General features: G+C 34.1%; 2 protein-coding genes across 2 annotated transcripts in view; one reads left to right on the forward strand and one right to left on the reverse strand.

Annotated features, from left to right (window-relative positions):
• The first annotated feature begins 3,303 nt into the window (after positions 1-3,303).
• Positions 3,304-50,215, forward strand: LOC129952657 (transient receptor potential-gamma protein). Its single transcript, XM_056065401.1, has 21 exons — positions 3,304-3,611; positions 16,057-16,096; positions 35,944-36,104; positions 36,174-36,542; positions 36,613-36,755; positions 36,820-37,009; positions 37,068-37,250; positions 37,317-37,428; positions 37,500-37,622; positions 37,681-37,833; positions 37,897-38,036; positions 42,447-42,715; positions 42,771-42,884; positions 42,945-43,140; positions 43,197-43,391; positions 43,481-43,522; positions 44,101-44,284; positions 44,341-44,676; positions 44,744-44,974; positions 45,045-45,160; positions 49,988-50,215. Exons 4-21 carry the CDS (start codon positions 36,192-36,194, stop codon positions 50,201-50,203), a joined length of 3,294 nt encoding a protein of 1,097 aa, XP_055921376.1. The 5' UTR covers positions 3,304-3,611; positions 16,057-16,096; positions 35,944-36,104; positions 36,174-36,191; the 3' UTR covers positions 50,204-50,215.
• Positions 50,216-60,976: 10,761 nt separating this feature from the next.
• LOC129949189 (THO complex subunit 2) overlaps positions 60,977-72,089 on the reverse strand; it is a 19,201-nt gene continuing 8,088 nt past the window's right edge. Inside the window, exons 16-21 of the mRNA XM_056060477.1 lie at positions 68,111-68,291; positions 67,401-68,042; positions 67,299-67,336; positions 61,436-61,610; positions 61,315-61,358; positions 60,977-61,228 (exon numbers count right to left, since the gene is read on the reverse strand). Of these exons, the coding sequence (XP_055916452.1) occupies positions 61,118-61,228; positions 61,315-61,358; positions 61,436-61,610; positions 67,299-67,336; positions 67,401-68,042; positions 68,111-68,291 (1,191 nt within the window). The 3' untranslated portion in view covers positions 60,977-61,117. The remainder of the gene's footprint in view (positions 61,229-61,314; positions 61,359-61,435; positions 61,611-67,298; positions 67,337-67,400; positions 68,043-68,110; positions 68,292-72,089) is intronic.

Genomic DNA, 72,089 nt, shown 5'->3' on the forward strand with positions numbered 1-72,089 from the left:
AGCTCCCGGAAAACACGGAGGAGGTAACATAATGACGTGGGGTTGTTTTTTCAGGCCATGGACTGGAACCGATTCTCCAAAATGATGGTACAATGGATTGTTTTATGTACCTTGACATTTTGCAAAATATAATACTGCCACACGCTGTTATCAGTTGCCTCTGATCAAAGCACACGTCCAATGCGCCTAAGACGAAGTGTCAAGAAAACTGAATCGACGTGTTCCAAGGGCCAGCACACTCCCCAGATCTCAACCCAAAGATTATTTGAAAAAATAAAAACGATTTGTTTGATCAAATTAAATTGGCTTGGGAAAGTATCCCAAACAGCATCATATTTTTCATTTGAAACTGTTGATATTTATGTACTTAAATTTTAAAAAGAAAAATATACAATAATTGAATCTTAAATTTGTTTTTCAATTATCAAACAATACAATCTATTAATAAGGTGAATTTTAAATGAAATCAATATACACGCATAGAAAATAATTTCGGGAACGCGTCCTAATTTACAATCTTCAACAACAAGTCCAAAATATAATTGAAAAATTGAAGGTATTTGACCCCGGTAGTTACTCAATACACTGTATTTTGTATACAAAATGTAGTTTTAGAGAGGGTACTAAAAGATTATTTATTTTAAACAATAACAATGCAAAAATAGTTTGTCCAATACCGCACAAGTCATTTCAGTGAACATTTCGATAATCGATCAAAAATAATTTTAAGTAAATCCAGCCATTCGTTGTCAAACGTCAATCGAGGAAGAGAACAAAAACAAAGCCAGTCATTTCAGTGAACATTTCGATAATCGATCAAAAATAATTTTAAGTAAATCCAGCCATTCGTTGTCAAACGTCAATCGAGGAAGAGAACAAAAACAAAGCCGGCTGTAAGAGTATTTTTCGTCAAATAAAATATATCTAAATGTTAAGTACCTTCTATACTATTCGTTCTATTCGTACATCAATAGTCCGTCATTCTGTGAACGTATTTATTACATTTAATTATTGATGAAATTCTTTTTTACGACTCGAAATAACAAAGAAACCTCAAACATGTTCCTATTGACAAAGTCAGATCGCATTTAAGATGGCCGCCGTATAATCAAAGGGCGCTCTTATTTGGAACCGTCATTTCGTACACGGTCATTTCGGGAACGTTCCCGGACATGATTTGACGTATTTTCTTTGTAGAAGATTTTGTATGTAATGTTTTCATTATTGCTTATTTAATTATTTTAAAAATTTATTTTAACATAATACACCCATGTTATAAATCAAAGCTTAAATTATGTGCTTTGTTTTGTTCTTCCTGATTTTATCAAACTTCCAAAAACGTTCCAGAATTGATGGTTTCTATAAGATATTCAACACTAAAAAATATTTCTTATAAAGTATAGAATTCTGTGCGCTTAAAACAGCATAAGCTTAAAGTCATCAGTTGAGCTTGAAATTTTTTTTGTCATAAAACCAATTTTTGAAATTTACAACCTTATAAACAATAATATATTTTTAATAGATATTTTAAAAATGTCACCCTTTTCGGTGGGAAATTATTACTTTGTCATTTATTTGCAGGATGTAGAAATTTGACATTTGCTTTTATTTTTTCGTTCTGTTTGATTTTATTAATAGTCAAAATTAGGCGTGTTTCACAAAAGTTTGCTGTCATTTTGTTAAAAAGGTTCTTAAGTTAAAAGAGCGTTTAAAATTAAGGCAAATTTTAGCAAGAATATTTAAATAAAGAACTGCTTAACTAGAGACGCCATAGTTGTTTATAACATTCCCTAAAATTTTAACAAAAATCTCCAGTTTTCGTTTTTTTTTAATACAAAATAATCTGGAAGAAACTGGTAAGAAAAGAAAACTTTGGTTTTCAAAAAAAAATCTCGAAAACAAGAAATAAATTAAAATAAAATTTATTTTATTCTATGGAAAATATTTTTTTAAACTTTTTGTGATTTTTTTTTAGAAAAATCCAATTTACAACTTTTTTTTTAAATAATATGACAACGTACAAAAACTGGTAACAAAAGATTCCTACTCAAGTATTTTAAGGACTACAAAATGTGGTTATTAATATTTTGTTAAATTTTTAGAAAATTCGATGGACGGGCACGAAAGGGAAATCATTAATCAATAATTTTATTATCTTTCAAAATCAATTCCCTTATGACCCCAAGACCCAATCAAGTTTTATGTTTTTCTAAGGTTATTACTTCTTTAATCGATATTGATGCTGCACTGTCAAAATATTCCCCACAATTATGTCAGATGTAGTACACATGCTTATTCACATATGTCACATATCTACTTCCCTAAAAATTAGTTATATTCATGCTCAATTAATAAAAGTTGACAGCGGTATATCTTTTACACCAAAAGCTTTTAAGTATCCACCTACACTACCCTTCTAATAACTCTGATACCTTATGGTATGGTGCGTATCAAGCTTGCTCCACTATAATACCTACAGTCCCATTCATCACCTGAATTTTGTTACCCCTAAGATGTTGCTTCCAAAACAAAAAAAACACACCGCACCCAAATGGATTGTATATCAATACACCAAACCATACGTCCCTTTAGTTTGAATTGGGTTGTCCTTGGGTTCGGTAGTTCAAGGCTTATCATTCGTTCATCTTCACGCGAGTATTTAGTCAAAAAAACTATAATAATAATTCAATTCAATTAAAAGAATAGTTTAAGTAAGATTTACCCTAATATATATTAAAGATACCTTCGATTTTTCATGAACCGGTCCTGAGTGCATCCTAACAGAATGCCATGCCTTTTCAGACCAAAGAGCACTGGCTAAGAGAATATTCCTTGCAACAAAATGCACAACACTCGTGCAGCACACCACATGCATCCGAACTCAACAAAGTTCTCATAAATCTACGATAGCACTGTGGCAGGAGTTCTCTACGGAGCGGCGCTACTCTGCTGGCAAGTAAATGCTCGGCAATCCCCCAGCTAGTAGTTCAGTTGTAGTTTCTCTCTAAGCCCGAACGGTCTTAATCTGCTGGTGGATATCCTCACGCGAGTGCAACACCCCTGTTAAGTAAAAAACAACAACAAAAAGAAAGATCCAATATTATTTGTGCCCCCTCCAAAAAATATCCAAAAAAAATATCTCCAAAAATTGTGTACTAGTGCGGCTCACCCTCCCCTTATCAAGTTTGTTGAATCTAAATCAGTGTTTTTTTGTTGTTTCTTAACTGAAATAAAAAGAAAGAATTAAGGGCTTACGATTGCTTTGAACCTTTTTTTTATAAAAGTAGAACACCGTTAACCACCACTGCCATCAATCGACCGCACCGCACGACTGCCCTAGTAGCACTTGGTGGGCAATAAACTTTAATTGCCTGCAGTTTTGTAATACAACAACCAGGGAGCGCAGCGCCAGCGAGAAATTCTTCTGTTCCACATTTTTACCTCTTCCGCTTGTTTTTTTCTTTACTTTCTTTTACTTATTTTCTTTTGGGGAGAAAGGTTTTCAAAAAACCACCCACATACCGTCGACAGCCCATTCGTCCATTGCACTGGAGGTGCTAAGGCAGCAATCTAGATCAATAGCAGCTCTTCGAAGGAAATCCCATCTCAAGGTAAGCAACAGCTCCATCATATGCAGTAGCAATACAAACCCCTTCAAAACACCCCAGCACAGCACAGCATCCGCTCTTATTTTGACATTTCCGTTTTGTTCTGTCATGTCATTTCATGGCGACCGACGACGAACAACCGACAACCGACGACGATAGATGTAGTCAAGGTGAGCTTAAGAGTGGTTTCGTTGTCGCCGCGACATCCATGCCACGCCATCATCTACATCGCCGACTTGAGGGTTTCAGGTGAACAGACTTTGGCTCGTGGTGTGTTTTGAAGTGTCATTATTTTACATTTGACTGCTTGACTGACTTTGGCTGGATAGAGCGGAGGTGTGTAGTTAAGCTGTGTAGTAATAATGCAATAATTTCTCATACCTGCTATTTATTCAAGTGTCAAGTCAAGGGATGAATGTTCTCGTCTTAGTCGTCGTCGGTAGTCGGATGTCTTTGATATATGCAGGTAGAAATTGCGATGTCGTCATGTGGGCGCATATGAGGTGACTTTTCAGCCCATGATTGACATACGATGTACATATAAATAGAGGTTTTATGTTTTTGTTTTCTTTAAAGCCTTTTGATAAGCAGAAGGACAAACAAGACGAAACTGGGGGTCCATTTATTCAAGGCCGTTTTATATTATATTGCTTCGATGCTACTCAACTGCATCTCATGGAAAGGCTAAATAGAGAGGTAGAAATTTTAAAATTTTGTATGTTCAAGGCAAAACCATAACTCGCTCATCATCATCATGGATAGATGTCAAAGTGCGGGAAAATGTTATTTCTCTGCTGAATGGGATGACAGGTGGTATACGGTATACCAATAGAATGTCAGAGTTATGTGCGCGATATGAAAAATGTATGATTTGTGGTTTTTGTTTGAAATGGAATTGGGGCGGTTTAATTTAATGAAATTAGTATTAAAATGAAATGCCGGTTTTGACACTTGACTATTTGTGTATACATATTACCGTTGAAGGTATTTTTTTGTTCGTTTCTTTTGATTGAATTTTAGAATTTGTGCAAAATTCTATATAAGTAGATAAAGGATGCACATAATGCCTTTCAAGAAAACTTTAAATTAGTTTTAAATTTTCAATTTAAATACAATATTGTATTTATTAATTTTAGTTAATTTTTGGATTTTAATACGGTATAGTTAAATTAGTTTTTTGTGCATCGAGCTATACAAATTTTTGTTTACTTGTCCGATGATGATAATAGAAGCAGGTGTTTTTTAGATATGTGGTTTTCAATCTGGCAATACTTTTTTTTTTGGAGTTCTTTGGTCTTTTTTCAGCTGTCAATTGATTTATGCTATGTTTGGTTTGGCAATTGACCAGTTTATATTCCTGGGAATATCTCACTTTTGCTGTCAAATATCTTAAAACAAAATTTGTATAGTTCGATTAAAGTAAAGCAAGATAGCTAGATGAGAATAAATTGTTAATTGTGTTTATGTTTCATAATCTGGCTATGTCAATCTATCTGAGACAGTTTTCAGAAATCTTAGAAATTTAAAATGGCCAATTTCATAATGAATAGATTTATACCTGAACAATGTTTGCAAACGATGAAATTAATTACCAAAAAAAGAGGCTGGGATGCGACCCAAACTGATAACTTCCCATCCCGTCTGTCTCTTGTTTAAAAGTTTGTAGGTTTTCCTGTTGAGTTAAAATTAGCTAGAAGCCATAATCTCAAATTTTTGAAAAGAAATTTCAGCCGAAAATCAATTTTTATCAACTTTTGTTAGATTATCTTTTAAGTTTTTATTATTTGTAAAAAAAACTGTCAAAACGATTTTTCTTAAAATTTTTCCCGATGTTGAAAACAATATTTCTTTTAAGTTTAAATTAGCTGGAAACCATAATCTCAAATTTTTGAAAAGATATTTGAGTCGAAAATCAATTTTTACCAACTTTGAGTAATGTTTTTTTTTTAGTTTTTTATTTTTTTATAAAAAAACTGTGAATTGGATTTTTCTCAAAATGTTTCACAATGTTGAAAACAATATTTCTGTTAACTTAAAATAAGCTGGAAACCATAATCTCAAATTTTTGAAAAGATGTTTGAGTCGAAAATCAATTTTTACCAACTTTTGTTAAATTTTCTTTTAAGTTTTTATTTTTTGTAAGAAAACTGTCAATTCGATTGTTCTCAAAATTGTTCCCAATGTTGAAAACAATATTTCTTATGAGTCAAAACTATCTGAAAGCCATAATATCAAGCTTTTGAAAAGATATTTGAGCCGAAAATCAATTTATACAAACTTTGCGTAATGTTTTTTTTTAGGTTTTTTATTTTTTATAAAAATACTGTAAATTCGATTTTTCTCAAAATTTTACCAGATGTTAAAAACTTGAGTTTTCGTGGCACAAAGTTGTTTTGGAGATAAAATCATTTTGTATTCGTTAAATTTTCGAGGTGACAAGTTTTTTTTCTTAGTTTTTTTGATTTATAAAAAAATTTTTTTGGATTTTTTTTTTCAAAAAATATACTTATTTAGTATCACGTTACAATATATTATATAAAGTTTAATTCAAGTCTCTAGCGTTTTTGGTTTGTAGGATAATTAGGGTTAGCCAAAATGTTCACCTTTTTTTAAACTACTATGGTAAAAAACAACCACCCACGCAATTTATCTCTTCTGGTTCTTGAGCTATGGACAACGAAAAAACGTCGCGAACGTACGGACGTACGAACGTATGTATACACACGCACAGGCATCTTTCTAAAAATCTTTTATTTCGACTCTAGGTACCTTTTGGAATTTCCAGATTTCTATACCTACTAGATCTTTTTGGGAGGATAGGACATTCTTAGAGGATGAGTCAATCCACTTTTACACGGATGGCTCAAAAACCAAAGAAGGGGTTGGTGGTGGTGTTTACTCTGAACGACTGAAATTAAGTCTCTCATTCCGCCTTCCCAATCATTGTAGCGTGTTCCAGGCGGAACTTTTGGCGATTAAGGAAGTCTTGTCTTGGCTCAAAGAAAACGTGATATCAACATCTGATATCCGTATTTTCTTCGACAGCCACGCCGCTATCAAATCTCTGGACTCTGTCTCTACAAACTCTATAATAGTCCATAACTGTCGAGCATCTCTAATGGAGATGGCGCAGCAGTTTAATATTCACCTATGCTGGGTGCCGGGCCATAGAGACGTTCCAAGTAATTGTAAGGCAGATGAACTTGCCAGGAACGGTACAGTGCAGCCCATCCTACCACGTTAAACACGTACTGGCATACCAATCGCTACTTGTAAATTGTTGCTAATGCAGGACGCTGTGTGGAGGGCAGGCAACAGGTGGAACAACATCACCACGTGTCAAGTTACAAAAAACATCTGGCCAACACTGGATTTAAAACGTTCAAGGTGCTTGCTCTTTCTAAGCAGATCGCATAAAAGCTCATTAATAGGTGTCATAACCGGACACTGTCTAATAGGAAAGCACGCCACGAGACTAGGCGTATTCTCAAATGACTTTTGCAGAAGCTGTATGGACGAGGAAGAGGAAGAAACGGTTCTTCATCTTCTCTGCACGTGCCCTGCTCTAGCTCGAAAACGCAAGAATTACCTAGGAGAATTCTTCTTTAACGATCTAAACGATCTAAATCATATCAGTATAATCAGCCTCTCACGTTTCGTAAGGGACTGTAACTGGTTCCATTGAGCTTAGGAGGAAGCCTCAAGATTCATGTGGTATCACAATGGGCCATTAAACTGGCCTAAGTGTGTCCGTTTCCATCTTGGACAGCCACTATAACCTAACCTATCCTAACCTAGGTACCTTGAAACGTCGATAAATGTCAAAATAATGGTTCTGTTGGACCTTAATGGCAAATCCTTATCTTTATCTTAAAGCTAAATTCTATCATAACATCACACATATCTACATGTCTAAAAAAACACCTTTGATATTCAAATATTTATACTTTATTTATAAACGTCAAATCCGTGACGTTTTTTTGTTCAACATTGAATGCTTACCCTGAGGCACCACAAGAGTTAAATCCAATCCAGCTTCTCTTCCGCAATCTTATCCGGAATCCATTGTTTTTTTTGACCGGGCATATTATGTCTTGCCATGAGCAACCTCAAATGTCACATTTGACATAAGAAACGGGTAATCTGTTGTTTTCTTATTTATTGATTTACATTTAGTGTCGGTAGTTATTGGTTTTTTACAAAATTATATAAAAAAATGCCTTTGAGTAAACAAAAATTAGCCCTTTAACTATTCAAGAGGATAAAAGAAAACACAGGTTTTGGGTGAATCCATTAATTGAACTAAGGGAACTTCATGATTTGGAGGCGCACCTACTCAAGGACTTACTATGGGAGGACTATAAGAATTTTCGTAGTATAAAGTAAAGTAAAGTAAAGTAGTAAAGATAACTTTGAATTAATGAATTTATTCACTCCACGAAAATTTAAACGAAATGCAATTTTAATTTCAAAAAGACTGTGGAAAATGAACTATCACCACTAAAAAAAAACACAAACGTCAAATTTGTGGACAGGATTTTGATCCGCTCGAAAAATACAAACTGCGATCTCCGGATCATGGACTAGATGTTGGATTGTTGGTCTTTATTTGATTATCTGATGACAGGACGATAGTACTGTCATCGGAAATGTTCAATGGAGACCCCAAGTTAGTGGATTATTTAACAATCTTCTAAGTAAATAAATTCCTAGTTAATGTAAACAAATATTGTTCTCCATTGGTAAAATTAACCAATTTATCTTCACTGACTTTTTCCTTCTTATGTGTTTCATGGGGAAAAAATAATTGATTTATGTTTGCTTCAAAATCAAATTTGAAAATTTTGACTTGACCCTTGGCAACAACACTAATAGACCCTGATTACACGGGATGTTTTTTCGTTCGTTTTCGTCTTTCGTCTTTTTGACAGGTACCTACCCTCGTGATTACACCTTTCCTTTTTTCGTTCCTTTCGTTATTCCTCTTTTTGACGTTTCTGAAAAAACTGTGGGGAAAGAATTTAATTTTGTTTCGTTGTCCGGGCAGTAATAATCACAGAGTACCTACAAATTATAATTGGATTTCTGTGGCAATAATTTAGTGAAAAATAAAACAAATTTATGGAATAAGTTTTATTGATTTTTTAATAATTTTTGTTCAGCTTGTTATACAAATTGGGCCAACTTTGAAACAGCGTTAATAATACTTCCGTTTGAGTTTTTGTCCACATTTCTTAAATCGTAATAAATAATTAAATTTACATTATTTCACGTTTATATTTGCCTTTACTACACCATACTCTGGAAAACTGAACTCATAGCTGTAAATTGTGCATTTTGTTTTTTTTTATTGGTTGTCAAAGCATAAACGTCAAAGTTCAACCAAAAAAAGTCCATAAATTTTCAGGACTCTTTTCACGACTTCTTTCCCCCTACGTTTCTACACCCCTCACCCGATCTGTCAAAAAGACGAAAGAGGAAACAACCGAAAAAACATCTCGTGTAATCGGGCACATAAATTGTTTGTCTGTCAATTTGTGGTTTTTGATTTAATGGCTTGTGAAGTTAGGCCGCACTCACACTATTATCACCTTTAAAAAATGAACAAAAACACTGGAAGCGTTATAAGGTATGAGATATTCCCGTTCAAAAATAATGGATTTCACAAAAGCAATTGTTTATTTTGGAATAACCTACTTTTTGGACACCTGTCACTTTTCAAGCTGTCATCTTTTGACATTTGACAGTAAAAACAACGCCTTTACTAAAAATGGAATAATAAACAAACTTCACGACGCAATGAAATTGTGAACATTTATTATAAAAATGGACGCCATTCCCCATCTTTAGTGATGAGACCAATTTCGAAAACTTATACACATTAAATAAGATATCTTATAAGCCAGTGATAAGTAAACAGTATTAAACAAAAATATGGAACTATATATCAAAGGTACTACATTGCAGAGGGCATTTTACAAAAGTATTAAATTTTAATTGAAAATATTAAATTTTAATAGTTAATAACAATAGTTATTAATCGTTATTAAATAGTATACAAATTTATATACATATGTACATACAAATTTACAAATTTGAGTTAAGTGGATTGTTTGTAGTTCATTTCATTTCAACTAATTAGATAAATGTATGAAATTACGATCTTGACAAGTATTTTTTGATTTCGAGGTTTTGCCTTGACAGCATCACGTGTTTCCTTTATTGATCTTGGCGAGGCATTGCAAAGCCGAATGCTATTAACATAAAATTGACGTTCAGATGTAAGAGAAGAGTAACGTGGGCTGATAAGTTGTAATGATCTGACAGATGAGGATCATCGTATTCTGTCGAAGAAATAGCGACATCAGAAAGCAAGGACAATGTCCGAAAATGGAGGATGTGTTCAAATGACATATTTAGAATATGATTTGAAATATCTGAGATGTGATCATATCTTCGAAGTCCAAAAATATAGCGAGCAGTATTGCTGAATGTGAACAAATTTCGCATCCATAAGTAAGAATTGGTTTTTATTAAGGTTTTGGCAAGTAAAAGACGCATTTTTATGGGAGTACAATGCTGGGCCGCAAACAATGGACGCAGTGCTTAATAAGTCTTACCAGCTTTGGTGTTAATGTGGTTGTCCCATGTTAAAAAAACGATTAAATATTATTCCTAAATTGTTAGCCGTCTCAACTATGCTGACGACGTTGCGATATCCGTATCTGGGAAGCACCCCCAAGTTCTCTCGGAACTCCTACAAAATGCCCTAAACAGGCTAACTAAATGGGCTAAGCAATGTGGATTGGACGTCAACATACACAAAACAGAATTAATACTCTTTTCGAGAAGATATAAAATTCCTCAGATTAGCCCACCCAAGATTAGAGGAATACCATAAAGCTTTTCCGATCAAGCTAAATATTTGGAAGGCAAATATTGATGAAAGAGTAAAAAAGGCTACTGTAGCGCTTTTTACTTGTAAAAAGGCCATAGGATCAAAATGGGGCTTCTTCCCAAAAATAACCCACTGGCTATACACTTCGGTAATCAGGCCAATGCTCATTTATGGAGCCGTCGTATGGTGGACCGCACTGGGAAAGATGGTAAATCTAAATAAGCTCATCAAAGTCCAGCGGTCAGCAGGTACGTGCATCACAGGAGCACTTCGCTCAACACCAACCGCAGCACTGGAAGTGCTTTTAAACCTAACACCACTTGACATCTTCTCCAAAAAAGTGGCTGCCAACTCATGTGTAAGTCTTAGAGCCACCTCTCAATGGACCAGTAACAATACTGCACATACTACTATTCTAGACAGTTTCAGATCTATCCCAGATCGCTTCTTAGACTATACCACCCCAAAAATGGTATTCGGTAAAAGCTTCCATGTGTCCATCCCTTCAAGGTCCTCCTGGGAAGAAGGAGACCCCTGGAAGACGATGCGGTACACTTCTATACTGACGGTTCAAAGACCGATCACGGAGCTGGAAGTGGTATCTATTCAGAACAATGAATCTCAGTCTATCCTATAGACTTCCCAATCAATGTAGTGTATTCAAGGCCGAAGTAATGGCGATTAAAGAAGCACTATCCTGGCTCAAAGAAAACGTTATATCTTGTAAGGATATACGAATCTTCTCAGACAGCCAAGCCGCTCTTAAAACTCTCGCGTCTGTCTCCACAAACTCTCAAACAGTCCACGATTGTCGATAATCTCTGAATGAGATGACGGAACAGTTTAACATTCACCACATTTGGGTGCCGGGCCACAGAGACATTCCGGGAAATTGTAAAGCCGATGAGCTCCCCAAAAACGGAACACTTCTGCCTCATGTTAGACAAAAACATAACATAGCAACACCACTTGCTACATGCAAATATCTTCTCAATCTCAAGCAATATGCTCCAGAAACAACAAATGGTCACAAAGTACCATCTGCTTAGCAACCAAGCAAATATGGCCAAGTATTGACATAAAACGGTCAAAAGGCTTGATATCACTGAGCAGACAAAGTATAAGCTCTACAATTGGAGTAATAACGGGACACTGCCTCATAGGAAGACATGCTCTGAGGCTAGGGGTCTACACAAATGACTTCTGTAGAAGCTGCATGGACGAGGAGGAAGAGGAAACGGTGCAACACCTTCAATGTACATGTCCAGCACTCTCCATTAGAAGGAATAACTTCCTCGGTAATCCCTTCTTCGATAACACCAGTGAACTGGCAACGATTGACACAAAACGTCTCTCTAACTTTATTAAAAGTACAAAATGGTTTGTTTAAATTCATTACTCTCCCATGAGTAACCTCATTAATGGTATCACAATGGACCCTTGAGGTCTACGTGCGTCAATGACATCTGGACAGCCACTCCAACCTAACCTAACCTAGCCGTCTCAACGAATTCTATAAGGATATGGTTCATGTCAATACGAGGAAAGTCAGACAGATCAAGAGGTGTTCGGGAAATAACTATACATTTAGTCTTAAAAAGATTTAGCTGAAGCCTAATAATGAAGGACCAATTCTGAATCCTTTCAAGATCCTCATTAAAGTATTCAATATAGTGTTCAATTAAACAAAGGGAACAATTTAAAGCTGCATATCATCGGCGTATAAAGCTAAAGAACAAAAGTTCATTGAGTTTGGAATTGAATTAATGTACATTGAAAACAACAATGGACCAAGAATGCAGCCTTGTGGAACACCATTTAAATTTGGAAGGAAATTTGATAGCGACCCATTTATTTCCACAGCTTGTGATCTACCTGTAAATAAATAAATAAATTGGGTGGCGAAACAGTCCGTTGTGAACCAGGAACTAGTGACTTACAACTCTCAACCTGTGTGCGAGTACTGTTGTTAGGAATGGAAGGGACCTACAATTTTAGGCCGAATCCGAATGGTTAATTTGAGAAAGCACTTTTTCATGACAAGAATTACTTTTGAAGGATTTGTCAATTCCTCGAGGCAGTAATGTGTGGTCAACTGAATCGAAAGCTTTCGAAAAATCTAAGAGGACTAAAAATGACACATGATCTAAAAGCACAATTGTAGTATTCAGAGCAAATCTCAGAATAATTTTAAAAAGGGGTGTCACGTGCTTTGGACCGTACTAATTAGAACATAAAGCTGTTCTAACTGTTATGGGAAATGGTTTTCAAGCTATATAATTTTGATTTTCACGGGCAGATTGGAAGACAATTATTTTCAATAAGTTGACTTTAACATGCCTCATGACTTTCACGGGCAACGAAACCATTGCAATTTCGATCGTGTTATTAAAATTTGATCTTGTAAAGGTCAGGATCCACATATTTTGAGCAAACATCTATAGATGCAGTAAGGCTTCACAAATAATTCCAAACCTGTAAAATGGAATTCATGAAGTTATCGAATAATCGGACATGAAAAATTTCAAAAAGAGGAATTGGTGCTGCAATAATAGCCCTGTACAAAACTAATTTTTGACTAAAATAAATGTTAAGTAAAGTGAAATCGAGGTTAAATAAATGTAAATATGTATAAAAAACATAAACAATTAAATTTACTTCGATAAAAATTAAGCTAGCCACTCAAAAAAAAAATAACATCAACAAAAACTGCTCCTGGTTCATAAATTAAAATATTGTCAAATGCCCACATCACCCCACCATAATATTATAACCATGACGATGGAATCTAAATCCCTTAAACTCCCACATATTTTGTTAAGGAAACATTTTCATTGATATTTTGTTTGAACAAATTCCGGCTTTGACACCCTCGCAACGAGCCACGACGACGAGACTTTAGCTCCCTAATTGAATTATGTATATTTCTCACTGCTTTTGTTATTCTTCCTAAAAAATATTATAGTTATAAAGTTATGAGGCTTTTGCGTGATACACCGGAACAAACATTAGCTATACCTTTTTATATATTTTACATATATGTTATAACTTTTATATCTAGAGTTAATATAACGGTTAATATAATGTGTATAGCTACATAATATTTAATCAAACAAAATATTCCATTTAGATAACAGTTCCATTTGTAGTTAAAACAATTTGTAATCGATTCGAAAAAATCCTCTTGATGTGATAAGGGACACATCAGACATTAGATCTGATTGAGTGGTTTTGAGGAATCCTAATCCTAACACAAAACAAAAGTTAAGAGCAAACCTTGGAATTTATTAGTTAAATAACAACAAATCTAGTTGATAACATTATTTCAAAGCATATTTTGAGGCTTTTCAATTTTTTTTGTTTCTATATGTCAAATATTTGATAAAAATCGGACCTATAGTTCAAATAGCCCCTAATTTTCAGACAATTGAAATAAATCAATTTATTTTTGATCTAGTTCAATCAAAATACAAATTTATGTTTTATTTAAGATCAAATCTTGAGATCTGGATATTTCGTCAGATTTACACCTCTTTGCAGCAATACTAATACAATTCAAAAAAATGCTTACCTGGAAATTTGACAGCTCTACCGCAATCGTTAACACGATTAAAATTGTTATTAATATGTGGAAAGAGCAAATAGCAGCCAAGGCTTTCGGCTCTAAGCACGAATAAAAAGTTGCACTATTACAGTATTCCATACGCCACGAAAAAAATCATTCAAAATCCAAGAGAAATACAAAATTGTCGGAAAAGAATAGTGACAGACGCCAGCAGCGTAAAAAAACATGTCATGGCGGACTCAAGAAGAAAACTTTCTTTCTGTCAGAAACAACATTTTTGTCAACTCTTATTGAGTCTTCTTTTCCATTGCAAGCATTCAGACAGGATTAAAGTGAACTCTATTTCTTTTGGCACGTCTTATATGGTTTTGGTGTCGATACCATTTTAAGTGTTCACTTTAAAAACATTCTGCTTACCGACGACTAACACATTTAGATTTTCGTAGATATTGTCAAACAATAACTGTTTGATATGTAAACAAATTATACTGACTTTCCCTTGCTTTGAGTTTTGGGCTACGGTACAAAAAAACAATTTTCTTTCTTCACTGAACGTCATCTGTTTGACACAACACGACTTAACTTCATAACCATGATGGCTGAAACACAAACACGCTTCAGCTTTGGCTTCGCCTGCCGTTTACAAGTTCAGCCATAGGAATTCAATACATGCTATCACAATGAAGCTTCGACCTCACGTTTCATTTGACAATCGTAAGGATATAACGTAATGTCACGTAATGTGCCTCAAAATGGAAGCTCTAGTTCAAATTTACTGAACATTTTCTTTGTCTGACAGATCAAAAGCTGTAAAAAAGTCAACAAACAAAACACATTTGCTTTTGGAATGATTCCGCTACTTCAGCGATCGATTTCAAAACTCACATTTTTTTATTGTGAGAAAAAATAACAGCTGCTAATGACAGAAGTCCCATTTTAGAAATGTCATATTGGAAGTGTCATTTAAAGCAACCTCGAAGCAGGCCCAGTAACGCAGAAGAAGCCGAAGCTGAAGCGTGCGTGCTAATGAAAACCAATTGTCGGAAGCTATTCAAAGAGAATGGTATTCCATACCTCAGTAAACATGCCAAAAGTAAATAGTCAAAGCCGCGACGACTCGAAAAAGTCTTGGATAATAATGTAGGATACCGAGGGTATTAAAGTAAGTAAAACAACAATTTTGATAAGATACAGAAATTATCATTAAAAACGATAATATTAATACTTTAGGAAAACTCACCTATTTTTTTGTCCAAGTGAAAAAACTCCATCTGTTGTTTTGGGGCTATATTGTCTATAATTGTAATGTTTTTCAAGGCCTTAAAGTGTTTTTTATTTAATTAATATAAGAGTTTTAAAAATATCTACGCAAAATAAACATTTAACATAAAAAGAGTAATAACAAATTAATTAATATAAAAATTAATTATCACAGCTATTTTTTGACCAGCTGTGTATATGTTTGACACCTGTCAAATCTCGGTGCTACCAACTTAAAATCACAAAAAAAACTGACATTTTATGATATACAACAGCACTATAGACCGTATCAAGTTTTATTTGTTTTTTTGAAAAATTGGCTTTTCTGGTTAATTTAAACGTCAGAAACAAATAATTTGAATTGAATTTTTTAAATTATTTTCAAAGTATGAACCAGGAGCTCTCTATCTGAAAGACAGAACGAAAGACTTTTCCATCTTCTAAGGCTATATATTATAGATCTAAAAGTAGCCTTAAAACAATACACCGGATGTTGCTTTGGTGTTTGAACATAAGACCTAGTCTCATCAAGCCTTAGAATTAAGCTTTCAAAGGCTTCTTGGATAAAGAATTGCAGTTCTCCTTCTTCTCCTTTGTTGTCAACAACAAATTCATTTTAAACACAATTATTGAGCCTTTTTATTATTTTCGCATATCATTATCATTACGTATACTCATGAGATGACCTAGTATTCACTTTTGTATCTATTTTTCGTTTTTTGCAGTTGACGAAATGGGGCGACACGAAAGCAGCCGAAGAAGGAGGTAAGTCAAAGCTTATAAAGTATTTATATGATAGTATATTTGTATGCTTTGCCTTAAGGATACACAAATTCCTTATGTCACACAATAATGAGCTTACCAATTGTACATTTAATACACTCCTTCACAATAAGTATCTATTTTCCTTAACATAGGTAGACATGCCAAAAGACTCAAAGAAACAGTCGCTACACTTGTGGCAATAAAAGAAAAATATAATCCAAAAGAAAACAAATTCCTTAAACAGACACGAAAAGGCAAAGCAAATAACTTTTGTACATAATTCGCTCTCGGTCCTTGCTGCCTCTTTGGGGTTGACAGAGCAAAATAAAAATCAAAACTTAAATTCTAGTCAGTCTACCATCAAGGACGAAAAAGAGAATTATTATCTACCTGAGTGGAGAACTAGTTCAAAACCCTTTTTTGCACTTTCTTTCAAGTACACACTTTTAACGTTTGGATTTGACGACAAACGACGATGACGATAACGATGACGATGACGATGACGATAACGACGACGACAAAGGACGACTATACGAGGATGAGGATGACTATGATGGCAATTTGGAAGAAGGATAGCGAGCGCCAATGATGGCGTATCTTCATTGAATTTGAGTGCGGTATAAAGCCTGCAGAGCCACCATCCTGAATAAATATTTAATAGGTCGTCTCTATTACTTACGCCTCCTGGTTAAGTCTCTAGGTCTGTGTATGAAGCTACTTTAAGCCTCAAACAGAGAATAATAAGGTTAGATTGTTTATTTTTCTAATTTATTTCCTATTCCCATGCAGCAGTTTGGGAAAGGCAAATATTATCTATGAAGAGAACACGGTGGCGTATGAGTAACATTCTTAAATTTGATAAAAGCAAAAATAAAAGTGAAGTTCTTTTTAGAATCAAATGATTTAATATCAAGTGATGTTACAGAAATGCAACATTGGAAATTTTATATTAAACGAACATTATTTTTTTGATTCAGACTAATATTTACTATGAATATGGCCTAAACTATACTTTTGTTCTGTTTTGAATATTCCTTCTTTTTCTTAGGCGTATTGAAGATTCAGTTAACAAACCCACTTCTTTATTTTTTGGTCATTCACTTCTTATTAGACCGCAATTTCCGAAGAAATTAGTCTGGGACCAACAACGTTTCGCTTGAGAGTCTTTGTCACAGACGTTGTTTGACGTTTTTACTGAATTTAAAAACAATTGTTTGGATGACCTCAGTTTCTGAAAGGTGATTCTTCCTGCGCACAGCTCATCACCAAGATCAATCTTTAGTGAAATAAATTACCAAATTTTGTTATCAACCATCTTGACGTTGACAAATTATTAGACACCTTTGGACTTTTTTGTTCCGCGAAGTTGATTGAAAGACTAAGACTGATGTAATGCTCAACCCTTTGTTGCCCGCATAAATAATATATTTCGAATAAAATATTTAAAAAAGAGTGTAGGATGCGACCCACACAGATAACTTCCCATCCCGTCTGTCCATTTGTCTTGTCTTGTTAAAAAAGTTGTCAGTTGAATTGTTCTAAAAAATATAAAAGTGACCAAAAATATTTTGCAAAAGATGAAATAGTTTGACTTGAAAATCTATTTTTGTTAACGAAATTTTTACCAATCCTAACAATTTTACCAAATTTAGTAGATTTTATTAAAAAATTTTATATTTCTTATACAAACAAACACAAATTGGACGAATGAAATTAATTTGAAGTAAATATTTTAAATTTTTGAAAAGATATTTGAGTCAAAAGTAAAAAAGTTTTAACAAAGTTTCTAAAACTGTCAATTAGATTTTTCTCAATATTTTCCCAAATGTTGAAAACAATATTTCTTATACGAGTAAAATAAATTTAGTTTAAAGCTATAATCTCAAAAGCCAAAACTCAAAATTTTTACCAACTTTTAGTAATGTTTTGTTTAGATTTTTATTTTTTGTAAAAAAATCTGTCAATTTGATTTTTCTCAAAATCTAACTAAATGTTTAAAACAATAATATTATAAAATGAAATTGGTTTGAAGCCAAAATCTTAAGTTTTTAAAAAGATATTTGAGCTAAATTATTACCAACATTAAGTAATGTTTTTTTTTTGTTTTTATTTTTTTTATAATAAAAACTGTCAATTCGATTTTTTCAAAATTGGACGAAATTTCAAAAACGTTGCATAAAATTATTTAGAAGATGAAATAATTTTTTGTTCGTGAAATATTGGACGAAACAATTATATTTGTTCAATTTATTTGATTTAAAAATATATAATTTAGAGGTTAATTCAAGCCTCTAGCGTTATTGTTACCTTTATTTTAAATTGCATTGTTAAAAATCTAATAACTCAAATTTTTGAGAGTTCTTTCAATATCTTTCTATACTATTATTACCTGTCTAACCAAATTAATTTGAAGTCGATATATCTACTGGTTCTTGAGCTATGGTCGCCGAAAAAAAACTTACGAAACGCACTCACAGACATCTTTTATTTCGACACTAAAGCAGTATTCACATGAGCGCGACCAACAAACGACGAATGAATTACAAAAAGTGAGTTTATATACGTTTGAAGACATATTTCTACACAAATTCTTAACAAAACGAAAGCAATATAGTTTCTATTTGATTTATGATGCATACTTTTACTTTTCAATATCATATATTAATAAATTTAAGAAAACAAATGTATTCATTTATTGTAGTTGATACGAACTGTCAAATTTTATTCGTGTTCCACATTATCCACACTCGCAACGAATAAAATAATCGCGGGTACCTGACCTTAAAAAATCATTCTTGTTTTAGTTTCGGTGGTAAATGGTGTTCGGCTGTGGCACAATTGTCAAAGTCAAACTTTATTCGCGATGAATTGAAAACTCTCATGTGAAAAAATGTCAAAATTGACGAATATTCGTTCATTCGTTGGTCGTGCTCATGTGAATAGTGCTTAAGGCCCTTAAAACGTCGAGAACTGCAAAATATTCTATTTGAAAAATCGGACCCTATGTTAAGTTAAAAATTAATAACAGCATTTTCTGTAAGTTCAAAATTGTTCAAGTTCTCATAATACTGGACTCGAAAACCATTTTATCAGTTTTTTTAAGGTTTTACTTGTAAATTAAATATTTTAACAAACTTAACTAAAAGTTAACAATAACATTTTTCATAAAAACAAGTATGATTTCAATAACTTTTCTGCTCACGACATTTTCAGTCGAAACCCAATTTAATCACCGGTTAGATCCTTGTGAGAAAATTTAAATTTGAACTCAGTGCCTTCATTTATTTTCAAGATGTTCGAGACAAATACATTTTTTGTAGCAATTTTTGTAGATTTTCATTTTTTAATAAAAACTGAAAATTGGGTTTGAATGTAAAAAACAATAATTTTTATAAGATTTTATAATATTCGAGTCAAAAATCTGTTTTTACCAACTTTTGATGATTTTCTTAGGTTTCTATTTTTTTACTGTCACTTTGATTTTTCTAAAAAAGTTACCAGATGCCAAAAACGTTATTAGTAATTATTTTTGTTTGCGAAATATTTAAGGTGACAAATATTTTCTTGACAATTTAGTTATTTTATTTAAAAATTTGAACTAAATTCAAAATGTCATAGCGCTCAAAACTATTTTAATATTTTTTTTAATTTTGTTGTTGTAGGATTTGGACAATATTATTGAACGTTTGGGCGTACACCATGATATTAAAAATGGCTTATCACCCAAAGGTAGCTCCATAGCTCAAAAACCTTTTCAGAAAAAAATGCCAGAAAGCCTAAAACCAATGCCATATTGCCTAAATCAATTTTAAAGTATCATAACGCCCAAATTAATAATTGACATCTTGCCCACAAGATGTCATCTGTTTCAACAAAATCTTTGTTTATTTTGGGCATTATGACATTCCGTGTCATAAAAAAATGTCAGATCACCCAAATTTCAAACTGAAATAAAACTAAATGGCTGCGTTCAATCTCGTGTTGGATAGGGTATCTTGGATAGGTTGATTTTTAGATACCTTTTCGAACGAGTTGGATAGCTGGTTTGAGATAGCTGTCAAAAAATAAAAACAACTTTCAGCTGTTCACAAAAAGCAGAGAGATATTTAAGCTTCGAAAACAAAATTGTTGTAAGATAAAACATTTAATGGATAATTCAACTGATTCGTCGGACGATGATGAATTGTTAGGTGCGTAACAATTTAATAAATAAGAGATAACCCTAGTTTGTAATCTATGTCAAATTTCCTCTTAGCTCAATTGGAATTCTATACGATTAATAACTTACTTGTAAAATCTCCGGTTTTAAACGATTTCCGTTTAACAGAAAACTATCCTAACAGAAACGAGGACTATTATGAAGTGACAATACCTAGATATAGTTTGGAAGAATTTAAGTCCCATTTTCGAATTAACAGAAGTTGCTTTGCGGTAAGATTTTGAGTAGATAAAGTTTTAGCTTAATGGTTGGAGAAAAAACTGCTGTTTTTGTTTGAATCTTGAGTAAGCAAGAAAGTTTCTTTTCAGCTGGTAGCAGGTTTAATTTAGCTAAGAGTTCTGCTCTTTTTGCATTCAGCGAAATCCTTCAAGTGGTATGTTCATTGCTCGGAGAGTATATCAAATGGCCAACTGTTCAAAATTACAACAATATTTCTCAAGTAAAATTCCATCATCAATATCACTTAATCAAATTGTTAAGTGTGAAGATATTATTTTCCAAAATAGGCATTCCGAGAAAAATATTTTTGTCTACCTCCTGAACAGGAGGTTCTTCAACCTCTGGAACAGAAGCTTATTCACTGGAACTAGACTGTAGGCTAATTGGTCATCTAAAAAACGAAAACAACATAAGTCAATTTTGAAGTTTAAAAAAACTAGATCATAATTAAAATAAAAAAAAAAAATTGGGTGGCGCGACAGTCCGTTGAGAACCAAGGCCTAGTGAAATCACGTTTGTTCGTCCAGTCTCTCATTCGTTGTTTTTTAATGAAGTTTATTTTTGGGCTTTATATCATTTTCTGATTTGTGTCATATGTCGAAATCACGTTATAAATTCGAGATATATTTGGGGCCACCAAATTTTTAAAGTTGCTATAGTAACAAAAAATAAACATTTCATTAAATTGAAAGTCCTTTCTGAATCTTTTGACGTTAGTATCTATTAAAACAAATATTTGAAGTCGATATCCCTGTCGGCTCTTAAGATAATGGCCGACAAAAAATGTATTCTAAACGTACTGACGCACTAATTTCTTATTGAATTTGAAATTTCATCATGGCTAAAAATAAAATTGAATAAATTTCGAAAATCTCAAATTAGATACATTTTTGTTATCAAAAATATCCGTGTTTTGAATTGAATTGAAGTCTTTATTAGGACTTATGAATCGTTTACAAAGGTAATTACTTATTTATATCTTATGCTATCTGCGGCTATCTCGTATTACCTGCTTTGAAACTACTAACAACAAATACCCGTGTAATATAGTAGGATTTTACACGAATAACAAAAACAATATCCGCAGTATGAATACTACCGATAAAAGTCAAAGTGGAGTCTTACTACGGATGGGTTTTTGACATTTATACGAGTCTCGAATAGATCTTATGTGATTTTGTTCTCAAATGTTGGTACGATTGATATTGCATTTGTATCTCGATGGCTGTGTTCGTTGAGTAGTTGTGCATTTGCGATCATGTGTTTTCCATTGGGGAACAAATCAATATGTTACTGTTCATAGATATTATATAGTTTTGTTAATGAAAATGGACTAACTGGGCTGATTTTGCAAGAGAAAACAATAGAAAAGATAATTAAGTTTTGCTATGTTTCCACTAAAGGCTTATCTCAGTTAAGATTAAATAAATCGTTTTGGTGCTTCCGCCGCACAAGAAAACTTAAAAATGATTAAGGTTGACAGCACTTTCTAAAATGCAATTGGTGTTTCGATGTTTCTTATGAAAAACTGAATAGTTCAGCACCATATAAGAATGTGCAATTTTTTTTTTAATTGCCTAAAACAAAACTATATTTTTTGGACACAAACATGCAAATAAACAAACCATAAAACCAACTCCTCCACACAGATTTTTCTTAAAAAATTTTGACTCAATCCCGGTCGGGGAATCAAGTTCATTTCAACTCGATTCAGGTATATAAAGAATTGAGGCAAGCTTCAAGCTGGCTTCAATACATGTTAATGTAGTAGTCTACGAACAAACCGAACAAACCCCCTTCTTCAAGTTTGTATTTTATGTCAAATTGTTTATTTAAAACTCTGAAATCGACTATCACCTTACACAGACGTATTTTCTGGACATTAATTAATGACATAAGCACTACATTTGGGTATTTTGACAGCTAATTTATTTGTGTATTTATTCAAAAAAATTAAGATATTACCGTATTCTCAGAATTATACATTCTCATTCCAAATTCTCCTTTTTACAATAGAATTTTTGAGAATACAATTTTTGCTTACTTTATAAATTATTCCCTATTGCACAGCTCAAATAAGAACAAAAAAAAGAAAGCTTATTTTACTTCTACCTGAAAAATTCTGTTTATATTTTATTCTCCTACTTATTCAATCTGTCTGAGAAAATTCTAAGAAATTAAAATTAGATATTTATGATTTAAAATATGCTTTTAGTCTCTTTAAAAACTATACTAGGAACCTTGAATCAAGGCATTTCAAAGTGTCTAAAAAAACTTAAATAAAAAACAAGACTTATCTTATCATAGCTTATATCTTTTTGTGTTGGTATTATGGTAATGCAGGCGTATTTAGTTTTTCTTTAATCTTTGCTCAAGGCCTAATCTGCTTAAAAATTCCAATTTTACAACAAAATACTACCTTTTTTAATTATTTCTTAAAAAACACTTTCGAAAACAATAAACCGCATAGTTTTTGTAACTTCTAAGTTATGTGCATATGTATGCATGTGTCCTTATGTAGATATGTAAACTATACATAGATACAACCACACTCGAAACAAAGTAATTGCTCCTTCTAACCCAACAAGTCAAGTAATAATAAATTGGAGAACGTCTAACAGCCTTTGTATACTATTTCTTCCTTATAAATTATTCGAGGTCGGCAGCCATTGACCCAGTTTTCAATTGAATATTTGCAACAGCAGCAGCGCCCTCTTCAGCAACAAGAACCAACCAACCAACATCCATGATGGCAATATCTATACACCAAACAATGTATATGCCCACAACAATCATTGTGGTGGCATCTCCATCTGTCACTGAAGGTCGCTCACCTTTTCCTCATACTCGACACGACCCGACCGACCGACCGTCCTATACGTGCTTCTGTACATAAAATCCTTTTTTGTTATGTACCTACAGATTTTATGCGTCCAATATAAGTTCAATAGAGAGATAATATCCATGGTCATTTTTGACAGAAATTAAATCAAAATAAAATGAAAATATTGAAAACCTATAAAACATAAGTACACATAAAAGTGTCAAAAAAGTTGTCATTGACTTAAAAACGTAAGTTTTTGAGTGTTTCGTCTTAATGATTTATTGTTATTATGGTTACTTTACACACATTACGAACACTCAATTTAAGGTTTATGTGTACGTTACGTTATGTAAGACAATGATTATAAATAAATTATATTTCTCAAAGACTTAAGAGGGAAACAACCCTATAATTTTGGTCCTTATGGACATTATTCGATTTCCTTATTGTTTTGTTCTACAACGTTTTTTTTAGTATTTCTTTATCCTTTAAAGGTGCATTGGACTGTGTTGGGGTAAAAAGTTGCATGTCATACTTTTTTTTTAAATCCAAACCCCAATGGTCAAGTGTTTTTTTTACAGTCGAAGAAATAAAAAGAGATACACTTTACAAAACAAAAATATCAATAAATATTTACTCATTTCGTACTAGATCTTAATTTTAATTTAACCTTGGTGTTAAGGGCCTTGCACATGAGAGCGAAGAACGAATGGTAGAACACACGTGATTTTACACATTTATAAAAGTCAATTTCAAACAGAAACACATTTAAATTATAAGAAACAAATTGACACTTATAGCCTTTTCACACCAAATCCAAACCGGGTTTTCGGCAAAATGTTTTCGAAAACCCTAAAATCGTTCACACCGAACATTTACACGTTTTGATTTGACATTTCAATTTGTTCAACACAGGCTGTCAAATTTTGTATTGGTCAAAAACTTTGTGAGTAAAGTTTTTTTCTTCTTAAATTATTTGTGAAAATTAAATAAATTCTAACCAATTCAAATTGATTTTAACGTAACACTAGCTCGTCTCGAAGAGGAGTTTCAACTGAAGTTCTGGGGACTGGTGGAATGGGCTCACGACATGAACTAACAAGAACTACAAGCTCGCTTGGCTGCAGCTATCCTCTTTATTTACTTCAACCGGTCCGAACAATTTACTAAGGAGAAGCTAATTGTCTAGAAAATATATCATAGAATCAACAACTATCCTTTCTTAGACGAGGAGTTTGAAATTAATCAGTGGTTACGATAATTTTGTATGTAATATTTTATCTCTGCAAAAATAACATATATGTAGTTCATTATACAAATATTTGTCCCAAGAAACTTACCGCAGTTTGCACTCCTCGACTTACTTTTGAAAGTTCAGTTTCATAATGAAATTTAAATTAGGAATAGACGGAGAAACAAAAAATAGAAACTAAAATGGCGACAGTTCCAATGAAGAGTGCAAACTGCGGTATCAAACTGAGACAGCTATATTGGTGCATTTAGGCCTGTTTATTTTATGGATGAAGTAAAGGGCGTTCTTCCACAACAAAACTGTTACAATAAAAAATAATTTTATTTAAAACATTTTCTTCTTCTTTCACAAATCCAAAATACTGAGCTTATGCCTATTGCTTCTGTTGGCCGAATGTGCATTCAGAATCGCCCTATATTGTGGCCGTTGAGAAGATTCTGAACAATTTAATGTAGGTCCTTATGGCCGGAGCAGAAAATTTCAATTCCTAGTTCCAGATTCGTACCAAAATCACACTCATTCAGAGCGATGGCTGAAGCTGTAATGATGGGCTGCAATTTCTCCATGACTATCTCTTTGGATTCTTCCTTTGAGGACTCGCCTGGTTTGTCCAATGCACTGAGGATCTTCTTGATGTTGGCAGGCTGTTCCTTAGGTTGCAATAGCGCACTGTTGTGGTTTTATTCACTGGAACAACGATTCCCACTTTGTGGAATGTTTTGGCGCAAATTTTCCTAGCCCGATGTCACCCACCAGAAATTTTATTTCATACTTATTCTCCTCCACAAATGAACTAGTCGCCTTTCACGTCATATCTCCCAAATCCTTGTGATTGAACGGAGTTACCGGAAAGTCCTTCTCTAGGTCGTAATCGAAAGCGTTGAATATATTTGTGGCGACGAGTTCGAAGACGCATCCCTTGGAAACGTTATTACGAATTATTAGGAAGTCTTCCTCGTCCTTGGGATCGTCACGCCAGTAGCCATAGTGAATTCCGGTTCCTCGCTTAACAAAGAGCGTTTGAAACTCATAAAAGAACCGCCAGTGCCGCAAATAGTCACCGGGGCTGTTATTCTCGACGTTGCGTTGGCAAATTTTCCCGCAATTGTTTCTGTTGCCACGCAGCTCCCCCAAAGTTTCCTCTTTTTGTTTTTTTTTCTCTTTTATATTCTGTAAATAAAAAACAAAAAGAAATAATTCTTATTTTGTAAGGAAATTGTATAAATAATATTACTTACCACGACTAAATTTATTTCAAAATTAAATATTTGTTTTGACAGCAGCCATTAACTGTTTTATTTACATTAATTTGAGCGCTGAATGTTTCGAAAGGTTTGTTTGTTTAGTTCAACTTTCAATTGCTACTACTTTTCGAGAGGTTTTATATAAATCTTTTGGCTTACGAAAACTTGTAGTTGACCAAAAATGTATGGGATAACTTTAGTTTTCGATGTAGGTTTTCGGCGAAAACCGTATTTTGGACTTGGTGTGAAAAGCCTATTATGTTAGGATAATAAAATTTGCACTTTGTTCTCTAAAACAAGACAATTTTGTAAAAACAATTTGGTAGTAACGAATAGCAGTGTGGTTGCTACGAACTGTCAAACTCTATTCGCGTTCCACATACCATCCACACTGCAACGAATAAATTGTTCGCGCTCAACTTAACCTCAAAATTACACCGCTCTCGTTTTGTATGTTGAAAAGGATTATTATGAATTGACAATTCTCTGCTGTCTGCGAATAGAAATAAAGCCCATGTAAAAGAAAAGTCAAAATATGCGAACATCGACTCCACAGTTCGCAGTTCGTAGCTTATGTGCAAGATGCTTTACGTAGCCTTTTTTTACCTTGATAACAGATTGAATGCGTCGTAGCGTTGTGTCATCAAATGTTTGAAATTCTTCGGTACCAACAAAATCCCGAATATTTATGATTTTAGCTTTAAGGTCTTTAAGAGTCCGGACCTGATCAGGATGTCCCGGTACTTGGCAGCATCAACAGTTCCATTAAAAAAATGTTAATTGTTCAAATCCGCCCAGAAATACATCGATATATCTTTAGAGAAGCTGGAAACTTGACCGTTTTTTAAGGCAATCTTTGTGAAATGCCTCTTTTAGAAGTTGTAATGACACCTTTTTGTTTGTCACCCTGATTCTGAACCCAAATTTCGGTTTCATCTTTATTTGCTCAAACTAAGAAATACCCGTTTTCAACATTGTTTTTTTTCAATATAAAAAAACGTATGCGTTTTTGTACTAAGAACCGTTTTAGCATTAATGCTTTAACATTCTTTTAAGGTTGATGCAATAATACAGGCTAACATTTAAAATAAATGAGGATTTTTTTGAAAAATAAACAAGATACTGAAAATAGGGCCGTTCACTTACTTTCTGCACTAAAATTCGTAAAAAGAGTGTGGGTTGAATTCTCTCACAAAAAGACAAAACTACAAAAAAAGTAAGCAAACTGTCAACAAAAAAATATAAATTTTGAAATATCATCGTTTCATTTTGTGTTTAAAATTTATTTATTTTTTTGTAAATGGAAGAATTAAGACAACATGAACTTCAATAAGGAACATCATGCTGGCCCATTGTTTTTTTTTATGAAAAAACTTGATTAAATTGAAAATTAATAAGAATTTTTAATTTTATAAGTGAAAGTAAAAGCGAGCTTTATTAAATTTATTTGAAGTTCTATCAAATTTGACACTTTTCACAAATTAATCCAAAGAAATTTCTTGGACTAAAATTCGTAGGTTGGGGAAATATTTTACTCTCTCGTGAGCGCTCTCTTTTACGAAAAGCTACGAATTTTTTGAATACGCGAAAAGGATTTAGTTAAATTTCGTAATTTTTCGTAAATTTAGACTTTTTTAGGAAGGTACGCGAACGGACCTAATATATTTAAACGGAATATTGAAGAAAGGGATTGTAGATTTGGAAAATCAGTGAATCAAAAATCCGAACATATATTTTTTTTTAAAGAATTGTTGTACTTCAAAAACAGCTAGCATAGGTAGTATTTAACGCCTGTCATTTTAAGTGTCAAAATATTAGTTAAATTGCTTGTCATTTGTCTTTAACGGATGGCTTAAAAATCGAAAATCATGTTTAGATTATTATTAAAAACTTTTGCTCATCATAAACAACAAATATGCTATTGAAAAAATGGGAAGAAATTTACTACAGACCATAAGTAATTTCTAACATTTTCTTCGGCGATGAGGCACATATGAGTCAACAAACAAATTTGACTGACATGGGACTCAAAAATCCCTCAAGATGTCGAAGAGAGCAATAGACATACGGTTACAGTCAATCGAACAGACTTTTTTTTTAAATGTCAATCAAACACATTTCAGGAATTTTTAAAAATGACCCATTGAATAATTTTTCTTTGACATAATAACAATAGAAGTTTCTTGTTTATGGGCATAGTGACGTTTATTTTTGTTTAGAGTGGTAGAGGACGGTAAAATAAGATTTATGTCAAAAATTGATTTTTTTTACATGGCGCATGGAACACGATTGGAACTATTGTTTTTGTCATTGTATAAATGAAACTTTGTGTAGTAGAGCTGTCAAATGTCCAGCTAAACATTTTTGTATAATTAAAAGGGATAAATTAGCCGAAAATCCACAACTGTGGATCTGTTTTTTAATGAAAAATAAATCAAAATTTCTGTTTTTAGAGATCTAGATCATGGTCTTCAGACCCATTGATATTACCCTAATTTACTCAAAATAAATGTCATGTCGATCAAAGAGCATGTCATGATGGCCCAAACTCAAACTAAAGAAATATTTTGGATGAGAATTCCATAAACAATTTAGGCGTTATGGTATTTGAAAATTACTTTGTTAGTTTTGACAGTGACAGTTTTCTTTTGATATTTTTTTTGACATAAGCTATAGAACTAAAAGAATGTAGAAAACCTTTAAATCGGTTCATTATTTTTGTTAAGACTATAAGTCTGCACAGACAGAATTGTGCGATTCAAATCACAAATCACCTAACCTTGATATGATTTATTTAAAAAGTCGCTAACTGTTATGAAGTCGCACCTATTGAATCAGGAGTCATTCACTATTCCTTTGCTGCTGGCTTGCTATACGCTAGAAGTATATTCACTGAAACTTTGTATGCTGCTTGTAAATACTATTCAGTAGATAATACCAGACTATAGGTTGGCTTTGAAGTACATAAAGCAGCAACAACAAAAAAGAAGTCTGTTTAGTACTATTGGTAGCGGTGGTGATGGTGATATGCGGTGGCATGGTCGCTCATCGGGTTTAGGTTTGGGTTTGGGTTTGGGGCGCTACAAATAATAAACCCTCCTTTATATATACCCTTGTGTTAAAGAGTTCTATTACCAACCTCATGCCCCACAATAACTGCACCAGGCATACTCAACACTGCACAGTGCACACTACACACCTTCTTTGAACAAATTACTCATTATAGTACCTATATATAGTTGGCTCACCGTGCTCGGCTCAGCTCAGGGCATTGAACCCTTCCTTATTCATTGTGGGAAAAAAAATATAATAACCCTTCAGTCACGGATATGCAATTGTATTGATTGACCTGGAAACATGTTTTCTTTAGCCGAGGCACTTTCACGTTCGCTGATTTTGACATACTTTTTCGAAAGTCTTGTTGTTTTATGTTTTTTCTTGTCTTTTTTATGGAATTAATTCAGTTCTTATTTTTTGTAGCTTAGTTTAGTTTTTTAGCTATGTAAAGGATATAAGTTTGTTTTTGTTATTTTTATATTTGCTATGGAGCTATGGTACTTCTCTCATAGTGATGATGAAAGACGATACCAATCTATTGACTACGATGTATATTGTACACGTCTTTGTCGTGTACCACTGCCTAACTAAATTTATGTTTTTATGTCGGTATGAGTTATATTTTATTTTATTATAGTTATGCATGGAATAATTTAAAGGTTATAAGCTTTGCTATAAAACAAATAAGTCAATCTGGGTTTGGGTTCGAATTCTTTGCGGTAATGTGTGCAATTGAACAAAGGTTTTTAGGTCAATGATTCCAAACGATGACATATATGCATTTAATGTCATATTTATTTTTGGCTATACTTGCACCAATGGCTGCACTTGCACCTTAAAAGAAATTGTTGACAACTTCATTACATCCATCTACACAAATGTACATGTGTATGTATATGCCATAATTCATTTCAATTTTCCTTGTCCAAAATGAAGAAAGGGATAGTTAAATGGAGTTTTCCATTGGTAAAATAAATCAATTTATTCTTGATCTAGATCTGTCGAAATACAAATTTCCCCTGTTCTTGCATTCGATGGGGTAAAATAAATTGATTTATTTTATATTTAAGATCAAATCTGCAGATCTGGATTTATCGACAGATTTACAAATCTCTGCACCAATACTAATAAAATTTTCAGCTAGTAATTTGACAGTTCTACCACACTTGTTAACTTGTACAAGAGGTGACCCTAATCCAATGACAGCAAAAAACAATACCAATCGCATTCCATGTAAAACGAAAAAAAAGGAAAGAGGTCTTAATTTACCAACAGAAAACCCCATAAGATTATTCTTTTTGAAATCACTGTTTTTTAGGTACACGGTTGTCCAAGGCGGTGGTCACAGTGTATTCATTTAGGCGACTCATTTTGACGTCCCATATCTTATTCCTATTTGATATTTCAAACTAGACAGGCCAGTAAAATAGAAATTATTTGTATTAAAACAAAATTAGTGGGACCAAGATAAATTAAGGAAAATGTCAAAATTAGGTTCTTTAAAGGAAAGTTTTTGTTTCGGATCTGTCAAAATCGTCATTAGATTCATGAACATGTTCAACTTGGATTCACTGCTCTGATATGTTTTTTTTTTTTGTTGGCCGTTCGAAAAATCATATTTGTTTTTGGCTATGATTAATCTAACTCCATGCCAAAAAAATGTTAAGAAACCGTAGGAACATGCTCCATTTGATGCAAGTAAATTTTTAGAATTTTAGTAAAGCGAGGTAATTTCCCCTTAGAAGACCTTTTGTCATATGACAAATAATAAATGATAGTCAAACTCAACGAATTCGCTGTTATATGAAAGTAACAGTTGACAGCTATCACAGGTGACGTTAATTTCTAACAAACATGACATTTTTAATTCTTCTCCTCTCGCTTCTCGTTCATTATTCTTGTAATATGAAACTTCTTCATGATATGAAGAATATCATCATAAAGAAGTAAATTTGGTGATTTTATATAACCTCTTGAGATTGCGTGCTGACATAATAGTCGGTCGGAAAAAAAGAAGTAAGAACACTTGGCCTTCAGAAGAATCTTGGGCAACGAACGAACGCAAACAGTTAAGGGCTCGAATAACTGCTGCACAAGAGGAAGAAAGAAACGACCTGGAGTCATCGTATCGCATGAAAAAGAGAGAGGTTCAACTCAGTGTGCGCCGGGACAAGCGTAACTACATCAACTCATTGGCGCCAGAAGCAGAAGATGCTGCAAACAAGTGTGACAGCAGGACCGTTTACAGAATAACCAAAGAGCTGACCGGTACACACAGCTCAAAGCAATACCTACCTGGTCAAAGTAGACGGTACTGTGATAAGTTCGGTGGGTGAGGAAAGAACACTTTTCCTTAGTTTTAAACCGAGTGTTTGCAAATAACCTGTAGCCGATACCTTCTGAAGTGCCTACAGAAACTTAACCCCGAATCCGCACCGCACTTCCCAGTAAAAATGAGATCGTTGCCGCAATTAAAGTACTTATAAGAACAACACAGCGGTAGGACTTGATGGAATTCCCGCAGAGCGTTTACAAGCAGCGCCAACGTCATCAAGCGAACTGCTTCATCCACTCATAAAAGAAGCCTGGACCACCGAAAGCTTCCCCCATGAGTGAAAGAAGGGAATTATCAGGCTTCCAAAAAAGGATATCTTACAAAGTGCGAAAACTGAAGCGGATTTTGCGTTCTACCAGCCGTTGCCAAAATAGTAGCAAAAGTTATACTGGAACGCATCAGAGAACACCTTGAGGCCAAACAAGCAGAATTCCGTTCTGGATCCTCCTGTATTGATCTTATTAACACCCTGCGGATCATTATTGCACAGTTTTGTTGAAAATCGATCACCACTACACCTGCTGTTCATTGACTTCGAGAAGGCCTTTGATAACGTTAACAGAGAGTATCTTTGGTTAGCTTTGCGGAGGAGAGGCATCCCAGAAAAACTAATTGCCATTATTAAAGCAGTATATAATGGATCCAAGTGTCACGTTCTGCACGATGGTAGGTTATCAGATGCTTTTGAAATCCGAAGCGGAGTCAGACAGGGCTATATTCTGTCACCAATATTGTTTGTGTTGGTGATAAGCAATGTACTGCGCTCAGCTCTGTCAGGTAGCGGAGGGATCCAATGGACTTTGACATCCTATTTAAAGCACTTGGATTACGCCGACGATGTTTGCTTACTCTCTCATAGGATCGTGTATCTCCATCAAATGACAACAAATGTGGGGAGAGAAGCAGAGGGGCTTTAAATGAATTCCGGCAAAACAACAATGATCACCCTCGGAACTCGACCATCCGGTGGAAAAAGTGTAAAGTTTTCAATACCTTGAAAGCATAGTTTCCATCGAAGCAGCAAAAGCTTCTGTGCTTCTTTATGGGTGCAGCACTTGGAAGGTTACTTCAGCCATAGCAAGAACGCTGCAAACCTTCGGAAATAGATGTCTTCGTAACATCCTAAGGATTTGCTGGCCAAACCGTATTTCAAATGACGTCCTTCAAAGAAGAATAGGTTAGGAACCTATAGAATCTATAATACGAAGACGTAAGTGGCAATTCATTGGACACACGCTTCGAAAAGGTAACGTAATGCAGTGGAATCCACTCACACAATAAGGAAGAAGAGCTGGAAGACTGAGAGCACATGGCGCAGGACAGTCGAGGCGGAATCAGTGTCACTCTGCCAGAGTTGGAGGGAGCTAAAACACATCTCCGGAAACCGTACACGATGGCGCGTATGCGTAGTAAAGGCCCTATGCCCCTTAAGGGGTTCCAAACGGACTTAACTGGTCTGAGGACCTAAAAAAAAACAAAATCAAAAATCTTGAGCTTGGCTTAAAAAGACACTTACCAGTATTCGAGACCAAGTAGTGTGGGACTCTTAAACACTAAAACCAATCTTGAATGATCGACTACAGATTTTTCTTTCTTAACTTTCTACAATCACTTTGGGGGAAGTTTAGACTTTTAATACTTGCCCATGTTTTTTAGACCAAGAGCTCACGAGGCTTGGTTCTTCTTAATCTCCGAACAGGGTTTCCTATATTCAAGACGGACTTCATTTCAGAATTAGTTTGACTTTGCAGTCTCTGGTTGTGCGATACAGCGTATTTTTTAACAACTTCTGTAACCATTTCTATTTGTAAGTCACGATGTAGATCGGTATTTCTTATGTACTAAGGTGCATTAACTACGCCACGAAGGACTTTGTTTTTAAATTTTTGGATGATTTCGGTATTTGTTTTTTTCTCTTTCCACTTTAGCTTTGCATCCAAAGTCATTCCAAGGTATTTAGCTGTATTGGCGTAAGGTACAACTTGATTATCAATGAATATTGGAATATTGTTTATCTTTTTATTTGTAAAGTTTATATGTGAATATTTTGTTTCATTGAGTTTGATACGCCACTTTCCGGTCCAAGCTCTCACTGTGTCGACGGCAGTTTGTAGTTTTACTGCTGCCTTAGAGACACATTTGTCGGGTACCAAAATTGCGGTATCATCTGCAAAAGTAGCCATTATGGTGTGATTACCAACTAGAATATCCCTTGTGTATAGTAAATACAGGGTAGGACCTAGGACACTTCCTTGTGGTACACCGGGTTCTATTTTCTTCAATTCCGAGTATTCTTGATGGTACCTCACTCTAAACAATCGGTCTGAGATGTACGATTTTAATATTTCAAAGTACTGCCTTTGAAGATCCCTTTGCAGGTTTTAATCAAGTCCCTCATGCTAAACCTTGTCAAAAGTTTGAGCAACATCTAAGAATATAGCTGAACATACTTGTTTTTCTTCTAATGCTTTTTCTATTACATCCGATATTCTATAAACTTGGTCTATCGTGGAATGTTTATTTCTAAATCCAAACTGATGGTTTGGGATTAACTTCTTTCTTCTATGATTTTACTAAGTCTCTTCAGAAGCAGTTTTTCAAAGACTTTTGCCATAATTGGTATAAGCAATATTGGTCTGTAAGCCGTCACTTCTGTTGGTGGTTTACCTTGCTTTGATGGAATGACAATTACTTCAGCAATTTTCAAAATATAAATTTGTTTTTTTAAGATTGTTGCCTTAGCTACGAAAAAGTCAATAACGTCTGGTATTTTGTTAGTATCGGAAAGCCAGTAAGTTGGCGACCTGGAGGAATAGAATTCGCAATTGTATTTACGGCCTGCTTGGAAAAGTCTTTTGTCTTTTGTTGATATAAGTCTTGAACCCCAATGGGTGTGTTTCGCATTGAAGTCTCCACCAATAAGAAAGTTATGCCCAAGAAGATTAAATAGATCTGTATAGTCATCTTCTGTTGGGGAGCGCCTTGGACACCAAGCAAATATTGATATGTACTAGATCTGAAAAGATTTTTAATTCGGATGAATGGTGTATAAGACCGTTTACATTCCATGTAGCGATTTTAAGTGTTCTGTTCATCATTTTTTTTAAGAGCGACTTTTTCGCTTAGCTGTTTGATATTCAAATCCTGTTTATCAATTCTTTGAAGAATAAGTTGTAGTATTTCTTTTATGGAAGTCTCTTCATTCTTCCGCACATTTTTAACAATCTTAGAATAGGCTTTATTTTTATAGTTTCAGCAGTTAAATCGGTATTTACTGTGTTTCTGGGTTAATCTTTAGCAGATGTATTTTTGCTTCTGAACTCTTGGAATTTTTTGGCAACTGGGCAGCCTCTATAGCTTGCCGGGTGATTACCCTGGCAGTTCACACATTTTGCTTTCTGATCTTTGCTCAGAGGATAATTTTTAGTTGCATGTTTTCCTTCCCACTTTACACAAGCAAACTCTCGCTTGTAGTCTTTTTGGGATTAATCTCCTCGAGACTTTGTTTGCTGTCAAAAGTAAGCATGAATAAAGAGGTTACTACTCTTACTTGTCATCGATTCTCCAGAGGAGTTTTTAATTGTCTCATTCTTAAAAAGATTGACTGCATCAAGGGCTTGGAAGCCTTTTTGTACAAGATCTTCTACTACTTCATCGGGAGAGCACGAGTAATGAAGACCTATGGATACTACTTTTATTGACCTTGTAGCTTTGTTCTCATATAAGTGCCATTGTATTTGGTGTTTGCCTTGTTCTTCAGTGACAGATCTATACTCGTCAGCTTCTTCGACTGCGACTTTCCAGTTGTCTTTGTTGTGCGATGTGTATTTGCAAGCTTTTTTTAGGACATTTTTCTATTATTTTCTTAAGATCAACAAAAATTGCAAATCCTGAAATCATAATTGGTGGCGGTGTAATTTTGTTGCTGCCTTCAGCGAAAGATATTAATTCAGCAACAGCTACACACGCAAAAATGGTTGATTTTGACATTTCTTCCATGTTTTTTGTTCAGTATTGCCATACTTGCTATTTTTTTTTGGGGATTTCTTTGATTTTAGTGATCAAATGCAAAAAGTACTTTGCATATACCCAAACTCGCATCCACCCCAAATCCTATAGTGATGCCAAGCAGCGGGGTTTTAGACTTAAAAAATTAAATACAAAAAAAGTAGGGTTAAGTTCGAAAAAGAAAATATTTTGTTCTATTACTTAAAGGTGCTTCCTCGCCTTAATATTAAAAACACGTTTTATTAAGACCTCTACCTAACTGCACAAAAAATCAGAAGGAAATTCGTGCTGCGGTAATGGAAAGTCGCCCCGCACTTTTTCGTTTAGCATAAGAATCTTACGTTATTACTATTTTCTTTTCGAAACAACAAACCTTTTAATTATATTTGTACCAAATGAAAAGGACCGACTTTTAAGACCTTTAGTTCTCCAACTTGAAGATCCTTAACTTTCAAAGTAAAACCGCAAAATACTAGTTTATATTGCTCACAACATTTGCACTTGATCTGCCTAAAATTAGAAGTTCCCTTATTCAAAGATGATGTTTGATTTTTTTTACACTCGCAATTCTTTCTTTTTTTTGATTTGCTCACGAATGCGAATCAAAAGAATTAGTTCAAAGATTATTAATGTACATATGATTACAGTGCATTGAAATTTTTATTTCATACTTTTCGTTTTACTTTTAGAAGAAGGAAAAAAACTTCACTTTGTCAGCCCGGCTAGAAGAAAATCCGTCTTAGGACCAATTTTGAGCAAAATCAAGAATAATGGAGCAGATTCTGATAGTGAGAAAAAAGGAAGCGATGGTCATGTTATTGTTCAAATTGAATCCGCCAAACGAGTGAAAGTAACCCAAACAACCAATTTATATAAGTGTTCTAGGAAAGTATTTCACTTAAAAAACGTTATATTATAGAGACACAGCATTCATGGTATGATGGAAGAAGAGAATATTATTCGTCCCCATCAGGAAATTCGTCAGCTAACCCTGGAAGAGAAGAAATTTCTTCTAGCTGTTGAACGTGGTGACATGGCTGGAACCAGAAGGATGCTTCAAAAAGCCCAAGACACAGAGTACATCAATATAAATTGTGTAGACCCTTTAGGACGTACTGCTCTGTTGATGGCAATCGACAATGAAAATCTCGAAATGGTTGAATTGTTGATCAATTATAATGTTGATACCAAAGATGCATTGCTTCATTCGATTTCGGAGGAATTTGTTGAAGCTGTTGAAGTTTTGCTTGATCATGAAGATATCAATTTTCAAAATGAAGGTAGTCATGTGAGTATTTGTTTTGAGTTGTCAAAAGTTTATCAAATTGTTAATGATTTTCTTCAAATGGTTTTTGTAGAGTTGGGAGTCAGCTCCAGAGGATACATCAACTTTTACACCAGATGTAACACCTCTGATACTTGCTGCACATCGAGATAATTATGAAATAATAAAGATCCTATTGGATCGTGGTTCTGTTCTACCTATGCCACACGATGTTCGGTAGGAACTATCAAACTTTCATAAATACGTCTTCTTATTTTTAAACCTTTTTTGCTTGTTAAAGTTGCGGTTGTGATGAATGTGTTCAATCTCGACAAGAGGACTCCCTTCGTCATTCGAGATCACGTATAAATGCCTATCGAGCTTTAGCTAGTCCAAGCCTTATTGCCTTGTCCTCAAAGGACCCAATTTTAACTGCATTTGAGCTTTCATGGGAGCTTCGAAGATTAAGCTTTTTAGAACACGAATTTAAGGTACATACATAAGTGCAAAAGTATTTATGTAATTTTTTTGGAAATTTTGAAATTTTAGAATGAATATCAAGAATTGCGGAAACAGTGCCAAGATTTTGCAACCGCACTTTTAGATCATACAAGGACATCCCATGAATTAGAGATATTGCTCAATCATGATCCCACCGGTCCAGGTTATGAGCATGGAGAAAGAATGCATTTAAATCGATTAAAATTAGCTATAAAATTAAGGCAGAAAAAGGTAAGCCAGTAAATTATAATATCTTGTTGGAGTTTTGAGATCGGACTTATTATTTTTTTTTTAAAGTTCGTTGCTCATTCAAATGTTCAACAGCTATTAGCTAGCATTTGGTATGAAGGTCTACCGGGATTTAGACGGAAAAATATGGCTCTTCAAACGTTGGACATAATTCGAATTGGTAAAACACACAACGAATTATAATTTTTTGAAAATCAGGTTTTTATTCGAAATTACCCTTTTTTATTGCAGGAAGCCTCTTTCCAATATTTTCACTTGCCTACATTTTAGCACCGTACTCCAGCATCGGACAAACAATGAGAAAACCTTTTATAAAATTTATATGCCACAGTGCGTCGTATTTTACTTTTTTATGTAAGTTTTTGAGAAGAATTTTGAAGAGTTCTCTAAGTAATCACTTGTTCGGTTTCAGTTCTTCTTATGTTAGCATCGCAACGTATCGAAACATTCATAGGTGGTTGGTTTTGGCAAGAATCGCCAACTATAATTCCAGACGAAGAAGTCCCAACGAAACGTGGTGCTAAGCCAACATTTATTGAATGGCTTATACTGGCTTGGGTTAGCGGTAAGTGAACTATACTTCACTTCAAGTTCTGTTTTAATTAGCTTTTATTTTGATTTATTGCAGGTCTCATTTGGAGTGAAGTAAAACAACTTTGGGATGTTGGTTTGCAGGAATATCTAAATGACATGTGGAATGTAATAGATTTTGTAACAAATTCGTTGTATGTTGCAACGGTTGCGTTGCGTGTGGTATCGTTTTTTCAGGTAAGACCAAAAGTTAAAATATTTAATAAAATATGATTTTCGTCCAATATCTTCTCTAAAAGTGACCTTATGTCATTGGTACATTATCTTGTGTAATATACGTATGGAACTTTCGTATTGTATTGAGTTTTTGAAAAATCGTTTTTTTAATATATGTATATGAAGGTTACTTTCTAAGTATCGGGCAATGTTATTAAAACAAATATTTGCCCCTACTATCAATAATTTCTTCTAAGTCCAAAGAAGCAGCGATTTGCAAGAGTTATTCGACGTTTGATTTCAGCACTGGTGTCGTTGTCTGTGTTAATAGCGGTGCCTAGGTAGACAAAGTCCTTGACTAGCTCAAAGTTACGTCTTTCGATGGTGAAGTTTTGACCAAGACGTCGTTGTTCAATGTCTTTTTTTGATAACAGCATATACCCAAGTATATGCCCTCATTGACTACTAAACCCATCTTCTTCGCTTCCGTCGCAATGCTTTGATCTTCCAATTATGTCAATATAATCTGAGTATTCGAGTAATTGGATTTACCTTTGGAAGATTGTGCCTCTAGTGTTGACGGTTGAGTTTTGCACAATTCTTTCCAGAACGATGTTGAAGAAGTCGCATGGCAGTGCATCGCCTTGTCCAAAACCTTTATTGACATCAAATGAATCGGTGAGATCTTTTCCTACCTTGATAGAGCAGCGTGCATTCTCCATTGTCCTTCAGCACAAACGGATAAGTTTGACAGGAATGCCAAAACTAGAAATTGCTCTGTAGAGCTCTCCCCTATAGACGGGACTTTAAAATCGATCCAGAGATGGTCGGTATCGATTGAAAGCTCCTGTGTTAAGGAGATAGTTGCCTCTGTAGTTGGCACAATAAAGCATTGAGATGTATTTAAACTTACTTTGAAAGTCGGTACTCAAACATAGCCACTTTTGGTGCTAATTGGAAGTCTAAAGACATTTAAAATAAGTGAAAGCATGTTGTAGACCGGTGCATCACCGTAATGCACTTTTAGTTGAAAATATTGTTTCTGTAAGTGTAAATGTTGCTGATTTCCTTAATTTTGCATTTCTATATCAAAACAATTGAATATATGTTAGATTAAAATTCAAAGTATCACATTTAAATATTTTGAGGTATTAACCACCTTCTACCCAAACAGAAGCACAATTTTCATCAAGGGCAGGTTCAGACGACATAAGGTACTTGACAATAATTAATTACACTGGTCAACACGACTTTTTGCCGTTTGTCCAAATATATAGTTTCGGTATCCCTAATGTTCATGTATTAACAGAAAAATAATAAAAATCTTCTATTACATCGAGATGTCCGAAATTTTGTTTTTGTAAATATGACAACAATTTGAGGGCATGTCGAAATAAGTCATCACTATTGATCATAATACCAATGTACCCCCACTTTTCGATGCGACATCATTGTTGGTTCTTGACGTTTAGTATTAATACAACGATTTAAAGAAGTTAACGGCGTTCTATTTTAAGAAGTTTTTCTGCGGAGTTTTGTGACAAGTTTTTGGAGTTATATTTCGGATATCTTAATTCAAACAAGTGTTAAATACACACCGCTTACAATATGAATCGAAAGTGCTCAAATTCACCAGACCTTTTTTGTTTTATTTGTGGAAAATTTACTTCCATTTCAAATCGAGAACGGCCTACATAATTTGTATTTTGGTCCGAGCATTCCAATCACTATTAACAAACCTTGGGCACCAAGTTATTTTCATCTAAGGTGTGTACGCTATTTAAAAGGATGGTTTAATGGTACCCACCCAGCAATGCCATTTTCTAAACCTGTTATTTGGAGGGAACAAAAAGATCACGTAACTGGCTGTTATTTCTGTCTGACTAAACTCAAGGGATATTTGTACAAGACAAGAGATAAAATAAATTGTGTATCCTGACGTAGAATTCGTAACAAAACCTCTTCCTCACAGTGAAAAGTGTCCACCACAGATAGAGAAAAGATGGTTAGCGAAATTGTCTTGTGACCATTCCGTCACAAGATTTCCTTGTAAATGAAAAAGAACCACATTTAATACGGCAAGGAGAACTAAATGATTTGGTTAGAGACCTAAGTCTGTCTAAAGCTCAAGCTGAACTCCTAGGTTCTAGACTTCAACAATGGAATTTACTTTACTCTAGTACACAGATTACTGTTTATAGACAACGCGATGCTGAATTTGTGGACTTTTTTGCAGAAGAAAGTGGTCTCACATATTGTAATGATGTGCGGGGACTAATCTAGAAATTAGGATACGACTATTCACCAGACAAATGGAGACTATCCATTTACTCTTCAAAATTAGGTTTAAAGGCTGCCTTTATGAATAATGGCAATGATCTTGCATCTGTACCTTTAGCACATGGCGTCCACATTAAAGAAACATATGAAAACATAAAGAATCTGCTCGAGAAAATTCAGTACAACCTTTATTCTTAGAAAATATGTGCGGATCTAAAAGTTGTAGGAATAATACTGGGATTGCAAGGAGGCTACACAAAAGGTTCGGCCAATGAGGACAAATTTCATCCCTGGACAAAGAAATGTTTCAGAACCGAACAATATTATTTTGCCGCCGTTGCATATAAAATTGGATCTCATCAAAAATTTTGTTAAAGCCATGGATAGAAATGGAGAAGGTTTTCTATATTTCCTCGACTAGGTGGAGCTAAATTGAAAGAAGGAATTTTTGTAGGACCGGATATAAGGAAGATTATGAACGGGACCAATTTCCTTTAAATATTAAACACAGAGGAAAAAAATGCATGGCTTTCATTTGTTGACGTTTTAAAAAATTTGTTAGGAAACAAAAAATCTCCAAAATATGAGGAAATGCTGTCGAAATTACTAGCCTTAGGATGTAATATGTCCTTAAAAATGCATTCCTTGCATTCCCATCTCAACTTTTTCCCAGAAAACTTAGGTGCGGTGAGCGAAGAACACGGGGAAAGATTCCATTAGTCTGCTATTACACGATGCCTCACGACTCACGACTCACATGAGTGCGAAAAAGAAAGCAACTATGAGAAAATGAGATGCAAAAAAAATTTCCGGTGAGCCTCGGGCAAATTTTTAGTAGACTCATTTTGACGTTTCGTTTTTCTCATATTCGTTTTATGCTGTTCTTTTTCATTCGATTTTCTTGTTGCTGGGATAAACAACATCCAATTTGTTTGAAAACCAGAAAAGTGTGTAACTTCAACAGCTTCCACAAATTTTCGGAATCCATTTCCAAAATCCTATTTATTTTGTTTTATAAATTTTACTCAACTTCAAAAACTATCGAAAAATTAAAGCCAACGAGAAGGAGCATTCAAAACAAAACAAACAATAATTGTCAAATTTGAGGCATGGGGCACGAGTCAACATGTAATAGCGCTTGCTTCAACGAATACAAATTTAAAAGAAAAGTCAAAAGTGAGTCGTGAGTCATGAGTCAACGTGTAATAGGGGACTTAGGATATTATGTCGATAAAAAAGAGATCAAGAAAAATGGTCACCAAAAGTGGTCGCAGATTTTTGTTGGACATTAAAACGATATGTCCCAACGTGAAGTTGCAAAAGACAAGCAAAATGACAGAAAAAATCATCAGAATATAATTTTTTTAAATGATTATTGTTAAAAGTGAGCCCACTTTTTGTTTTTCAATAAAAAAATTTTCTACGTAGTTGGCTGTTTGCAATTTTTTTTTAAAATAAAATAAACGTAGTATCGATCAAGTTCTTTTTTTTACCAGTGTTATTGGAAAATTGACTGGAAAGTTCGTCAAGAAAAATCTGCCTAATTATCAATTCAAGTTATGTCAAAATGACAGTTGATCGTGCTTTTTCATTCAACTAAAATCTGAACTTATCACAAAATAATACAAGTCAAGTCATGATGGACTTGAAGCTTGCCTTAGAAGTGATGTGTAGGCAAAAATGCTTTTGGCACCATAAACTGAAGGTAGAGGTTTGTAAAATAAAGTTTCGAGTTTGAAATGTATGACAATCGAAAAACTAACTAGTTGCCTTTGTCAAAATGTGTGTTCAAGGAATACAGGTGACAAATGAAGTTCCTTATGTTTTCTGAACCTACCCAATTTCAATTCAAATATGGAAACACTCTTGAAATGTAAGCTTAAACAGTTCAAAATGCAAACCTATACCGTCCGAAAAGGAATAAATCATTTTTTTAGTGTTTTCATTCGCCTTAAAAATACTAATTATTTTATGGACACCTACATTTATCAATTGAAACCCCCAAAAGAACGATAAATCACTTGTATGGTGTGTAATGTGCCCTTACGGATAGATCAATTTGGGATGAGTTTCGATGTTTAAAAACAACACGAATTAATATTTGTAAACACAGAAATACCGTTTTTTTTTAAATTGTTGTGTATTTTTAAGGTTCAAAAAGAAATGACAGTTGACAGATCTGCAGCTGACTTGCCTCGTGAAAAATGGGACACATGGGATCCGATGTTAATATCCGAAGGACTATTTAGTGCAGCCAATATATTTAGTTCTTTAAAATTGGTTTATATATTTTCGGTGAATCCACATCTTGGTCCGTTACAAGTTTCACTCTCACGTATGGTTATGGATATCATGAAGTTTTTCTTTTTATATGTTTTGGTATTATTTGCTTTTGGAAGTGGATTAAATCAGCTGTTATGGTAAGCTTATTTAAACTTTAAAATAGAATTGTCATAATTTTTTTTCCTATCTTAGGTATTATGCAGACCTTGAGAAAAAACGTTGTCCAGAAGTATCATCGAATGCAATTCTAAATGCTAATGGAACTGCTGATCCAAATGCATGCATAGTTTGGAGAAGATTTTCTAAGTATAAATAAGTCTAACAATAAACCTTAAATATTAACTATCAAACTCTCTTTTTTTATAGCCTCTTTGAAACGACCCAAACACTGTTTTGGGCAGTTTTTGGTTTAATCGATTTGGATAGTTTTGAGTTGGATGGTATCAAAATATTCACTAGATTCTGGGGCATGCTTATGTTTGGAACTTATTCAGTTATTAATATTGTTGTACTTCTAAATCTCCTTATTGCCATGATGAATCATTCCTATCAACTTATTTCGGTATGCAGGAAAATTTTGATTCGGGGTACAATTTTTTCAATATTGTTTATCTATAGGAACGTGCTGACGTTGAGTGGAAATTTGCTCGTTCTAAACTTTGGATTAGTTATTTTGAAGAAGGAGGAACTTGCCCACCACCATTTAACATAATTCCAACACCCAAATCAATTTGGTATGGTTTCAAATGGACAAGAAGAATTTTCTGCAGTGGTTCATCAGCAGCTAGAAGGGAACACTTAAAAACGATAAGGGTTAGTTAAGATTCTAAAATCATAAATTTTAAAACCTGTCTGCTTTTTGTAGAGTTTCTTAAAGATGTGTTTTTGATTTTCTTTTTTAGAGAAAAGCTCAACAGGCTAACGACAGAGACTTTAAATATCAGGTAAACTATTTGATTCTTGTTTGTAAGCCAACTAAGTTTTAAGCGAAATACAAGATTGGAAAGTTGTTCTTCAAAGATCCGAAGCATCTACATGTTGTCTGACATACGGATAGTTTATCCGGCATTATCCGTTAACACTATTCGATTAGTGTCAGATCCCTTTTTATCACTTTTATTATAACGCATCAAATAATATCCAATGGAATCCGAATAACTTGGTTATCCGATCCTGTATCCACATTGGTTTATGCGGCATTATCCGTTAACACTATTCGAATAGTGTCAGATTCCTGCTTATCCCTTTTATTATAACGCATCAAATGATATCCAATAGAATCCGAATAACTCGGATATCCGATCCTGTATCCACAATGGTTTATCCGGCATTATCCGTTAACAAGATTCGGATAGTGTCAGATTCCTTTTTATCCCTTTTTCTTATAGCGCATCAAATGATATCCAATAGAATCCGAATAACTAGGATATCCGAGCCTGTATCCAAAAGGGTTTTGGATATCCGACATTTACAAACAATATCAATTGTCATTGCACTTAATAACTTTCATATGATCTTACAGCAAATTATGAGGAATCTAGTGCGACGTTATGTCACCGTTGAACAAAGAAAAGCTGAATCTCAAGGTGTTACCGAAGATGATGTTAATGAAATCAAACAAGACATTTCTGCATTCCGATGTGAATTGGTGGAAATATTAAAAAATAGTGGCATGGATACAAATGTATCTGCTGGACAAGGTGGAGGTGCGCTTGAATTTAACACAAATCAACGAACTTTAAGATAGTTTGTCCTCTTTTAGGTGGCGGTGGCAAGAAAAACCGTCAAAAGGAACGTCGCCTTATGAAAGGTTTCAATATTGCACCGCCAGGTTCAACTGGTTCATTAGCTCCTGTTGCTGAATTTTCAACTTCCCTCGATCAATACGAAAGTCAACATGAATTGTTAAGTTCAAATCTTACCAATGGTTTGACACCGAATTTCTTGCAGAAGAAATTCAATCCATGTTGTGGTAATGCGGTGTGTGCAACTAATTTGCTAAAGGATCCAACTGCTCATGTTCAAGCTATGAATAAATATAACAAATCAACAGTGAAGCCATATAATAAAAGGATAGCTGGACAAAAGAAGAGATGGGGTAAGTCAAATTATATTGTATTTTCAAGAAATTCTTCAATAATATCATTATCGTCACTTATTAAAAGGTACCTTAATTGAAGCAGCTAAAGAAGGAAATGTTTCTAAAATGCTAGGTCGTTCAAAATCAGAGGATTCAGTTTGTAAGACCATGCCTCAAACGCCTGTTCATGGAGTTCATGTAACCTACGCTCAAAATTGTGGAACTTATCGTGGTGACTCAACTCCAACTCCAAGTGAGGCAAGTCCTTGCCACAGCAATGGAAGTATTGGATCTAACTTCTTCCATACTTCAACTGGTAGTTTTTCTTTAAAAATTTTAAATATCGTCCTTTCTGTTTGATCGAATAAAATACAATTTTCTTACAGGTCTTACTGCAATAGCTGCTTTAAAAAAGAAGCGTAAAAAGTTTTCATCAAGCAAAAATATCAGTCCAGTCACAGAATCTGTATCGACGACCACTTCTGAATCGCTTAATGATAAGGTTTTGTATATTATGTAAAAAAAAACTACTTTTTCTATGTTGCTATTGATGCACTCGCTCCACTCAACCAATCTCAACCAAAATCCACCATATCCTGTCAATTAGGACTTCAACTTGTTGCTATATTAACAACAAACTATCCCTGTGTATACCTACATGAGTCCGTCAGCAGTATTCCAGGTACCAGTGTGTATTTCCAAATTACATTTCATCACATCACAAGAAAAATCATTTTCCAAAGTACCATGTGAGGTGTATAGTATACACCAAACAAAAATAAGTTCCTTTTAAAGCTTTGTAGACCTCAACTATATTTCTTGGTTGAAGGTTTTCTAAACAATGTCAGTTTTACGTTTTTCTTAGATAACTTTGATATGCCAAATCATGTTATAAATACTTGAAGAATTCCTACTTTAGAAAATCATTCCATTAGTTTCTTAAATATACGTGAATAAAACTTTAGGTAGCACAGGCAGGGATCGAACCCAAGACCTCTCGCATGACAGTCCAACGCACTAACTATCTGAAAATTCAATTACCCAATAACCTTTGTCATCTCGTTTTTTCGACATCTTTCTTTTCCTCGGTCGTATCGTTTTTTAAATGAAATTCCATAACTACTTCGGGGCGAAGATTTGGTAAGCCATCACGTCGATTTCCAACGTGCGGTCTGGCGTTGTCATGCATCAGCAGGAAGTCTTCATCAATAAATGACACAAACGAAAATATTCATCCATAATGTTGTTCTTCAATTATTATGTTCACAGACCGGGTGTATTTATAAACTCAGAAAATCTGCGCTAATACAATCCAATTTCTTTTCTGATGCATTTGTGAACGCACTCCCAATGCAAAATGCCTGCAGTAAACAAAAAGGTCTGACTTAGTCCTATTTGTATGTAAACAGAGTTCATAAACGTCAGAGAAAAATGGCTGCCAAACAAATTTTGTTGAAATTGATTTTTAATTTTCATACCGAAAAAGAAAAGAAAATTATATTTGGCACAAATATCTTGCAAAGAGAAAATAGAAAGAAAATTATAACGAAACAATTTTTAAGCTTAAAAAATTAAAAATTTCCATTTTTTTGCAGCCAAACAAATTCAGCTGCATAATCTGCCCGACGCTGACATTTATGAACGGTAGGTACTGCAGTTCGACTAGGTTAGTTCGATCGAAAATCTGACTTTATGAATGCAAATAACGCAGTTCTTAGTTAGGCTGACGCTTATGAATACACCCATCCCTACACGATTCACAGCTCTTTTTTCCGTCCATGAAAATTCTAGCCCACACCATGAGGGAACCTCCCCAGAAATTTTCCCACTCGGCAACTGTTGTTGAAGAGTATCTCTCACCTGATATATTCCACACTCTGCAACGGCGTAGACAAAACCTGGACTCATCTAGTGAAGTCGGCTTCAGTTTAATCTTGGTGATGGCGAGCAAATTCCAACCGAACGTCGCTTGTGCAGTACCGTGAGTCTTGGTACACTAGCTGGTCTTCTTGCACTCAGTCTACTCTCCACTAAATGCCGCCTTAAAGTTTGAGCATTTAGATGTTGTTTTTCGTGTCTGTATAACCAAATGACTATCATACACGTATCACGTGAAAAATATAAAGAGGATACGCAAATATACCGCAATACTTAAAAAAAACTGCAAAAACGTAGCGGCATATTATCAAAACGATAACAACACATCGAAAAGTATGACTGCTACATTTTGTTTGCAACTCAGTGTATGTCAAAATCAAATGAAACTCAAAAATTCACATACAAAATTATTCTTCGGAGCTCAATATTAGAGAACATTTTTTTAATTATTTCTAAATTTTAGTATAATAAATTGAAGAGACCAAATGTAAGAAGACCATTATACTTGGTTTGCACCTTATTTTATAGAATTGTTGCCAACTTCATTGGAAATATAAAAATAACCGCAGCCAACTTCATGTAAAAAAACGAAAATCAACTAAGTTATAAATCAAAAAAAAAGAAAAAGTTTGAAATCAAATAAACTTGTTATATTATAAAATGAATCATTAATTAAGATGACAAGTGTTGAAAGAAGGCGGAATTCGGAGTTTTCAAATTGATCAGTTAATTATAAAAAAGGAAATAGAGAAGACAAACTTTAAATCCATTAGACTTGCGAAATCGTTTCTTAAAACCAATTATGGCTTTTTCTCGCAGTAAACATTGTATTTTTATAAAGCATAGATCTTTCTTTTTGAAAAACGGAATCGTGGGCCGTTTCTACCTCCTGTTGGATATTCAATTTCATGTTCCCTTTCCTGATATTCTTTATATTCTTATTCAAACGAGCTTTCCTAGGTTTCCTTGCAGCAAAACAACTTATAAATGCATCGAAATCCAATTACCTTGCCAAAGGTGCTTCGATGCATAGTGTAGCAAGTCTGGAAACACGATCTTGTGATGAGCACGAACGATGAACATTTTTTATTCTGGCAAGGACGCTAAATGAACGTTCGGCACTAGCTACGGTTACAGATATTTTGGAACACACACGGCGACCAACACAAATGTTGGAGAAAATTGTCTCCAAGCTCTGTGAATAAATATAGCATTGAGCAAACTCAATGGAAGACCTGCTTTAAATTGGCTTTATTAATGTGTTTCAGATGAATTATTTCTTTTTTCAACTCTTGAGACACATATGCGAGTAATACTTTTGGATGAACCTTGTAGCGTTTTTAATCTCAAATTCGCCCATTGTTGAAAACTGTCATAAAATGAAAATATAGCATTAACATTTTGTATCGTATCGAACCAACGAGAAATTCCAGATATAATTGAATCAACTATCACCAAAAAGCTGTTTCTCTTGAAATTTATTTCTTCATATGTTCAAATGATTGCTTTCCAGCTCCTCGGGTTTCTTCAAAATGTCTCTTTAATTGCCTTTTTCAGTTCGATGGTAACAATTCTAGAAAACCCCCAATCCAGTAGCAACTGATTTGCATTCAGATAAAAATTGTTCTTATCCGTTTCGAATCATGTTCAAATCGGAGATCAAATTGTCGAGATCTCGAATTACAACATCAATAGCACTGTTTATGGCTTAAAGAAGGATACTTTTTCATTTATAGCGCTAAGAACCTTGCACCAAATCGAAGAAATCAGGACGCTTTCAAATTTGTGCATATATTAACGTTATTTAAGTCTCTTCGAGCTTCAGCACTTAAATTTATATCACTAAAGGCTTCTAATGATGTTCAAAAGTTTTTCGGATGATTTGCAACTGGTTTCACTGCCTCAATTCTAGCTGACCATCTTGTATCGCAAAGTTTGTGAAGGGATCCGGGCATATTTTTCTTAAGAATTTCCCAACTTTGACCACTGCTGCTAAACAAGTTGAAACACTTTTGAACAACACCAAATTGGATTGGACTCCACGCAAGATAAGGCTGTGAGATGCACATGGTGAATAAACGGCACTCGGATTTTTGTTTAAAATATGACTTTGTGCACCAGTATACTGACATTTTTATAGCCTTCTGCACAATAGTCTTCTAAAGGGATTCCGTTCTTTGCCAGTGTTTCGAAGATCAAATCAGCTGTTGCGGTCCCATTTTTTTTTTTGTTGGAATCGACAAATTCCAAAAAACGGTCTTGGATGGTGAACACTTTTTCTTCAAAACGCATGTATCACAAAATAAATGTGTATTTTTTTACAGCACTTAATCGACAATTATAGCGAAGTATTTGGCGTTTTTTCTCTCCTTCAAAATAACTGAATTCACATGTTGGACACACATTTTGAATCTCAACGGAAACGTAGTGGACTTGGAAACGTGTGCACTTGTTTTGAAATTCTTACCTTTTCCAAGTGCTCCTGAAGGAGTCATAATGACTTATTAATTCCATAATGCCCAAAAAATGTCCATTATTTGGATATTCTCCTCCTCTTTCGCCAAGGAAGAAAATCGTGTCCAATATTCTATATATTGTAGAATTCCTTGCCAATTTTGTATGCCTGGTTTAATATAACATTACATACTTTGAAGTGACTTGATATCCTTCAGTAAAAAAGTTATTAATTAATATCACGGTAACCACAGTTGAAAAACGTTTGCATGGGATTTTCCGGTTCCCAGCAGGAACAAAAATAGAAGAAAAGCCTCTTATTTTGATTTTCAAAATTTTCAAAATAAAATAAATTTGAAATTTACGTTAAATTAAGTAAGAAAAGCGAAGCAATTTATTATAACTTTCATTCAATAGTTCAGAGTTGCCCAATTTTTCATTCAATATAAAAAAAAATGTACGCCAATAATAATCAGGGGCTCAGATCGGCAAGCCTGTGGCTGACAGATTGATAGATAACATACAAATAGGGGCCCGTTCGAGTCCCTAAAAATAAGTAGGAATAGGTATGTTGATGATAAATTTAGAGTACTTTCCGCATGTTTTCCCATCCTGCTTTTCTCCCCTCTCGACGGGGCTGCGTACAAAGATCGTATCGTAACCGTAGCCCTGGCAATTATTTATTTATTAGAAAACCCTATATTTAAAACTGTCTTATTCGATAATATTTGACCTGTTTCTAAAGGAGATATCTCTAATAAGAAAATGATTCCAAGAAAACAAACAAATAGTTAGAATTTATTTTAAACACACGAAAAATATTGACAAAAACTCAGGGCTTTTTTTCCAAAAATTCCTCAAGGTATTTATCATGTTTGAAAAAAAACTTCCCTCCCCCATGTCCTAATCTCTTTTCCTGCATTAAATATTGTGTTTCCAACAATTTTATAGACCTACTCATTTTCCTTTATTACTTTCATTTGTTCATTCTGTTAAGGCCCTAAAGCGGGTGTCCAGTTATCCAGCTACTACGGGCGAAGCCCCAAGGGAAGCTGCTAAACCACGACGACATGAACAAACACAAAGTCAACACGATTCCGTCGAAACATCTTCGGATTTTACACTCTCCAATGAAATACCAATGGATCCCTCCACTACATCCGTCAATTCTCGAGAACCACTAATAAGTGCATCGAGTGTTGCCACTAATTAATATTATTAAACAAATAATGATACATATAGCAGAAAATAATAGATATATATAATTTATAAACTATAATATATTTACCCACACGATAAGCCCACAATAAGAAAAATTTTAAACAAAACGCACAACGAAATCATATCACACGCACATTATACGCATTATAACCATAAAATTAATATAAATGTTAAGTCGTTTGCAGTAAAACAAAAATATAACTGCATATAAAAATCTTAACTGAATTCATATCTCGATGTAAACGTTGCCTTAGAATTTTAGATACAAAAATACATAGAAAATATTAATTTAAAAATATATTACATAAATGTTTAACACAAAACAAAACGAAAGCAAACAAATTAAAAAAAAAAAAATAACACAAAATTAAATTTTTAGAAGAAAATATAAAAGAAACAATAAATATTTTTAGGGAAATTATTAATTTTATATGCAGTGTTTTTAAACACATAACAAATATGAATTTGTAAAATTTTAGTTTTTCGCATTTAAAAGAAAAATTAATAACTTTTGTGAAATCTTTACAAGTCTGTATATTTGAGAAAATGGAGAAAGATTGAAGTGTTGAAAATTTATAGAACTTATATTGAGAATGCATACATTTGAGAAATTGAATTATCTACTTAAGAGGGGTTTCGAAAACTTAGGGAGCTAACATTTTTAATATCATAGAAACAAAAAAAGAAGCAAAATCACAGCTGGACAGTCTGTTTAAATCTTATATTTCAAATCTCATTATTTAATGCTTTAAAGCAGACAAATATTTGGGTTAAAGTAAAGAGTGACTTATCCGCAATTTAAAAACAATACAAATTCTTATCTCTACATAGTTATTGGTTCAACTCGGTGCTTTTGTACAGTCACATTTTCATTTTCATACTAGGTCCCTAATTTGTAGCTCATTCCGAAAGTCAATCATATTCAAAACTGGATTTCTTGGTAGATATAAGATGTCAGCAATAACGCGCCCTTCTATTGCGTCAATCATGTTGGCTTATCTGCGTAGACAAGCGACTTCACATAACCCTACAAAAAATAGTAGGCCATTGTTAAATCTAATGATCTTCTATGATTATGCGCTCTCCAAAGGTTACGAATCATTATTTTGGTTATAAATTTGCCTATTCATTATGAAATAGAAAATCAAACTGAGCTCAAATCAAGTGACAGCTGTCATATTTTTCAATTATTGCTTTCGCTTTGGCCTCCTTCGTTTTGAATTCGACCAATTATAGATTTGTAAATCGAATTTGAAATGTCATAATGTTTAATGGCGAGTTAAAATCCGACAGCATTTTTTGGCGGATTCACAGGCAAAAGAGTGTTGAATATTTTTCACTGTTCGATTTCGTGGAATCTTTCTTGATTGTAATAATAAAAATGTATTTTAATTTTCTTATAATTTATCCACAATAAAATATAAAATTTTGAAATTCATTCAAGGCACGATAAAACAAGCAAACAAATCGACATTAATTTTTGGCTCTCTTCGAGTTTATGAAGAAAAATACACGCATTGCAATAATTTACTTCCTTTCAGAATAAAAACACACCGTAATTGATTTCATTTTGTCAATTTATTGTTGTTTATTCAATAAATCATGGCAAATTTCACAAATTCAATCAAAACAAAACAAAATTTGTGGAAAGCTGTCAAACCAAAAGTGTTAAATCACTGGAATAAAGGAAAGAAAAGTCAAACCAAAAGTGTCAAAGCACTTGAATATTGGAAGTACTATTTTCGCTTCGCCGCCAATTCGTTAATAATCGAATTTGAAAGGTAGAATTGGAAACATTCCGATGTGAACCTCACAATCAGGTCCCTGGATCGATTATTAATTCTCATCTGTGATGACAGGGACTATATGGGTGTTGTCCCTAATTATACTTCAATCTCATGAGTTCTTTATTTTGTCTGAAAATGGTTTTCAAAAAACTTACTATTTGGGCTACACAGTATTTTGTTTGGAACCAATTTTTCAAGTATTTTTCAATGTTGTTCAAGTTTAAAGTGACTCATTTAGCTTCTCTAATAAACGATACGAGAAAACAGCTTACTCTTTAATAAATGAAATTGAACACATTCAAACAATTTAAGGAACTTCATTATTTGAGCCTAAACTTTGACCAAGGGAAGTAGTAAGTTTTTCAAGTGTCATACAAATTAAACTTTGAACTTTACTTCACTGGCCTTTACGTTCAATTGATCGTGCTTAAAACCATTGTTGTGTACAAAACACTTCTTAGGTAAACTACACGACATGTATTTTGTATTGTAACGAAATATTACTTATTTCTTTTCCAATTTGATAAGGAACCCTTTTACACAAGACATTGAATAATGGAATTGTGCAGTAAATAAATAAATCATAGAAAAAAACACCAGTTTTTTTACTAACTTTCCAATAAAGTTGCCCTAATTGTAAGGGACTTCATTTGCAGCCAACTGCATTCTCCATTCTATGACCGTAAATTTAGACCAAGGCAACTAATTAGGTTTTCAAGTGTAATAAACTCGGAACTTTACTTCACTAATCTCTATTTTTAGTTGATCATGCAAAAACTGCCAAAAACATGATTGCCTACAAAATAGTTTTCAGCTAGAAGTCCATTTAACTTGTATATTTTAAGGTATCTAATATTCACCCTTATTGTAGTATCCGTTTTATTTGAATGATAATTGTCCACAAACAAATTGGTATTGCAAAGGGCGTTATAGTAGCGTTTTACTTAGCGTTACGCTACTTGACATTTGGCGGTTAGTAGAATCCAAATTTTTGATTGACAAATGTCACTCTCATACCTATTGTAGCTGTCGGTTTAGTTTCGTTTAGTTTAGGTGAAATGAAAAAGTTCACAGAATTAATGGAATTGAATCCTTCATTGACAACAAATTTTACTAGAGACGCCCCCAAACAGAACAAAAAAAATATTGGGAAACCGTTGCAAATACCCTCAATTCCTTGGGACCACTGCTTAGAACGGTAAAGGAGTGGCAAAAGGTATGGTTTGATGCCAAGTTTTAAAATAAAACTTAATTGTCTGTTTCCTTCTTGGGCGGATCTGAATGGTGTTATTGGAATAGGGTTCCAGGGGATAGCCATTTTTCAAGCTATTCCTATGGTACATAGTAACTATGCTGTTCATCTTTTGTTGGTGCTTGAATTTGTATGTGGCTGCCATCTACACGCCCAATTATTCCCGAAATCCCAGCCTTTTCATACAAAAAAAGCTTTTCTTTAATTTCTGGTAAATGTAAACGATTTGAAGTCGATCTTATTCTTCTTCTTTCTCTCAATAAGTTTAGTTTTTTATTCTCGCCCAATCTATCCTCCTCAAAGATCACGTAAGAAGCGTTATTTAACATAGTAAAGAGTCCAATGTTATATACATATATAAACGCGAAGAAAGTGACAATTGTCGTTAAAGAAAAACGCCTATTACAATGAGGGTGATTACTTATTCCTTTTCCAATTTCATGGAGTAAAAAATAATAGTATCACTGAGTAATAAAGTTCAGCTTTCAATTGACTGAAAAATTATTATTAGCCTTCATTTTGACATTAGAGGAATTGATTTGATTTGATAGTTAACTAACTTTCCAATCAACTTTCCAATAAATTTGGCTTAATTGCAAGGCAATTTTTTTGCAGCTGGCCAATCAGACAGTAGAAACTTACCTTACTTTCAAGTCCCTTATGGCGTCGGAATCTGCCCATTTAAATTCAGCTATATTAGCTCCTTAAATGTGAAATATTCAAAAACAGCAACATAGTATACATATGTACGTTGTCAAAAATTGTGTTAATTCGTACAAATAAATATCATCTGTTTTTGGAGATTTCATACAAAATAACAAAAGCACCAAAGACCAATAACTCCAAAGTTTTGTATTCGAAAAAAACTTAAAACCCTAAGTTTTGTAATGCATACATACATACATACATACGTTAAGTTCAAAAATTAAATTGTGGATCTTTAATTTTTTAAATAAAAATGATGACATTGAGAAAGAAATAAAATATAGCCTATTATTTTAACTATATATTTCATATAGTCAAAGTATTTTTTGTTTTTATGAGAAAACTGGAAAAAACCATTAAAATTACAAATACCCATAGAGCACAAATAAAATGAATGCAGTTTGCACAAAATAAAAATAATCGTAGAACAGTCCTATAAACGAAAAAAAAAAACGAAAAGAAGTATATAAATAAATGTTAAAGCAATGAATCGATTTAATATATAATAAAAATATATATGTATCTGAGACAAGTATGTATAACTTACCTTAAAAAATTGCAAAAATAAAGAAAATTACCAAAGAAAAAACTATACAAGTTTTTATTTTTTCGATTAATTTAAATATTTAGAAAATTAAGTTGGACGTCAAGTGTATTCCTTCCTATGATTATTTGAGTTCCTACACCGTTCCGTTAGTCATGAGCAGGGTTACGATTTTGTCGACCTAAAAAATTAAAAAATGGCAAAACAAAAAAACACTTAAAATAGCAAAGAAAATGCATTTATTAAAAAATACTAGAAAAACAAAAATACATTTAATTATAGTACCATTCGACTACGAAAGTTCTCAGGTAGCAATCTTCTTCGGTTGTCTTTGAGAAGGGCTGTGAAGGAGCTAAATGATTTCTCACATTATTCACTTCAATGTTTCCTGGAAGTGTGGAATCCATGTCGCCGTTTATTACAGAATTTATTAAAAAAAAAATTGTGTGGCGCAACAGGCCGTTGAGAACTAGGGCCTAGTGACTTACAACTTTCAACCATTCCTGTGTGCGAGTAAAGTTGTCAGGAATGGAGGGGACCTACAGTTTATATGCCGAATCCGAACGGCTAATTTGAGAAAGCACTTTTTCATGACAAGAGTTACTCTTGGCGAATTTATCAATTCCTCCAAGATCGAACCCAAAACCTCTGGCATGACAGTCCAACGCACTAACCATCATGGATACTACTCTGCTCAATCATTTTTAGCCCTTTGTTTCTATTGAAAACGGCAGTTTTCAAATATACCTATTTTTTGTAGGTCAAAAATACGACTTCAAATTCAGTTTATAACAAACTTACAGGTTGAGGCGACAGTAGCATATCCTTAAAAATAGCAATCCGATATGGAGTCTTCAAAATTTCGTGAGTTAAAATGATGGTAACTTAGACTTTTTAAGGCTATCCTTACGCAAAATACGCCATAATATGTCTGAGGGATGAATTGCATCGTTTGCTACGCTCGCCTGAAGTGTGACCGAGTCTGAGGCGTACAAAATTTCTGATTTTGCGTTTTGGTAGGTTGGTAGGGTGTTTAGGTGGGGATTTCGTTGGGTTTGTTTTATTTATAATGATGATGATAAAGGCTCCATTCCGTTTCTTGCAAAGTTTTTAAGTTATTTTAATCCGAGTTTTAAGGTCTTCTTTAGTGAATGCATAGAATTGAAATAGATTAAAAAAATTGCCTTATATGTGGTCGATATATTGAGTTATCTGTTTAACGCAAGTGTTGAAAATGGTTGTTTTCCCAAACGCCTTAAGTGTGCTGAAGTTGTGCCTCTTTTCAAAAAAGGTAATAGAAAGAATGTTTCCGACTACAGACCTATTTCTCTGCTTTCAACTTTCTCAAAGCTTTTTGAAAAACTTATAAAGGCAAGAATAATTTCCTTCTTGGACAAAAATAAATTTTTAAGCGATAATCAATTTGGATTTCGAGCAGGAATGTCTACCGAAGACGCTATTTTAAGGCTGTGTACTCAATTATATAGCAGTTTAAATTGCAACAAAACTACCATGGCTCTTTTCGTTGATATGACTAAGGCCTTTGACATGGTTGACCACGACGTTCTGTTAAACAAACTGTATAATGCTGGTTTTCGAGGTGTTATATTTAAATGGCTTCAATCCTACTTAAAGGAAAGAGAACAAAAAGTAAATGTGAACGGAACTTTTAGCAATTCACTTCCTTTAAAAAATGGAGTCCCAAAGGGATCCGTTCTCGGTCCATTATTGTTCTTAATTTATATAAATTCTCTTTTCAATCTTAAATTAAATGGTTCCCCAACTGCTTTTGCAGATGATATAGCATACACCTATCAATTTAATACTACTTTTGAATGTGTGGCCAAAATTGAAGAAGATTTAGAAATCCTTAGGACATGGTTTGCTGCTCATAAGCTAATTATAAGCGAGAAAACTAAGTTAGTAACTTTAAAACTTTCTGATAACAGTCTTCTTGATTATAACTTTTGCTTTCATGCCCATAACTGTAAACAATTTTGGTTACCTATTCATAAATGTGGTGAACTTAATTTTTATTCTCATAGTTTATGTTCCGATAGTTACTTTAAAATTGAGTCAGTGATGAAATTCAAATACTTGGGTGTTCTAATCGATTTCAAATTAAATTGGAAAGAACATATTCGCTCCTTGAAATCACACATGATGTTGGTTATTCGTAAAATGTACCTTATAAAACCATTTTGCTCGAAAAAAGTGTTAAAAGTAATTTATAACGGTATTGCGCATTCAAAACTTCAATACGGAATTTCCAGCTGGGGTGGATCATACGCAAATACTTTTAAACCCCTTATGTTAGCTCAAAAACATGCAATAAGAATAATTTCTAATAAAAATCGTTTTGCTGAAAGTTGGCCTTTATACCAAGAATTGCAAATTTTACCAATGAGACATCTCTATGTTTTTAAAGTTTTAAGAGAGTTTTTTAAACAAAGTGGAAATATTCCAACTAGAAACTCACAGCTTTACAGTCTACGTATAAATAACTCACATCTTGTTAATGTACCACTCGCACGTAGAACACATTTCTCCCTTTTTTTCACAGTTACAGCTCCAAAACTTTTTAATAAATTACCGTTATTTATAAGACAAACTACTTCTTTTAGAACTTTTTTGAAAAAAGTTAGAGATTGGCTATTCACACATGACTATGAATGCATCGAATCCTTTTTGAGAACCTTATCCTATTAAGTAGCACAAACATACATAGTTTAAATATTTGCTTGTTGTTTTTATTTTTTGTTTACAGTATATTATTTTTGAATTGTTAAGTTTATTTTTTGAAATAATTTATTTACTTAATTTTTGCTCAAGTTTACTTTTATTATTAACTTCATTTTTTTGAAATAATTAAACTCTGATTGTCACCCCACATCAGATATTACTTGAATTAATTTATTTGGCGTGTCATTCAACACTAACTTTTATAGTTACCGAATGTTCACTTATATCATTCAATCTAAAAACATTAATATTGTATCTAGCTTTAAGTTTGCTTGAATGAATACAAATTATCTATCTATCTAAAAAAAAAAAAAAAAAAAAAATATTGAAGTACACTGTTTGGGAATTTATTTTTTAAAAATAACATCGTCCAAATGTAAACCGTTGCGCTCTCGGCATTCATTTAGTCGGGCACTAAAATTGCCTATGACAGCTTGGCAGGTAGTCTCCGTGATGGCTGCCATTTCATGACGGATATTTTCTTTTAATTGTGCCAGGGAAGTCGGTTTATTAGCGTAAACTTTTGATTTGACATAACCCCACAGAAAAAAAATCCGTAGTCGTTTAATCGGGACTCCGTGGAGGCCAATTTATGTCACCTCGCCTGGAGATTAATTTGTTCGGAAAAATTTCTCGAACTGGTTGTAACCAGGAAAGTTTTGCAGTGGGGGTACGAAAAACTCGTCTAACATCTCCACATAACGCTCTGAATTCACAGTGAGTGTGCGTCACTTTCCATCTTCAAAAAAATAAGGGCCCACAATTCCTCGCGCCGACATCGCTGCCCATACGGTGACTTTGGGTGAATGTAGCGGTTTCTGATGTTTTTGTTTTGGGTTGGTTGTACTCCAGTAATACCAATTTTGCTTGTTTACATGCCCATTCAGGTGAAAATGGGATTCATCGAAAAAACAAGATGTTGGTGATTTACAAAGGCAAGCCTCTGACCAGCATCTTGAGGCTTCAGTTCTTGCACCAACTGAATTTTGTACGGGTGCAGCTTTAAATCTTTGTGTAAAATGCGGAATAATGAAGATCTGTGCACATTTAAAGCAACAACACGCTTCCGAATCGAGAGGTTTGGATCATCTCGAATAGACTAACACTGTCCACGTTTTCGGCTGTTCTTGATGTTCTTTGCCGCCCAGATTTTGGTTTCTCCAGAGTTGACCCAGTCTCTTCAAACTTCTCAACCCATTTTGCAATGAGTGGAGGGCTAGGCGCATCATTTAAGTGACCAATATGTCGAATACTGCAGAATTTTCTACGCGCTACAATCGCCGAATTACCTTTTTTGTAAAACTCACGTACGCACAACGCACGGTCCGCACCAGAGAAACGCTCCATAGCCACTAAATTCCCAAGAGCCAGACTACCGACTGACATACCCCCGCGCCCCTCAGAATAGTTGCTTTCGCGTAATAAGATAAGCAAATGTGAACTTACTTTTGAGACACCTTGTATAATAATCAATTTTACTTAAAACTATCATTTTTATTAAGTATGATAATGTATTGATATGTATGTACATGACTTGTATTACTTGATAAATACTTAATTATAGCGATCCTCGCAGCTAGGGATTTTTTTTAGGTTCAAACAATGGTCTTTCCAATTAAACTTATTATTAAACGTTAACGCTAGGATACTTAGTGTTTTAACATTATTTATACTTAGTCTAAGCTCTTAGCAATTGAGTTTTCTGCAAATATGAAGTATTTTAAATTTTTGTAATGATAGTTTTGCTCCTAAAGCAGAAGACCACTCTAAAATATCTTTTACAGTTTTATTAAATTGGTCTTTACATATGCTGAAATTATTTGTTCTACTTAATATATAAATGTCGTCTGTGTACAAACAGCTGTAGTTAGATACTTAACATGATTGGAATATGATCAAAAATAATTGTAAATAATACTACAGATAATGGAGATCCTTGTGGGATACCATTATCCAACGAGTTTACGTTAGAAAAAAAAAATTGTCAACTCTTGTGAAGAATATTATATTTGCTAAAAATCGTTAACTCTTGTGAAGAATTTTCTATTTGTTAAAAATGATCTTACATCAAAGTTTTCTTTCCAACGTTCCAGCTGTTTAACTTATTAAGAACTATATGTAAACCGATTCGGTCAACTATTCTGCTATTAATTGGGGGGAATTTAACTTGAATATTCACTAATCATTATTCTGCTAATCATTCGAAGTGAATCTGTGTATGTCGGTAACGTCGGTAATACTGCGCGGTATTCTTCTATTCACGTGAAAGCATTCATTCTATACAATTCAGATCCACATTTAAAATGCAGCGGATTTTTCATTTGATGTCTGGTTTGTTAATTTTTGTAAGCAAAATGTAAGTGAAAACTAATTTATTGCTAAACTTAGAATATTTGTTTTATAAATAAAAGAATATTAACATTTTTCGGTGCAGGAAGATACTTATTAACATTTATCCAAAGCTCTTTGTTTGAGGATTCTCTTATTCCTCTGCTTACAATTGGAATAAAAAGTCAAATACTGGCCATTTCCAAAAATTACACAAATTATTCTGTTTAGGTGGACAGCAGAATAGGGCTGTTAAAGTCGAGTGAAAGAGCTGAGACATGATTTTTTGAAGGTATCGGATTAGAGATGTAATAATCTAGGTGAAGATGTGCATCGAAGCATCCTCTGTTTGTTCTGAATGCAACTTTTTTAGGTGATATTAATTTTGTTTCTCTTTAATGAGCCACATGAGTCGTTTTCCTACTATTTTCTCTAAAACCTTTGAGATACAGGATATTAGGGAAATTGGGCGATAGCCATCGATTGAAAATTTATCTTTGTTGGGCTTATTCATGAAATAGGGTAGTAGTTTTCCAAATTTGTGGTATTACTGAGTTTTCGAGAATATTGTTGTAGAATAAGATGAATCTTTGTTTCACATCTTTAGGTAATTTTTTTAGCATAGGATAACTTATCGTGTGTCTACCAGGTGTTGTGCCTTTGGTTTTGCTTAAACATGCTTCAAATTCAATTATTGAGATAGGAAGTTCTATACGTTGAGCAAAGATGTTTTTGTTTGGAATGTAGGGAAGACTAATTGTAAATTCATCATTTGTGGTTTTAAAAAAAGTAGAATAATTTGTATCTTTTGAATAATCAGACCAGGATTTGGAGAATAATTTACATATTTGTGCTGGGTCTGTTATAACTGTATTATTTGAATGGATGGACGATATTGAAAGTAAGGATGGACGATACGACCAGTTAGTCGTCGGATTAAGATTTATGCTGGATGTAAATTCTTTGAACTTTTTTGACTTTGTTTAAGTTCACGTCTGAATTTAGCACTCGTCTATAAAATCAAATTAGGTTGGATCGTTTGCTACGCAACACACGAATATGTAGTCACATTTGTTACACTAAACTTGTAACTGTCTGTCTACATGGCTAGAATTACGACCGAAAATTATAGTTAACGCTCTTAAGGTTGAGGTCACGGACTCCGAGTTTCGGTAGAAAATTTTTATTTTTATTTATTTTATTTTTTATTTTTCAAACATTGCTCCTTTGTTTAATTTAACATGATGAAATTGTTGAGTCATAAATAGGTACAAATTCCGCTAATTAATCTTCAAAATGAAAAATATTTTCCAATGAAAAAAATACTGTTTATTATGTAAATTTTATTGATTATTTTTTTTTACTTTAAACTAATTTTTATTTTAACATTTTTTTAACATATTTTTTTTTAGTTTTTGTTTTGACTTATCTTAAAAACTATTCTTTATTTATATATTTTTGTTTTTAATTTAAAAATTTTACTCTCGTATCCTAAAATAGAATTCCTTTCCATTTCTTTTTTTTTCAAATAAATGAATAAAACTAATTTTAATAGTTTATTCTTGATCTTGATGATTTTGAGAACCCATACTGCCCTTTGTCCCTTTCGAATTTTTCATGCGATCTTTCTCGGGCATCGCGTACATGAGGTGATTTTTCCTGAACGATTAATAAGTTGTTTTTGTTAATTTGTTTGTTTATTAGAACCTTGACGAATTAACTTTGTAAGTGTTTGTTTGCCTTACCCTGAGATGATATTTGTCTCTTATATCGTCGTCTCCATTTTGTACTGTTTAAAAATAAAAATAAAGAAAAATAAGTTCATTTCTCAAGTTTATGAAGTCAAAATTTTAAACAAATAATTACCATCACGTCTTCGCTTGTGATCACCCGATGAACTCTCCTCCAAACGTTCTCTTTTACGACCAAGCTTTCGTTCTTTACGTGCATCCTTCTCCTCTTCGGTCATCTTGTCTTTGCGATCTTTCAACTTTGATGTACGATCTTTCTTTGAGGTTTCAATAGGTTCTTCTTGTTGTTTCTGAAATGTGATACAAATAAAATTGTTTAAAAAAAATTGAATTGAAATTCTAGAATTTTAAGAAAAATAAGCACTTTTTTTGTTGTCAAACGAGGATACACTTTATGATGAAATCTTATGATCTTATTTTTTTTTTTGGGAAGTTTTGTTTTTCACAACTCACCGCAACCTAGGCAGTCCTCTCTCTCATCACACAGACACGATTACCACAATCTTTGAATTTACTCACTAAAGTTTCTTCATTTAACATCAATAGAAAATCTCGGTTGGTTTTGTTTCCCTTCCGTACATGGAAATCCTCTGTCGTATGAGTCATCTTTTGGCGAGAATTGGGGAGTACTAACTCAAGTTGAACAGCTTTCTCGATTTCCGATCATATGTATACAACAATTATGATAATGTAACAAATTAGGCCAAATGAATTACGAGAGAGCGAAAGTATGCCAATGAAAGAAAACATTTGTTTGCAGTCTTCTTCAGAATTGTATCTCCAATCGGATCCAGATAAACATCAGACAAAATGATTTGTTTCAAATACAGCTGCTGCAGAGCGTCTTTGATTTTTTAGCACGTTATTAATCGAATTTCCTCCGCAAACTGATACTTTTGAATTGATTCCAAGATGAAAGCCATCTTCCAGTATTAGTATGGATTTTCTATTTTAAACTCTGGAGATGAGGATTGGAATTATTTGGATGTCCTGACTATTCTTCTTCATCTGGTGTTGTACAGGGGAGATCCTTGGATACGTCTTTATCCTGTGTGTTTTGTAGCAGGCCCCTGGAATACTTGATCTTCTGCTCGTCCGTGTAAATACTTCGCCATCGAATGCTTTATTTCTCCGAGTTGTTTCCCCTAGCTTTTGTTGGCTCATCCCATGGTTTTTTATTCCAGAACCTAACCGTTGGCTGTCTTTGAAGTTTTCCAAACAATTTAGACACAATTTTTTCAGTACACATGTAGATTATAACATTTTTTCTGCTTCTGCATTGTCTTCATAGGTTGATGACAGAGTAAATTTTCAGGAGTTGCATTTTTTAGGTTCCAAGGAAGGTTGGTTTTAAGTATATTAAAAATGTTTGTTTTAATAACAACTGGTAGTTTGTATGTAATTCCACAAGTTCTGATTTGGCAGACTTGTCTGGTCCTCTGGTTTTTAAATTTTCCATTTCAATATTGGTTTCTAATGATTTTATAATGTCCTTTAAAATTTCCCACGAAGAACTCGTCAACACCATCTAAGTTATCACGATTGAAATCACGATTCCAGTCCATTGTTCACCAGTGGATGATGTTTAATCAGCTTTCGATTGTCAGCAGCATTATGTTCAGGATACTCAGGATACTCAGCGCCCAGATCCTCTTTCAAGTTTTTTTTTGTATTATTATTGAAAAGAACAAACCTCAAAGAGCTTTAGTAACTTTGAATGTAGTTTCGAACTTATTAACTTTTTGTGTGTTGGATTAAATTTAAATTATTTTATTATTTAAAAAAATTTTAAACGCCCGGGCACATAAGAAATGTCAAAGTCAGAAAATGTATAACTAGAAATTATACAGGAGTGAAATCAAACTTGTTATACTAGTGTTTCGTACTAAATAAAATAATTGGAAGCCTTTTTTAAAACTTTGTAACTACATCTAAAAATGGGAGGGAAAAACAGAGTTGGGTAAAGCAATCCACATCGTCAATGTACGTTTAAAAAAAGTATCGTTATGCGTCACACTGATGAGCATTCCTGGAAGAGCAAGTACTAGGCTTAATAGTTTGAGGGAGAGGGCGAGCTAGGTAATTCAGCAGAACACTGTTTGTAAGAATAATGCTAGAGAAACGAAAAAATAGAAAAAACTGTCCAAGTTTTGGGAATGGAAGCTATCTATCAAATGAAACGAGATATGTCAAGAAGTTCTGTCCATAGCATTTTGAAAAGGGAATTGAAGCCAGATTAGATGAAAAGATTGACGGAATCGCAAAGGGAAACATTATAATTGTAAACTGCGGTTATTGTGGCTACTTCCATTCTAGTTTCAACAAATACAATTTAATAAATCAGATGCATTAATTACGCTACATAAAAGTTGATGATTGAAACTGTCCTTTGCGATATAGACTGTATTTTAAAAAGCTTTATCCGATGTTCATATGGAGGAAGGTTGTAAGGACTAGACCATGTTGTACACTTAAGGCGAAACTTAGAAAGTTGCGTTGAACAGATTTTCTTCTATTCTTGTGGACATCGTAAAAAGGAGGAGAATGCATACTCGAAGGGTTATACAGAGGAAGAGTAACATAAGGAACGTGAAATTCTTTAGACTTCACTAACAAACGAATTAAAATGTTCCATACAATCAAGATTACAATTAAAAGAAACTAAAAAATCGTCTTGGATTAAAATGTTACTGTTTTGTATACAAAAGAGTACCTCATTGATGGCGAATATAAAGAGAAGTGGTCCTAAATGACTACCTTGGGGAACTCCTGATTTGACAATGAAATGGTTGAAGAAAGAAATTTTGAATTTAACTTAATAGGAACTATTTTTAAGATTAGAAGAAATCAATGTTTTGAATTGAAGAAGAAACCCAATTGCCTTCAGTTTAAATGTGATGATATCGTTAGAAAATTGGTAACAAAATTTTGAATAATGAGTGTAAATACAGTCCAACTCCTGACGGAGTTTTATGGTTTAGCACTTATGCAAAAATGCAAGTAATTGTCGATCGTTTTCCTTACAGCCATGTAATAGCTTAAACATATAATATTCTTGATATAAAATATCACAAACAATTTTTTTAAAGGCTTCGCAGGACAGTTTAAAGATCGAAAAATTGGTACATAGAAGCCAAAAAACAATACAAAAATGTTTGCTTCAATAAAAAGCCTATGTACTTGTCAATCAGAAGATTCGAAACAATTTTGGAAGGTGACAAAAGAAATAAATGGGTCAACTTTACAAATAGGAACCAGTGTATCAGCCGATGATCTTGTTAACTACTTCAAGAATATTCTACAAAACAAAACGCTCCTTAAATTGTCGTATGCTGAACCTCTTTTATCTGATGAGTTATTAGATGGTGAAATAACAGTTGCCGAAATAAACCTTGTTCTACATAAAGCGAAAAATGGTAAAGCCCCGGGTGAAGATGGGATTCCATACGAACACTTCCACACTAACCTTTATTTCACAACTTACATCATTTTTTAATAAAGTGTTTTCTAATGGGGATGTATCTACATCGTTCAAAAAAGAGGTAATATTCCCTATTCACAAAAAAGGAGACATTAATAGTGTGGACAATTATAGGGGCATATCGTTTATGAACGTCATCTCAAAATTGTTTTGTGGTGTACTTGCTAACAGGTTTGAGGTCGACCATATACTTGTGCTAAATTCCATCGTTAGAGCATTCCCAGCACGGAATAAGAAAGTTTATGTATTTTTCGTTGACTTTAAGTCTGCTTTTGCCCTGGTGAATCGGTATGCACTTTTCTACAAACTTTCCAGCTAGGTATACCTACGCAGTTCATCCAAATTATAAAGGAAATATATTCCGAATCAAAAGCAGCTATCTGGGATGGTCCAACGTACTCGGAATTGTATGAAACGGACTCTGGTGTAAAACAAGGATGGCTTTTAAGTGCTCTTCTATTTGCACTTTTTATTAATGATGTAGAAGTTAGAAGGTTCTAGTTCACACAGCCCTGTAGCGCCACCTTAAGTTAGTAAGAAGCTCATCTACCTGGAGTTCCCAACATTGCTGACTTGAAAGTAAATAATCTTTTATATACTGATTACTTTCCGAGTCTCTTAAAAGTCTCCAACTAATGATAAATCGCTAAGCCGATTATTGCGATAAATGGGGATTTGTCATTAATGTAGATAAATTATTGCGTGTTCTCGAAAACTGCACGTAACCACACTGCATACAATTGGCACTTTAATGGAAACCCTCTACAGATTACTAATGAATACAAGTACGTGGGAGTGATTTTTAATAAAACAATAGATTTTAAAAATCACATTAATGTCAAAGTTAAAACTTCACAAAGTTTGTTAAATCTAGCCTGGAGGAATATATTCTCAAAGCAGCTAATAGTATTATTTGCGAAATACAACATATTTGATGCTGTTATAAAAAGTTCGCTTTGCTATGCTGCCTAGGTATGAGGCATCAACGAATACGAGGAGATAGAAAAGCTTCACAGATGTTTTTTAAAGAAACTTTTTAATTTACCCTAAAAACACCTAACTATGTTTGTATCCGGAAACAGGACTTTGAAAAATATTTACTAGCACGCTTAAATTACAATCAGACTACATTTTAAAAGGTTTTATCAGATCATGATGACTGAATGACAAAACGATTGGCACTTATGAGCTAAGAAACGAGGACTGGTTGATGTCGATATGGAAAGCTCTGGGAAACGCGTGTGGAGAAATGATATCCCTGAATCCATGAAATCCATGAAGAAAGAGGTTTTCTACAAAATCATACAAAGCTGTACAAATTTGGAACGCGATGCTCTTAAGGAGGAATTTCGAAAATCACAAAGCAGGATTCTTTACTTACAACTGACCCCGAATCTTATGGAATCAAACTACTTTAATGATTCACTGAATTACAGTCAAATATCCTTAGATTGGAGTTATACTGGAGATGTTTACAATTACAATATTTTTTGAATGTGCACGTCTGCTGGGACAGCCTATAGATTTGGTAAATCGGCTGTCATATCGAAAATAACCTTAATGGTCTCTGATTAATATTTCTTTTCAAAATGTAAAATGGCACTGGTTGTGAAAAAAATCAAGCAAAATTTCGTAATTTAGAATAACTTATAAAAGTTCAACAGTTTGATTTTATCTATTTTACCCATCCTTCACACGAGAAAAAACTTGACTTCCTTTAAGTCACTATTCTAAGCTTGTTTTTAAGATCGTATATAACTCTTAGCCCTAACGTTTATACAAGACATCAAAACCAATAAATTCTGAGGGTACAAAAAAAAACAGTGACTATTTCTTTACAAATAACTCGGATTTCCTTTACAAAATCTGCAAATTGACATTTCATTTAGGTTTTTTTTTATTATTTTGTTAATTAAGGCTTCAGTAGCCAAACCAAGAAAAAAGTATTGAAATATTTTCAAACCAATTTTTCAGTTAAAAAAAAGAAGAAGCAAAAGAGCATTTTGCAAACTACTCACCCTAAACTTTCAATACGCATTATTTTTATAGAGGAAGTGTTTTGTGTGTAGCCGAGTCGGTCATCCATTTCAAATAATTTTCTCACGTCTTTCATCTCGCAGTCTTCTTTTCTCGTATGAAAGAAAATGTGATTTCACCAAATTTTACACTTTATTCCGCGATTCATAAATTTTTTGTTTTTTTTTTTTCAATTACATTTTTTTAATAAAGTCTCAAGTCTTTCACTTATTTTTTGTTTTATTTATTGTTTATAAATCACAATCCTCCGGACGGCATCGATGTTATTCACAGGTTGTAAAATGGCCTTAACACTAATACACACTCTTTTATGGGCTTATATTTTTTGTTTGATGGAAGAAAATAATGAAAATTTAATCGAGAAGAAGAACAAGATTATATCCCCTGGGATTTTTTGTTTTGAACACTACACTTTTAGTAGTAGTAGAGATTTTTTCCACAGCTACACCTTGATACTAACCTTTGAACTAACTGAATCCAGTTTGCGACGTTTAGAGTCTAAAAATAAATGTCAAGTTATTAAAAAATCAATTGAAAACCAACAAAAAAAAACCTTTACTACCTTTTTCATATTCAAGTATATCTTGACTTCGGCGGTGCAGCGATCCATTGCTGGAATTCGAAACAGAACTTAGATCACGATCTCGATCCCTCTCACGTTCATGGTCCTTGGTCTCGTACTCGTAGTAGTCTATTGTTGCGCCATGTTTGTCGATCACTTCAACTACACTGGGGGACTCAAGGCGGTAGTCTCTTCTCTTTTCCTTGTCGCGTTTACGGGGCTCCTCTTCTCGGTCACCACGTTCCTTCTCACGAGAGCGTTCTTCCTTTTTCACTTCTTTAGCCGTTCGATGTTCACGGTCGTTGTTTTCATCTTTGATTTCCAAACGTTCTACGCGTTCTGTTCGTTCAGCTCGCGCCGTTCGGTCTACGCGCTCGGCGCGTTCTGGTCGATCTTGACGTTCTATTCGCTCGGGACGTTCTATACGTTCGGGGCGTTCTATGCGCTCGGGGCGTTCTACTCGCTCTGGACGTTCCACACGTTCCGGACGTTCTACTCGCTCAGGGCGTTCTATACGCTCGGGACGTTCCGACACACGTTCAGGCACTTCAGTTCGAGCTTCTTTTTCATTGTTTGTTGTGGAGGCTGTAGTGGATATTACCTTTATGACTTTCTTCTCAGTTCTTTCTTTTTCTCGTTTTTCTAAAATTAAAATTACATAAATAAACATGTTTCTTAAAAACAGAGGAGTTTTTTTTTGTATTACTTACCAACTTTAGCATCGCCATTAGCAACAGTCTTTGCTTCGGGAACTTCTTTAACTGGTTTCTCAGATACCTGATGGAAATCACTTTCTTTTATCATGTGAGAGGCTCTGTGTTTCAATTGACCAATGTAACTCGATGCAATTACAAACAAATCTGGACGATTACTTTTTTCTTCCTCTCTAACCTGAAAAATGTATTTGTGTTTAGATAGAATCAGATTTTATTGAATTAAAGCTAAATTAACATTACAAACTAAAAATGTTTACAAAAATCATTATAGCATGGCGATTGCAGTCTGCAAGATTGACAACAAAATACAATGAATGTAAAAAGCCCTCAATATAATTACTTTTCAATAATAAAAAAGGTATTTATAATTTTTTTAAGATTACAAATAATTAAAAAAACATTGAATAGAAACACAATCTATATCTAAGCGCAGTTTTGCAAAATTCGTAGAGATTGACAACATTCATTTCATTCAATAAACTTATCACTTGAACTTCCGATAAAAAGTCTTTTCTGAATACTATCCTTCTGATTTCTCTGAGAATGGGGTATTTTCCCAAGAAGTGTACTGAATCCTCTCTTTCTGATAGGTTGCATATATTACACTCTAGGGGTAAATAAGGTCTGTGTGGAATGACATTTTAATCTATTAGTTCACTACGTAGTCTGACCATCATAGAAATCACACGGATATTATTGGAATCCTTAAAATAGTTGTTCTCTGCAAGGTTATGATTTAATCTGCTGTAAGTTGTTCTGTACAAGGAATTAGACGCATCGGCAATATATTCAGCTCTAAATTTCTCATCAACCTATAAAATGACTTCATACAAGATGTTTTTAGCGGTTGTTAAATCCTCGATGGGTAAATCAAAATTAATTTAAAATTCTTTAGCAAAATCTTGCCCCTCTCGATACCAACTGTTTTTATCTTGTATGGCTTTTATGGCCACTTTTTACATGACCTGTGAATCATTCATTTTAAAAACGTTAAGCAATAAGTCCGCTTGCAACTTCACTATTTTTATAAAGAAAGGAGAGAGAACCGTTTCCAGCTTTATTACGTAGTTTGCCGTTTTTTCCAACAAATGAAATATTCTTTTTATAAAGTGCGTTAGGAGTTTTCCAACCGAATTGTACTTTTTAAATCCTGCGATCCATATAAAAGTATGCTTTTAGCTTACTTACTTACTTAAGGTGGCGCTACAGTCCAGTGTCAACTAGGGCCTTACCCAACATACTTCTCCATTTAGCTCGATCTCTAGCTAGATGTCTTCAGTTTCGCGCTCCAAGTTGGGTGAGATCACTTTCCACTTGTGCGCACCACCTGATCCACGGTCTTCCTCTACTGCGCTGTCCTGTGGGTGTGGATTCGAAGGCTTTTCTAACCGGAGCGTTTCCATGCACTCTACGTCACCTAGCCATCTTAGTCGTTGGATTTTTACCCTTCTGGCTAGGTCTACGTCACTGTACAGCCCGTACAGCTCGTCGTTCCACCTTCTCCTGCACTCCCCTTCGATGCATACGGGACCATAAATCACACGAAGAACTTTTCTCTCGAACCGACCCAAGGGAACCGACCGCTTTTATCATAGTCCATGCTTCTGCACCGTATAGCAGGACGGGATGATAAGGGTCTTATATAGCTACACTTTGGTCCCTCGAGAGAGGACTTTACCACTCAATTGCTTTCTTAGTCCAAAGAAACAGCGGTTAGCAAGAGTTATTCTGCGTTTGATCTTAGCGCTAGTGTTGTTTTCTGCGTTTACAGCGGAGCCTAGGTTGATGAAGTCCTTCACTACCTTAAAGTTACGTCTGTCGATGGCGACGTTTTGACCAAGATGTCGCGTCGGTGTTGTATGTCCTTTCTTGAAGACAGCATGTACTTTGTTTTGCCCTCTTTAACCGTTAAATCCATTTTTGCCGCTTCTGCCTCAATACTCAGAAAAGCCCCATTGACATCACGCTAAGTTCTTCCGATTATGTCAATGTCATCAGCATATGCTAGTAATTGGGCAGACTTTTGAAAGATAGTGCCTCTAGTGTTGACGTGTGAGCTCTGCACTATTCTTTCAAGCACGATGTTAAAAAAAATCACATGACAACGCATCACCTTGTCTAACACCTTTTTTGACATCGAAAGAAAGACAAACGGACGAGTTTGGCAAAGATGCCAAAACTGGACATGGCTCTATACAGCTTGTCTCTGTAGATTCTGTCATATGCGGCTTTGAAATCGATGAAAATATGGTGGGTGTCGATTTGGTGTTCTTGGGTTTTTTCCAGGATCTGCCGTAATGTGAATATTTGATTAACTGTAGACTTTCCTGGTCTAAAACCACACTGATAAGGGCCTATCAGGTTTAGACGTTCACATATTACGGCAGAGAAGATTTTGTAGGCTATGTTAAGCAGGCTGATTCCTCTATTGTTTGTGCAGTTTGGAGGGTCTCCTTTTTTCAGGATCGGGCAAACAATACTGAGGTTCCATTCATCGGGCATGCTTTCTTCCGACCATATCTTACAGATATGTTGGTGCATGCTCCTAACCAACTTATCTCCAGCTGCTTTAAAGAGATCGACACTCAAGCCATCCGCTCCAGCGGCTTTGTTAGACTTCAGCATAGATATGGCAATCTTAACTTTGTCTAAGTCGGGATGCCGGGATTGTTGGCTTTCGTCGTCTATGTTGAATGGATCAACCTGCCTGACAGCGGAATTCGGTTCGTCGTCACCGTTATACAGTCTGCAGAAGTGGTCCTTTCATATCCTCAGCATTGACTGCGGTTCCACATTGACGTTTCCACTTTCGTCTTTGCAGCCTTAGGTTCTAGGTTTATGTACCTGTGAATTTCGTTTCACCTGTTCGTAAAACTTTTAAACTTCATTCCTGCTTTTAAATCTCTCAACATCTTTGACCGCACGCTTCTCATGTTTCATGTCACTTTGTCGGCGTTATTACATGATTTAAAAGATCCTTAAAATGGGAAAGCATTACATTTGAAGACAGTTTTGTGTGGATAGTAAAACGTTTTCCATTCAGCTCAGTTTCCAAAAATCAGCGGAGTTTTTACAAGATGATAATCGAACTGCTCGCTTTTTAGCTTAACTTTTTTTTAGTCTTACAAAGCTCTTTAAACTTCTTATTGGCCTCTATATAAAAACCCTTAAATAATCCTTGGGTGGAGTTACGGAAGATCCCCAACCACGCAAATGATGTTTTACGAGCTTTTCGACATTCTTCGTCAAACCTGGGTTCTTTTTTTGTATTTTCTTTCTTTTGGATGAGTCCTTCTTGTGGATATGAGGCTTTCACAATCCGTTCTAAGAGGGAAAAGTCCTCGATTTGAAGTGATTGGAGCTTCAAGTCTAGAGATCGTCTTTCCATTTCAGTCTGGGCAGGAGCCGCATAAAGGTTATTGCCTCATCATGCTTAGTTTGAAGTTGTATTGTCACAACAACAGAAAGGTCTGAATATGATACTTCACTGATCTCAAAATCTTTCACGAACGGTGCCCAATCTTCTACTATGATAGCATAATCGACCACTAAAGTCCCTTGGCCGCCCACAAACGTTAAAAGTCCCGACGAGGCGCCGGCACTGGTTCCATTAAAGGCAACGTTCTAATCACTGATAAAGCTTCGGTTTCCATCGATCACCGAAATCAAGCATTAGTGAGCGTGGTTAGTAGACAGAGGGGGGCCGTCTCGAAACCTATCGCGTGCTGTTGTCATGTATTCTTTCTGCCTGTTGTTCTTTCTCTTCTGTCTTGTATTAATGTCTTGTGTTGTTATCACCTTACATAGTCTAGTCGCTCAAGGTGCTGTGTTCTCTACTCTGTACAATTATGTGCTTAGTAGTGTGTAAGTACCAATTAAGTATGCACAGCCCAAACGTATTACAAAACTCTAATAGTTTCTTTCCTCTTGCGTAAGAACAAGGATCTTTTGATAGTCTGCCGCAACCTCTTAA

The sequence above is a fragment of the Eupeodes corollae genome, chromosome 3 (assembly GCF_945859685.1).
Source record: "Eupeodes corollae chromosome 3, idEupCoro1.1, whole genome shotgun sequence".
NCBI lineage: Eukaryota > Metazoa > Arthropoda > Insecta > Diptera > Syrphidae > Eupeodes > Eupeodes corollae.

What these genes read in the sequence shown, in the direction of transcription:
- LOC129952657 (XM_056065401.1), top strand. Translation starts at nt 36,192, where the DNA reads ATGATGGAAGAAGAGAATATTATTCGTCCCCATCAGGAAATTCGTCAG. An exon ending in CCTATGCCACACGATGTTCG is followed by an intron (nt 36,756 to 36,819) that starts GTAGGAACTATC and finishes TGCTTGTTAAAG; the next exon opens with TTGCGGTTGTGATGAATGTG. An exon ending in CTTCTTCCATACTTCAACTG is followed by an intron (nt 44,975 to 45,044) that starts GTAGTTTTTCTT and finishes ATTTTCTTACAG; the next exon opens with GTCTTACTGCAATAGCTGCT.